The sequence below is a fragment of the Prinia subflava genome, chromosome 20, assembly GCF_021018805.1.
Source record: "Prinia subflava isolate CZ2003 ecotype Zambia chromosome 20, Cam_Psub_1.2, whole genome shotgun sequence".
Lineage (NCBI taxonomy): Eukaryota > Metazoa > Chordata > Aves > Passeriformes > Cisticolidae > Prinia > Prinia subflava.
This window is the reverse complement of record NC_086266.1, coordinates 1,184,304-1,245,251: the sequence shown is the minus strand read 5'-3', so window position 1 is coordinate 1,245,251 and position 60,948 is coordinate 1,184,304. Positions and strand designations below refer to the sequence as shown.

The following is a 60,948-nucleotide window of genomic DNA, read 5'->3' as shown; positions in this document are numbered from 1 at the left end:
AGTTGTCAAGTTATTTAGAGAGATGGTCCAGAAGTAATGCAACGAGGGGAAAAGCAGTAATTTCTTTTTTTCCCACGAGATCTCAGTAGAGGTGTTCCTTTGCTGGTTAGTGTGTGCTGTCAAAGGAACGCAGGGCTCTCGTGTGTGATTCCAGAGAGGCCACGGAGGAGGGCTGGAGGCTGGAGCTGTGGGGGAAGGCTGACACGGGGCTGCTCAGCCTGGGGAGATCTTGCAGCCTTTCAGTTCTGAGGGGCTCATTGAAGGAGGGCGAGCAACTTCTTACATGGGCAGATAGGACAAGGGGGAATGGGTTTTACACCAACAGGAGAGATTTGTATTAATTATTAATAAGAAATTCTTAATTGTGAGGGTGGTGAGGCACAGGTTTCCCAGAGATGATGTGGCTACCCCTGGAGATGTCCAAGAAAAGGTTGGATGGAGCTTGGAGCAAGCTGGTGTGGGAAGATAGATGGAGATAACGCTGAAGGCATTCCTAGCGCTGATACACTGCAGCTGTGTTAATCATCAGAGAGGGAACAGCCTTGCCCTGCCAGCTATGGGTGCGATAAGGAGTGCGTTAGCCGGAGGGGGTTCGGCTGGAGTCTGCCGGCCGTGCTGTGAGGAGGAAGGGGCGGATAAGGTAAGGCACAGTGTGAGGGACACGACAGCCTTAGGCGACCGTAGGAGCGAGCTGCAACACAAGAGAGAACACTCCAGGGAAAGAGCTGCTGCTGTGCGGAGTTGTCCATAAGATTGCTGGAAAGGTATGAGAGACTCCTGGATAACAAGGAGCTGATGCTTGGAGCCCCCTGAAGATTTTAAAGAAGCACTCTGAGCGCAGTGTCTGTCTCGACTTCCCCAACCTGGCATCGCGTGAAGTGCCCCTGCCCATGGCAGCGGGGTGGAACAAGACGCTCTTCAAGGTCCATTCGACCCCAGACCAGCCCTGGCCGCGCTGTCTCTCACAGCTGCGGTGTTATTCAGGCACCAGCGGGACCGGACCGGGCTGGAGCCGCTGCCCGAGCCCGGCGCTGCCTCAGCCCGGCCCGCCTCAGGCGGCGCGCGGGGTTCTCGCGAGAGGCGCGCGGCGCGGGCCGGCCGGAGGGGCGGGGCCGCGCGGGGCGGAGGGGCCGCCCCCGTCCCCCCCTCACGTCCCCCGGTCCCCGCCGAGCTCAACATGGACCCGGGCCCCGGCGAGGAGCCCCGCGCCTCCACATCCTCCGCCACGGCCGCCGCGCAGGAGCCCGGCGCCGAGGAGGTACCGCTCCGCTCCGGGGGGGCTCCTGCGGGTGGTGGAGCCCGGGCTGGCCGCCCCCTCCTGCAGCCGCTGCTCGGCCCGGCCCGGCCCCTCCGCCGCGGCCCGCCGGGGCTCTGCGGGCCGGGCACACCCCCGGCCCCGTGCCTGCCCCTCGGCATCGCGCTGGCACCCGGCCCTGCAGCCCGGGCACGGGGCTGGCACCGCTGAACCCGTGCGGAGCCTGTGCCAGCCCCGCGGCCTGGGCGGCCCGGCCCGGCTCCCCGAGCCCCCCGCCCCGCTGTGCGCTCTGCCGTGCCCCGGGGAGAGCGGCCCCGCAGCCCGGAGCTCCCGGCGCTCGGGCTGGCAGTGTCGCGGGGGCGGCCCGGGGAGGTGGGGCTGCCGGAGGTCAGGCTGCCCCTGCCCCGCCGTGCCCGGTGCACCCCCTGAGAACGCGGATGGCCGCCAGCCGCCGCTCCTTAGGGTTTGGGAGAAAGGCACCAGGCATGTAGAAAGTGACGTGTTCAGGTATCCTTGGAAACAGAACAAGATTGTAACCCGAAGGATGAAGCTTAGAAAAAACTTAGTAGGAATGAGGACCGTACATTGTATATTTATGATGCTGGAGAAAATTGTGATAACGGCGCATTCAGATTTTTTTATCCCAGTTGCTGACAGCCCGTTTTGCCTGTAAAGAATGTTTGAAGCTTTATTTTATTATGTGTACAAACAGTTATCAGACACAGTGCAGTGTAATCCTGAACTTTACTTGGTTGCTCAAGGAAAAATGTTTAAGGGCTGTTTCTCCTTTGTATGCAACTTGTTCTGCAAGATTATATGCATGTCAGCTGTACAGTTACAGCATCTGCATAACACAGCCAGTCATGCAACCTGTTGTGCTCCCCTCTCAGTGTTTTATTTATAAATATTCATTGTTGTACTATCAAAACTATCTTACCGGCTATTTGGCAGTGTATTTCCACCTTGTATATGTGAGTTAAACACAGAAGGAGTTGTAATTATTCATTGTGCATCTGGTCAGAGTTTCAGTAGCACAAGTTACAAGAGTAAAGTCAACTAAAGCAGCAGCAGTTCTTGTTCCCAGTTGTTTAGATTAAACATGATGCTCTTTCAGTAATTTCTTTGCAGAGATAAATGTGAGGCTCTTTAGTTTCATCGTGGACATGAGGTTTTGCTTTGGGTGAAGTGATATGATTAATGCACTCATTTCATTCTGAGTTAAGTATTTTTAAAAAGTAGTATGGCTGTCTTGCAGGTTTTAGGTTTGTTCAGTTTGATACATTTTCCTAAAAGAGTAAATAAACTGGTATTTATGAAGTGTTTAACTTTTGAATTCCAGAAAAATGATCCCCCATTCCAGCTCAAACTTCCTCCAAAGGCAGCTAGACCTGAAAAAGAAGTTGACCCAGAATATGAAGAGAAGATGGTAAGTGCTGTCATGCCAAAACACTGCAGCTTTTTATGGCACTTGGTTGTTGGAACAGGATCAGCACAGTTACAAGGAGTTACTGCAGCCTGGATGTATCAGAAAAGGAAAATAGATCAAGATTTCATTTAGATGTCTAGGCCCATGTCATGTTTCTCACAGTAATTAACAGGTCAGGTAGTGGTAATTCTGTTAAATACCATCCCATTCTTCCAAATATTTTTGTCTGTGTGATTTTTTGAGTTGTAGCCCTGTGGTTTTTATCCTCAGTAGTTGTCAGTGGTTTTTTAGTGTTATGGTTTCTTTTTTAGTTATCCACACCCATCTTTGGTAAGGAGTTACTATTCAATGATGTTTTATATTTAGAACTCTTCCTATTTTGTTTTAAATTTTTCTCTGCCACTTTTATTTGATGACTCCTTGGGTCATGTCAGAGGCATCCTTAAGCTTCTTCTTAACTGAAATACTGAAGCTGCCAGTTTCTCCTATAAAGCCATTAAAGTTTTAAATATTTAAATGCCCCATAATATGCATGCCATAACAATGCAGAATAGGATCTGTCCGTGGCTTTCCTAAATTACAGTGTTAGTTCAGTTGTCCTAAGAGGCAAAGGAAGTAGGTGTCAAAAAAAAATCTACCTTTTATCAATTGTGCAGTTCTGAGCTAGACCTTTACTGTTATCAAAACATACTGCTTATACTAAGGTGATAATATTGCAGGCAGAAAATTATGTTGTGTCATTCAATATAGCTCCTTACCAACAACGATTATTTTGCCAAAACAATCATGCATTATTTGTTAACTATGAATTCTCTGAATGGATTTGTGTTTATACTGATGATCATAAACATCAATGTCTCTACTTCCCTCTCCTAGGATTTTCTTTTCATAGAGCTTTACTCGATATTTACATTTTATTCGGTTGTCAGGTTATTTAGAGAGATGGCCCAGCAATGCAAGGGGGGAAGCAGTAATTTCTTTTTTCCCGGGAGGTCTCAGCAGAGGTGTTCAAAGGAAGGCAGGGCCCTCGTGTGCCCAGATCCTGCGTTGCACCTCAGCCTCGCTGCCCTTGGGTTGGCGATTCTGCTCTTGTGGGAGAGAGCCTGGGGAGGCTTTCTGTGGGTCTGCTGTGTCTTGGCAAGGCTGTGATGCTGAACTGCAGCTTCACTTCTAGATCATGATATGGGATCCCGTGGAGATTGCCTGACATGCTACAGTGTTACACAGTGCTTAGATTTCTGTAGAGAAACTGGTAACAATTGATAACAAATTCCCTCAGACAGAATTTGCATTGTATCACATTAAAAATGATGTAACATTTTATTTTCTAAGTATAAGGAAGGCCATGTTTTGTGCTGTGACATAGTGAACTGCACATGTCCCATTGGGATGGCAAAACTGAAATGCTTGGAATTGGAAATGCAAAATTCACAAACTTGAGTGAAAGCACTTCATCCATTATTTCAGAAATAGTTCCGAAAGCAGAGCTACTACATTGCTGTCTGATTAAATCCTGATAGCCTTGAAGCTGATCCAAGTTCTGTGACTGATGAGCAAGGTTAGGGTTTCATCCCTTACATTACAATAAAGTCATTACTTTAGTTTTGCCTTTATCTTCTGTAGGCAAAGATTAAACCATCCCTTCACCACTGCTGGTGTGCCATGAGGCAGCTCCAGCTCTGTTTCCTGATGCTAGTAGCAACTCTGAGTTGTCTGACAGATGGTCTTGTCAGTCTTTCCTCATAAAGTTGCTCTCATGAGTGTTTGAATTCTGTTGCTTAACAAAAATAAGTTTTTATGAAGAAAAGTTACCTATTTTTCTTTGTTGTTTTCATTCTCTCTCTACTTTGGAAACTAGAAAGCAGATCGAGCAAAAAGATTTGAATTCCTCCTGAAGCAGACAGAACTTTTTGCACATTTTATTCAACCTGCAGCACAAAAATCACCAACATCTCCACTGAAAGTCAAGCTGGGGCGGCCACGGATGAAGAAAGATGAGAAACAGAGTTTGATTTCAGCTGGGGAGTATGTTTTATTTTTATTTCTGACTTCTCACATGTTCACATAAACATGTTAGACTTTTTAACATAATCTGTTTAGAGGTTGTACATAGAAATCATACTTTCAGTAAATCCAGACAATTTCCTATTAGTGGTGTATTAATTTCTTTAAAAGCTGGTTGGTTTGAAAGCATCATCTGCTCCACCAACCTTGGTAGGTGTGACCTTGGATCAGAAATGCACTTTTAAAGCAAGTTGTGATTTCTGCCATGTAAAGTGCTTTGGTCTGTGTTGTAGGGTGACTTTGGAGCAGAGCTTGCCTGTAGTGCCTCTGAGAGGTCTTGAAATCACAACAATTTTTTTGAATGTTTGCAACATGGTGTTCTGTTTTAGCAATGTTAATTTTTTAACATTTGAACATGTGATTTTTCCGAGCTTTGTAATTATCAAGTAATTGAGTCTAAGGCCACCACTGATGCATCTTGTATTTCTGTGTTGCTCATTAAAAAGTGCCTCAGAGAACTCATGACATTGTCAGATTATAGTTGTGGCTCTGAAAGAGAGGGGTTCATATCAGCCTTGCTAATCAGTCCTGAGGAATGAGGTATGAACAGGATGAGAGTTTGGTCAGGATAGCAGAAAATTCACACTGTGGGTCAGTGATTGCTGCTGTTGTCACTCATCTTTGGAGTGTGTACCAGGGTTTTGGAGGGGTTTTGTTGACACCCCGGGGTTTTGGAGGGGTTTTGTTGACACCCCAGGGTTTTGGAGGGGTTTTGTTGGCACCCCAGGGTTTTGAAGGGGTTTTGTTGACACACCAGGGTTGTGAAGGGGTTTTGTTCACACACCAGGGCTGGTTCTCCCCTCAGGTACCGCCACAGGCGCACGGAGCAGGAGGAGGATGAGGAGCTCTTGTCCGAGAGTCGGAAAACATCCAACGTGTGCATTCGGTTTGAGGAGTCCCCCTCGTGTGAGTGTGGTGCTAACAGTTCTGTGATTGGATGTAATTAAGATCTGAGCAGATTGCAGTGAAGATTTTCTGCTTAGAATTAGTGTTTTTCTACTTAGAGGAATCTTACTTTTACAGATGTGAAAGGAGGAACACTAAGAGATTATCAGGTTAGAGGTCTGAACTGGATGATATCATTGTATGAAAATGGAGTTAATGGCATTCTGGCAGATGAAATGGTAAGCAGTAATTTTGGATTTTTTGTGGTAATTATTGAGCAAAATACAACACTGGAGTGCTTATAGTACTTCATGTATGTGCAGTAGCATGCTTCATTCTACAGCAGACTGATTTTTCAAATCTGAAGTTGTAATGAAAGAAATTCTATTGCAAACATTTCTTGTGTAGTTTGCTTTAAACAAATGGCAGAGTTACATAGTAAGAAGATGGTTTGAAAGTATTTCTTTATGGTATTTCACTTCACAAGTTTCTTTCCCTGCTCTGTCCGTGCAGGGGCTCGGGAAGACTCTGCAGACCATAGCTTTGCTGGGCTATCTGAAGCATTACAGAAACATTCCTGGGCCACACATGGTCCTGGTTCCAAAATCAACTCTGCACAACTGGATGAATGAGTTCAAGCGCTGGGTTCCGTCCTTACGTGCTGTCTGCCTCATTGGAGATAAAGATGCCAGAGTAAGTGTTCTACGTTTCAGGAATGTACAAGTTATTTGGCAAAAAAATAGCAGTTGGGTACATAGAATTCTCCCTAAGCTATCTCCTTAATTACAGTTTATTTTAGTAATCTTTACCTACATTAGTGTTGAAAATGCAAAATGTTGTGCTTGTGACTCTGAGGAAAAACTGAAAATCAGTAGCTGAAATAACAGACTGGAATCAAAGTACAGCTCTTCGGGTTGTCTGTTTTTCTGTTGTCTTTCTCTTTGATTTTTGCACCTATTTTTTATCTCTCTTCCATATTTGTAATGTGACATTGTGTACTCATTTTTCTTTGTTGCACTCAGTTTTTCAGAGTTTTTTGTATGCTAGTTTAGTCCATCAATGGTGGTGGTAGAGATAGCTTTCCCTGAATGCCATAAAAATTATTCATATTTATAAATGTTTATTAATCCAGTTCTTCTGCTTCAGGCTGCATTTATCCGTGATGTTATGATGCCTGGTGAATGGGATGTTTGTGTTACATCGTATGAAATGGTAATTAAAGAGAAATCAGTCTTCAAGAAATTTAACTGGAGGTACCTGGTAATCGATGAAGCCCACAGAATAAAGAATGAGAAGTCTAAGGTAAATTTGAAATTATTTGATACAAAAAAATTGCATCTGATTCGAGCAGATTTAAAATGTTAGGTGTGGTGTTTTTTTAAATAGAAGCAAGAAGCTATTGGGTGGTAACCATGAATTTCATAGCGGCTCACTGTCTCTAAGTTTAATTGATGTTGTTTTAGGTTTCAAAACCTGATTCACTGTGCTCTGGTGTAGCTGGTGTTGATAACTGTGTTGTGTTTGCAGCTGTCAGAGATCGTTCGTGAGTTCAAGACAACAAATCGATTGCTGCTTACAGGAACTCCTTTACAGAATAACCTCCACGAGCTGTGGGCATTACTCAATTTCCTTTTACCTGATGTCTTCAACTCTGCAGATGTAAGTTGATGATTGGAGGTACAGAGTTGTTATATTGATTCCCAGGCTGCTGTCAGTGGAAGAGAAGAATGACCAGCCTGGAAAGAGATGGACGTTGTGCTTGACCCAGGTTCAGGGGAAGCTCTGTGCCTTACTGCATACTCCTTCTTTTATTCCACCTGGTTAAAACAGTGTTAAAACAGTGCATTCTGCTGTGTGGATAAGGCCTCAGACCATGAATAGCAAATGTAATACTTTAAATAGTTCAAGAATTATGCAAAATTTGAGAAAGCAACAAAGTATCCAAATAGGCATAAGCATTAAGCATTTTTTAAAATTCAGAACTTGAGTAGTCCTTCTTCTCTTTCACTGTTAATGTTCTGTGTGTTTGTATTACTTGCTTATTTTATTTTTGCTGTGCTATCAATCTAATTTTCTTAAGGATTCAAGTTGGGTTTTTTAAATTTCTTGCATCACATAAGCACTGAAGGGAAGCACTTGGACACTGCAGTGATAAGCATGGGAAGTTGTTGTAAATTAATGGTGTAATGATATTTTGTCTGCAGCCTGATGCACTCAAAATGTTACAGCATACCAGGGAGATGGCACAGAAATGCAGACTGATTTTTCTTTCACAGAAGTCATTTGTCTCAAGATTTATGCCACTGTCAGCTGTGTCTGTTACGTCTCAATATGTGTCTGTTAAAAGTACAGATGATAAACTGCTCGTGCCAATTGTGCTGTTTCTCACTGCAGGATTTTGACTCATGGTTTGACACCAAAAATTGCCTTGGTGATCAGAAACTCGTAGAAAGACTTCATGCTGTAAGTAATTAAAGGTGTAATCACATGTCATCATTAGCATGCACACTGTAAAAAAGAAAACCAGATTATTTTTCCCTTCATCTCAAAGTTGAAAAGAAGGACATGAAGGTGTTTAGTTCCAAGAATGCCTAGCAGAATTTTCATGCATTAAGCATTGGAGCTTCCTATCAGAGGTGCCACTTTTTGTGTGTTACTGTTTGAAGCAGACAAAATCTGAACATAAAATATGAAAATGAAGAGTTTTGCAGTAGCAAAAGAGGTCAGAGAAACTCCAACATGCATTTCTTATATTTGAAATGTTAGTGTGTTTTGTCCCTGTTAGTGGAAACGAAACAGGGCTTATGTTAAAAAGGATTAAATTTTATAAACTTACAGGCTTGGCCCCTTCTTAAGATAACAACTGGGATGATTATGGCAGTCCTTATATGGGGATACACATATTTATTTATAGGAGTTTAGTCAATGCTGGACAGCTTTGTTTGGCAGAATTTAGCAGAATTTTTCTCCTGGAGTCACCATGACAGCAATAGATACTGATTAATTTTGAACAAATTTCAGATAATTGAGCCTGTTAATTTTGTATTTGTGGCAGTCAATTTTATACATTTATCTATGTAAAACATCCCAACTTTTGTAGGTTTTGAAGCCGTTTCTCTTACGTCGCATAAAAGGTGAAGTAGAGAAGAGTTTGCCTCCAAAGAAGGAAGTCAAAATTTATCTTGGGCTCAGCAAAATGCAGAGAGAATGGTGAGTTATTTACATGGAAATAAGATTATTTTCTGATAAACATTATAGCTCTTCACATTGATACATTTTTTCCTTATAGTTGCATGTTGGGACAGTCAGGGAAACTTATTTATTGCTGTCTTAGGGTTTTGTAAAAAAATGCACAAGAGAGCTCAGGAAGGGTAATGAAAAGAGCTGGGAGGAAGAAAGAAACACTTTTTCCTTCCTTAAGTTTATTTGGAAGAACAAATGCCTCCTAAGCTTCCTCCTTTAATCCAAGTATGTATGCACCAAGAAGTTTTACCTGAAATTAAAACCTTGAGGAGCTGCATACCCAGAAGAGATGTGAGACAAGGAGCCAGGTCAGTGTAGCAGTTTCTGTCAGAGAAGTGAAACTTTTAATCCACTTTGTACTACTAAAAGGAAAGTGTAAAATAATCCAGTGAATGACAGATCATTGTTACTCGCAAAGAGAATCCCTTTCATATTTAGGTATGAATTCAGAAATCCTTATTATCAGTCAGATGTTTTTGCCAAGTTTCAATATAATACTATAATTCACTGTTATAGAAACAAAGCCACCATCCAGAAATAAGAATTGGGATATTGCAGGGTTTCATTCATTCAAATAAAACCTGGAAAGTTGTTCAAAACTGCCCTTAAACCCTCAGGTACACCCGGATCCTGATGAAAGACATCGATATCCTGAATTCAGCTGGCAAGATGGACAAGATGCGCCTGCTGAACATCCTGATGCAGCTGAGGAAGTGCTGCAACCACCCCTACCTGTTCGACGGGGCTGAGCCCGGCCCTCCCTACACCACTGACACCCACCTCATCACCAACAGCGGGAAAATGCTGGTGCTGGACAAGCTGCTGGCCAAGCTCAGGGAGCAGGGTGAGTGCTGCTGATGGACAGCAGTGAGCTGTGTGCTCTTGGTTAAACTAAAGTGGTTCTGGATAAGCTGCTGGCCAAGCTCAGGGAGCAGGGTGAGTGCTGCTCGTGGGCAGCAGTGAGCTGAATCCTCTTTGTTAAATTAAAGTGGTTCTGGATAAACTGCTGGCCAAGCTCAGGGAGCAGGGTGAGTGCTGCTCGTGGACAGCAGTGAGCTGAATCCTCTTTGTTAAATTAAAGTGGTTCTGGATAAACTGCTGGCCAAGCTCAGGGAGCAGGGTGAGTGCTGCTCGTGGACAGCAGTGAGCTGAATCCTCTTTGTTAAATTAAAGTGGTTCTGGATAAACTGCTGGTCAAGCTCAGGGAGCAGGGTGAGTGCTGCTCGTGGGCAGCAGTGAGCTGAGTGCTCTTTGTTAAAGTTAAGTTAAAGTGGTTCTGGATAAACTGCTGGCCAAGCTCAGGGAGCAGGGTGAGTGCTGCTGATGGACAGCAGTGAGCTGAATCCTCTTTGTTAAATTAAAGTGGTTCTGGATAAACTGCTGGCCAAGCTCAGGGAGCAGGGTGAGTGCTGCTCGTGGACAGCAGTGGGCTGTGTGCTCTTTGTTAAATTAAAGTGGTTCTGGATAAACTGCTGGCCAAGCTCAGGGAGCAGGGTGAGTGCTGCTCGTGGACAGCAGTGAGCTGAATCCTCCTTGTTAAAGTAAATTAAAGTGGCTTGCAAAAATTGCCTTTGCTGCAGTGAATGTGCTCATCAAGTTCTGTGAGGTTTCTGTTGAAAATTAATTTTCTGTAGATCTTCACTCATGAAGGGAAGGAAATCTTACAGGAATGATGAGTAAGACTAAAAATACGGAGAAGCAGAAAGGAAGAGCAGAGCCTCCCTTGTCCTTTCTGTAAGAAAATTTCTGATGCTACAATGATTTAATCTATAGACATCCACCAGCACCGAATTTCCTTACAAATGGCTTGAAGTGTTCTGTTTCTTTGGTTGTATATTTCTCCTTTATAATTCATCAACTAATATTCTTGAGTGATTAAATCACTACCAGAAAAGTAACTTCAGAAGAAAGACTTTATTTAAGTTAGACATAGTACAGAATATTTCACAAAAATTCTCAGTCATGCTCTGTAGTAGCTCTGTGATAAGAGCAGTGTGGAAACACGAAATGAATGTCAAAACTTGTGTCCTGCCAGGCTCCAGAGTGCTGCTCTTCAGCCAGATGACTCGCCTGCTGGATATTTTGGAAGATTACTGCATGTGGCGTGGGTATGAGTACTGCAGGCTGGATGGGCAGACACCACACGAGGAGAGAGAGGTGGGAAAGCTGTGTGCAAACACAAAAAGCCTTTGCTTTGGGTTAATAAGGTATTATTTAAATGTATGTAGCCACATCATAGCATAAAGCAGAAATGCTAGTTTTTAAAAGGTTGCTAAGGGTGTTTTTCTTAACTGAAGTCCTCAGTATGTTTCTTTTGATCCTCAGCTAAATGAAAAATGCAATATATTGTGGAGCCAGTACAGATTTTCTCACCTGTCCAGACATAGTTTCTTACTTCAGTAAAATTCTTCTTCTACCAAAATTGTGTAAATTTAAAAGGAATTTATTGGAAAGCCACCAACATACTGGAAACTTGTTTGAAAGATCTGATACCTTAATGACACCTTTTTTTTTTCTTTCAGGAAGCAATTGACACATTTAATGCCCCCAACAGCAGTAAATTCATTTTCATGCTGAGTACCAGAGCTGGGGGTCTTGGAATTAATTTGGCAACTGCTGATGTGGTTATTCTCTATGATTCAGATTGGAACCCTCAAGTAGATCTGCAGGCCATGGTGAGTTAACTCCTTAATACACATTTTTTGGCTTAAGTTGTCAATGTTCTATTTTGTATAACTGTTTTTAGAACTTGGATTTTTATTTTTCTTTACTTTTTGTATACACAAGACAATACCAAGAAACAAAGGAATTGAATAAAAGGGCATGAACAGAATTTGTGGAGGAAATTGTAGATTTGTCTGTAAATATTTGTCTTAATAATTTTCATAGTTAGAAATTATTTCTATCAAAATAATGTATTGATATTGTTAGTAGAAGTAGAGAATTACCCTTAATTCTGTCTTTTCAGAAGAGAACAGTAAGTGAATAATAGAGACTGTTTCCAGAATAATAACAGATAATGAAAAGCATGCATCCTTATATTCCTCTCATTTGGGAAGTTCATGCTTTTAGTTTTTGTTTCTGCATAAGCATGAAGGCATTTGGTGGTGATGGCACTGGGGGAAGTTACCTTTGGGTTAAACCTACTAAAATCTTCTATTTCTGACTGCTGAATGTAAAAAAACTAGTCTGTAATTTGTTTCATGTGCAAAAAACCTCATGTGATCCTTCTTGCATGATTAGGAGGGTGGGTATTTGTTCAGTGGTTTGTAACTCTTAATTTTATTTTAATGCACTTCAAGACATCAAATATTTAATATGAATAGCTCATCCTTTAGAGATGCATGCTGACTGCCAATAACTGACCAACTTCCTGGGGACTGTAAGAGTGATTTGTGAACTTCAGTAGGGTTTTCAGGAAGAAATGAATATTATGTAGGAGAATAAAAGATGTAACAACTCATGTTGCAAATCCTGGTACCCACAGCTTGAAGGCCAGCTGTTTAACTTTCTTTGATTTAAAAGGACATGTCTTGCAGAGAGGGTAAACACAAGTTTTGTTAGAAATGAGTGCAGTGTGTCAATCACAAACCTCATTTGCTGGCTGGGGACAAATCAGAGTGTTGGAGCTGTGGCTGCAGGAGCTCAGCACATGGAATTGATGTGCTCAAGCCAGGAATGCAGAATATCAGTGCCTGTGTCAAGTGAGAGTTCATGTGAAAGCAGTACACGTGTGTGCATGTGTGTCCTGTTGTGTGCCCACTCCCAGCTGCAGTCTGCAAAGACATTGTTATCTTCACTCACAAGGGAAGATGAATTTATTGCTTTGGAATGACTCGAAAGTGTAATAACAGCCAGGTATAAGTCACTATTAGAACACTTTTACAGTGCTCTTGAACCTGTGTCAAGTGAGAGTTCATGTGAAAGCAGTACACGTGTGTGCATGTGTGTCCTGTTGTGTGTCCACTCCCAGCTGCAGACATTCAGTTATCTTCACTCACAAGGGAAGATGAATTTATTGGAGATTAATTTATTGCTTTGGAATGACTCGAAAGTGTAATAACAGCCAGGTATAAGTCACTATTAGAACACGGCTTTTACAGTGCTCTGTGCTCTTGAATAGGCAAAGAACCAACAGGTTTGAAGCTGTTTCTGCAGGCTGACTGTGTATTGCTTGTGAGTTCTTGCTGCTGAACACTCACTGATTTATGTTTGTTAGGACCGTGCGCATCGTATTGGTCAAAAGAAACCAGTACGGGTGTTCCGACTTATCACTGATAATACTGTTGAAGAGAGGATTGTAGAAAGAGCTGAAATAAAACTGAGGCTGGACTCTATAGTTATACAACAAGGTATCAACTGCTCTGTGTGTTTGTCTGCAACGGAATTGTTCAGTCCCTTAAAGAATGGGGAAATGGCTGTACAAATGTACAGCGGTAGAGAAAGCAGGCCTTGTGTATAAGAGCAGGGTGCTAAATCAGACTGATATCCAAAATATTCACTTGTTCAGCTGGATTATTTTTAAATTATTTCCTTAATTAATGTAGACATAGAGTGAGTCTAAATGAGGAAAGTAAACGACAGCTGAATAGATGTCACTTAGTTTTGTGATATGTTAAAAAGAGAATCAAGTATGTTCCGTGGCAGTTGAAATAATGATATGCATCTGCTTCTTACCACATAAGAGGTACCTGAATAATAAAACACCTCTGTGTTTTAAAACACCTCTAAACTTTTGTTTAGAAGCACTTAGAGGAATAGTTTGTCAAAACTAAGGTGTTCAAGCTGAGTTTTTAGGGTTGTTTGTGTTTACTAAAGGGTGGGCTACTGAAAGGATGATGGTTAAAATTTTGATAGCATGAGAAGAGTTAGCATAAGTGAAATTTATGGCCAGAAATTCAAATTTTGGGAAAAATATTTAGAAAATTGGGGTCAAAATCAGTGATGTGCATGTTGAAAATGTCAAGCACTTCTTAGTGGTTATTATAGAATACTTTGTAATTTTTCATCATGAGATAAGATTGTGATCTTAAAAGTTCAGCTGACTTTGTAAGAATAAGATCTTAGATGTAAAATTTGGATTATCTGAATGTGAAACATTTTTTCTTATGGCTTGAGTAATTTTCCCCAAAGTTCTTGACTTTTATTTATTGTCACCTCGAGCAAAATGTATTTTTTCTGTATGGTTGTTCTGTTTTTTCCTTTCTTGTTGTCAGTGGAGTAAAAAACTCCTGCTCTGTCTCCCATGTTGTAACTGTGAACGATTCCCTGTGGCTGCAGGCAGGCTGATAGACCAGCAGTCCAACAAACTGGCCAAGGATGAGATGCTGCAGATGATCCGGCACGGGGCCACGCACGTGTTCGCCTCCAAGGACAGCGAGCTGACAGAGGAGGACATCTCCACCATCCTGGAGAGAGGGGAAAAGAAGGTCAGAGACCCGCCTGACACGCAATGCAAAACACACATGCACAAAAGGAGTGAGATCTGATGACAGCAATCCACTCTTACTTCGCTATTTGGGCAGATTTTTAAATATTGTGAGAGTTTTGGAGAATAGAATTAGTGATTGTAATTGTTTTCAAGGTTCGTGCTGGTCCCGCCCCCGAATGAGGTGCTGGTCCCGCCCCCCCGAATGAGGTGCTGGTCCCGCCCCCCCGAATGAGGTGCTGGTCCCGCCCCCCCGAATGAGGTGCTGGTCCCGCCCCCCCGAATGAGGTGCTGGTCCCGCCCCCCCGAATGAGGTGCTGGTCCCGCCCCCCCTAATGAGGTGCTGGTCCCGCCCCCCCTAATGAGGTGCTGGTCCCGCCCCCCCTAATGAGGTGCTGGTCCCGCCCCCCCTAATGAGGTGCTGGTCCCGCCCCCCCAATGAGGTGCTGGTCCCGCCCCCCCTAATGAGGTGCTGGTCCCGCCCCCCCAATGAGGTGCTGGTCCCGCCCCCCCAATGAGGTGCTGGTCCCGCCCCCCCTAATGAGGTGCTGGTCCCGCCCCCCCAATGAGGTGCTGGTCCCGCCCCCCCAATGAGGTGCTGGTCCCGCCCCCCCAATGAGGTGCTGGTCCCGCCCCCCCTAATGAGGGGAGGCCACGCCCCCCATGAGGCGCTGGCCACGCCCCCCATGAGGCGCTGGCCACGCCCCCCATGAGGCGCTGGCCACGCCCCCCCTAAATGAGGCGCTGGCCACGCCCCCCAATGAGGCGCTGGCCACGCCCCCCCATGAGGCGCTGGCCACGCCCCCCCAATGAGGCGCTGGCCCCACCCCCCAATGAGGCGCTGGCCACGCCCCCCCTAATGAGGCGCTGGCCACGCCCCCCCCTAATGAGGCGCTGGCCACGCCCCAATAGCGTATGCTTATTTTGTGCTTTTTTAGAAAAATGTAAATTTAATGCTAACGATTCTGATAGACGCCAAGTCTTTATGGAATTTCATTAGGTAATAGGTAGCCCTGTGAAAAAATGAATTGCCATTTCAGCTCTAAGAAAATGGGCATCTTGATTTAAATTTTAAAGTTAATTTCTACAGTTGTAGGACTACATCCCAGCATAATAAATGTTTATTGGAGAGTCTTGAAGTCAAATTGCTCTGAATTGAAAAGGACAATGGGTATCTGTCTTTAGAAGAAAAGATAAGTAAAAGTTTAAATCTGAAGATGTTGAGAGTGTTGTAGCAACGGTGAAAGCTGTTCTTTCAGAAGAGATAAAATAGCCTGAGTGAGCCTAAAAGTATCCTCCTCTCTTTTTAGACAGCTGAAATGAATGAACGATTGCAGAAAATGGGAGAGAGCTCCCTACGAAATTTCACCATGGACACAGAGATGAGCTTGTACAACTTTGAAGGTGAAGATTACAGAGAAAAACAAAAGGTAATTTTTTTAGCATTTAAGAGCTCTGTTTAGAGATGCAAGCATAAAAGCCACAAGTTAATTTTAAGTGCTTAAATACTTGTCATAGTCAGCTATAATTTCTAGCTTATTTTTGAGCTCTTAATTTGTAGTATCCAAATTATTGAGCACAACCATTACATTTGCTGTGCAAAAATACATTCCTGTTTTGCAGTGCCACATTAGTCATTATTCCTGTGACTTCAGGGAGGCAAACAGTTACCTGAGTGTCTTTTTATTCTCTCCTGTGTGTAGCTGAGCATGATGGAATGGATTGAGCCCCCAAAAAGGGAACGCAAGGCCAATTATGCAGTGGATGCTTATTTCAGAGAAGCCCTGCGTGTCAGTGAACCAAAAGTCCCAAAGGTGAGAGGCTGGCAAGTATGGAAATGTTTTCTGTTCTTCTTTGGCTCCTCCTCTCCCGTGCTGCATCCCCTGCTCTGCCCTGTGTATTTACAAAGTCACAGATTGCCACTGCTCTGCTGAATTATGGTAGTTTACTTGCAGAAAAGTTAAGCTTCTATAATGTTGATGTATTTGTATATTTTTGAAGGCTCCACGACCTCCAAAACAACCAAATATTCAGGATTTTCAGTTTTTCCCGCCAAGGTTATTTGAACTTCTGGAAAAGGAAATTCTGTATTACCGTAAAACTATAGGATATAAGGTAATGAATTTTTTCTTTTCAACTCAGTGAAATGTATTTGTTTTCCTTTTTGTGAGTTTGGGGCAACCTTGACTTGTTAAATTATTGTGAAAGAAATAGCTTAAAGTCTCTATTCTTCTGTTTCTGTTCCACTGAGGAGCAGAAAAAATAATCTGCTATTCTTTCCTTCACTAAAAATTCCTTATCTGTGCAGCTTTGTGTTTTGTGGTGGATTCTTAACAATAAAATAGAGCAGAAAAAGGAAATAAAAATAAAAATAGTGAAAAGTACCACTGCAATCAGTGGCCTGTGACAGCCCTGCCTCTCCCAACATCCCCAGGTGATCGTGGGCAGGAGTGCTGGGTTCAGGACAAAACCAGTTTACAACTTAAACCCAGTCCTGTTTTGGGAGGAGGGGTTGAACAATAAGATCTGAATGTAGGTAGAACACATCTGGTAACCTGTAGTTACAGATTTAAAACCACAGATTAGTGTTTTTAAAATGCAGTCTTTGAATAACATTGCTGCACCACTGCTTTTTGATACCTCTGGTTTTAGGTGCCCAGGAATCCTGACCTCCCAAACGCAGCTCAGGTACAAAAGGAGGAACAGAAGAAGATAGATGAGTCTATGCCTCTGAACACTGAGGAAAGTGAAGAGAAAGAAAAGCTTCTGACACAGGTAAAATAAAATCAGCTGAGGTATTTCATCGTATGGTTTTTGCCAATATGGAATACAAGAACTGGTAAATGCACACAGGATGCTGATGTCATTGAAAGAAGAAAGCACACAAGATGATTTTGATTTTGGTTTTGCTTTGAGGGATCTTTCCTGTCCTTGAATAAGTTTCCATCTTACTTATCTACCCTTTTTTTTTCCTTGAAAGTCCTTGAATATTTCTGAGGCAACAGCTCATGGAGATGTGCTACCCAGCAATACCTGCAGAAATCTAATCAGGGGATTTCTTGTGCATGCATAAAGTGTGTTTTTTTAAATCAAAAAGGGGTTGAATCAGGACAAGCCCGTGTCAGCACCCATGGTGTTTGTGCAGGTGTCACATCCATTCAGTTTGTCCCAGTTGAGTTGTTAGGTATGTTGTTTTTACACTGGGGCTGAATTTCTGTCACTGACTGGTTTCTTGACCTTTTGGCTGATTGTCCTGCTGAGTGGGCTTATTAAAAGCTGATTGTTGAGGAGGATGTTGTGTCTCAAAGTAACAGGATTTTTTTGATTCAGAAAATTTTCTATAAAAGAATTAGGGGTAGTGTACCTTGGAAGAAAATTGCAAGGTCACAATTTCACTATTAATTTCACCTATGTATATAGCAGAGGAAATATTTCAGCTGGTGCTGATGTGCATATCAGTGCTGCTGTTAATAATTAAAAAGAAATAGTTGTATTGTGTATGTTAGACTCACTCTGAACATGATAACTGTGGAGAGAGCTTATTCAGCTGGAGAACTGACAGAGTTCCTTGTAAATACATTTCTGTGATGAAAGAAACTCAATGCACTACAGATGATTGCCCAGGCATGTGATTGTCGTGTTTGTTCTTGGCATTTTCTGCTTTCCCTGTCTTAAAATTGTAATATCTCTTTCTTGGATAATGTTTTTGTGCATCTCCCGTGTTCAGTTTTGGATTGATTTCTTTGGTACGTAACAAATTCTCTGTTTGACAGCGCTTTAGAGTTTCCATTTGATTGCATCTTTTTAGACTGGAGATCTTCTCCTGACACACTCAGGCTTTGAAATGATGAAAAAACACTTCAGCTGTTTGTGTGCTCCAGGTCTGTAAATGTCTGAAGCAGGAGCTCTTGCTTTAGGAATTTCCTCTGAGAATTTGTGGTGCCACTTGCATTGCTGCACCTTGTGTTCCTCTGAGGTCTGCAGAAGCTTGTTTCCCTGGAAAAGTATCACAAAAAGTAGAAAAAGAAAGGATAAAAACCTCTTAGTAATGCTCATGGAGCCCAAAAATAACTCTTTAGACTTTTAATGAATCAGTAATGAGCCCTGCATAACTCAAGTTTATGGAAATCCTGAAAGCCATTAGCCACTGTAATTATGGGAGGCTGCAGAGGAGCAAACAGTACATACATAAATCAGAATTCTCCAAAATGCTTGCCTTTGACCCCATAATACCTTCTTGATCTCTTGTTGCTCACAGGGTTTTACCAACTGGAATAAAAGAGATTTTAACCAGTTCATTAAAGCTAATGAGAAGTATGGGCGTGATGATATAGACAATATTGCCCGTGAGGTGGAAGGAAAGTCACCTGAGGAGGTCATTGAGTACTCAGGTTTGTGAGGTTTTGAAATGTTTATTTCCTAAGACCAGAGTATTACCATGGTTTTTGCTACATGTTCTTTTAAAATTACAAGATGGAGAATTTGGAGGCATTTAAGAATTTTTTTTGTTGAAGTATGCAGTGTTTTTTGTGTCCAGAAGACTAAATTCTATTAAAAAAGTTGATTTTGCAGCATATAACTAACACCTACAGCTGCCTTTGGTCCTCCTTAGTCAAGATACAGAATTTAACATGGTTAATTCTCGCTGCCAACACAGAGTTGTGAGATTGTGAATTTGCCTTATAGTGCCAACGTGATTCTTTATGCTGTATCTCTATTTTACCTATTACACTGTATCTTTGTCTTTGTATTTACACAGTGCTTTTGAGATTTCTTCCTCTTTCAGCCTGGGATATAATTTTACTAAACACCTTCATAAAATCCACTTTGCAATGTTCTCCCTGTAGTTAAAAAGGAAGAGCTCCACAAGAGTTCTCTTCAAAGTGTTGAATTTATTTTACAATTAAAGATACTGAATAAAGAGTCAGTGCAAGCTTATTTTTTGGCTAGCGTGGTAAGCTGGAGAGCATTGGCTCAATTTTTAAGATTAAGATTTAATGGAACCACAATTTAAATTTTTTTTTTTTTTGCCAGAGTATCTTAACAGTGAAGTTGCAAGAGCAGAGGAAAAGATGATATTCAGCAGTTGTGTTTTGTGTTTTTAGCTGTTTTCTGGGAACGTTGTAATGAACTGCAGGACATTGAGAGGATTATGGCTCAGATTGAGCGAGGAGAGGCGAGAATTCAACGCAGGATCAGTATCAAGAAAGCCCTGGATGCCAAAGTAATTATTCCAGGTTTTTTTGTTTTCTGTAGCTGACTTTTTAAAAGAAATCCTTCAAAAAAGGAATAATTGGGGCTGGGAGTTGGGGATGGGAGTTGTCTCTCTGTGCAGCAGTATAACCATCTAGCAGTGATCCATGTAGTAATAATTCCTTGCTGTTCACTGTATGTTTAATAGTCTTTATTTTGCTTTTGCGTTCAGATTGCGAGGTACAAAGCGCCTTTCCACCAGCTACGCATTCAATATGGCACGAACAAAGGGAAGAACTACACGGAGGAGGAGGACAGGTTCCTGATCTGCATGCTGCACAAGATGGGCTTCGACAAGGAGAACGTGTACGAGGAGCTGCGGCAGTGCGTGCGCAACGCGCCGCAGTTCCGCTTCGACTGGTTCATCAAATCCAGGACTGCCATGGTGGGTACGGGGCAGCTCCTGCTGCTGGGCTGCTGCCACCACCACGGGAATCCGGGCGGGAAACAGATTCTGGAAGAATAACAGCACGCTTTATTTTCGTTTCTAGGTGGGGTTTTTTTAAGGTTTTTTTAAGGGTTTTTTTAAGGTTTTTTTAAGGTTTTTTTAAGGTTTTTTTAAGGTTTTTTAAGGGTTTTTAAGGTTTTTTTAAAGGTTTTTTTAAGGGTTTTTTTAAGGGTTTTTTAAGGGTTTTTTAAGGTGTTTTTTAAGGTGTTTTTTAAGGTGTTTTTTAAGGTGTTTTTAAGGGTTTTTTTAAGGGTTTTTTTAAGGTGTTTTTTTAAGGTGTTTTTTAAGGTGTTTTTTAAGGTGTTTTTTTAAGGGTTTTTTTAAGGGTTTTTTTAAGGTGTTTTTTAAGGTGTTTTTTAAGGTGTTTTTTAAGGTGTTTTTTAAGGTGTTTTTTAAGGTGTTTTTTAAGGTGTTTTTTAAGGTGTTTTTTGAAGGTTTTTTGAAGGTTTTTTGAAGGGGTTTTTTGAAGGGGTTTTTTGAAGGGGTTTTTTGAAGGGGTTTTTTGAAGGGGTTTTTTAAGGGTTTTTTTTTTAAGGGGTGTTTTTTAAGGGGTGTTTTTTAAGGGGTGTTTTTTAAGGGGTGGTTTTTAAGGGGTGGTTTTTAAGGGGTGGTTTTTAAGGGGTGGTTTTTAAGGGGTGGTTTTTAAGGGGTGGTTTTTAAGGGGTTTTTTTAGGGGGTTTTTGGGGTTTTTTTTTGTTTGTTTTTGGGGTTTTTTGGGGGGGTTTTTTGGGGGGGTTTTTTGGGGGGTTTTTAAAAAATTTTTTTAGGTTTTTTGTTTTTCTGCTCATGGTTGAAAAGAATATTACAGAAATATTACATAATATTCTGTAATAAAATACAGAACTATTTCAGAACTATTTCAGAACTATTTCAGAACTATTTCAGAAATACAGACTCAATCTTTCACTTTCAATGGGGATTTAATTTTCTGAAATGTTCTAAATTATCAAGCTCTGTATGGTTTAGAAATACAGCTGATGTATTCTAATGTCCTGACATAGGTGGAGGTATTCATTGCTATGGATCCATTTTGCACTAGTTTAGTGTTTTGGTTTTTTTTTAATAAAGAAATGTGCTGGAAAATCACATGATAATAATGAATAAAGTATGAATACAAATATTTATAGAGGAGTAAATAAGTTCAGTGAAAGTGGAGAAGGCTTCCTAAAATGCTGAAATTCACGTGTGATCATTTAAACTCCTATGAAACAAGATAAAAAGGGCAGCATAATTCTGAGCAGGGCTTAGCAGGTTCTTTGAGGAAGCTTTGTGTTCTAACCACTAGATGTCTCTTGAATTCCATGTAAATAGCTCATTTATCTTCCATCTTATTATTTCTGTCTGTTCTCCTGAAGATTTCTCTTCGAAAAACAAATTCTGCTTCACTTAATTATTTCAAAATCAAACGGTTTACCCAAAATGTAAAAAGATCTTAAAGATATCATGGGTGCCTAAGATTATAATTTTTTGTTTGCTTTTTATATTGAGCACAGGTGGGATTTTTGTTGTTGTTTTGGTTTTTTTTAAAAAAAGATTCTGTCCATGCAGGAAGAATGCAAAATACCATGGCAGTAGTGAAACGTGTGTCCCTTCTCTGAAGTCATAAATTATGCATATTCTCTTTTAGCTTTCTGCAAACACTCCCCAGCATAAAACAAATGAGTTTTTGGTAAATACAGGAATTCCCAAGCCTGAGGGCAGAGCTGAGGCTGCCTCTGCTCCCCAGTCAGCACAGCAGGCAATGCTCCAGTGCTCCCACCTTATTTATTGCAATGCAGGTCTTGAGAGCTGTGAGGGGCTGAACAAAGCACATCCTCTGTCCTTCCATCCCAAAGAGAAAGGATAAAAACTCAGCTCTGCAAGTGCAGGGCTTTTTCAATAAGGGTGTTTTTGTAGTGCTGAAAGGGAATGCAGCAGTTCATATTGAAATTGCAGTGGTTTAGTGCAGGATTTATCACTCAGATCCTTTTTCATGGTGGGTGTACAAGAAACCTGTGTGCATGTCACATCTCCTGTCAGCTGATTCTGGGATTCTCCAGAGAAAATCCTTCTGGAGTCCGTGCTCTGTCCACAGCAGATGCTTGGAGCAGTGGAAAACATTAAACTTTCCATCTGCAAAGTCTGACATGAGCACTTTATGAATGTCTGCATTTATGAGGGATTTGTCCCCAGGAAAGAGGAGCATCTCTGAGCGCCTCAGACAAGGGGATCAAGGTTATTTCTTTCTCCTTTCTGATGAGTTGCTTGTTCTGAGTTTAACACAATCCCATTCCTCATATGCTGGAAAAAATCCAGATGATGATGATGAAGCAGCTTGTCATCACTCTTTACCTCAGCTCCTTTGTCTGTGTGCAATATATACAAATTTAAACAGTGTAAAATGCCAATTTACAGCTCTCCCCTGTCTTTTGACCAAAAACCCCACTTTAATCTGTTTGCCACAGAAAAGTATTGCTCAAGATGGCTTTGCTTCCTTTTCTCTCTGCTTTAGAGATACACTTGAGGACCTCTCTCCCAAAATCTGATCTACTGTACTGACAGACTGTAATTTGCTTCATTAACCAAGATGAAAGATCACATCAGTCTTTGGGCTGTCAGGCTGCAAGACACAATCCTGAAAACTCCTTGTCAGGAGGACAGTAAATCCTTTTCTGTTTTTAAAGGTTACACTGAGGGAAAGACAGATAATAGTAACTTAGCTCATTGAATATTTTAGGAAAATGGAAATGCTTTGAAATGAAAGAATTTTGAACTTACGTAAGCAAGAGAAGTTGTATAATTTACTTGAAAATTTGATGTGCTCTCTTTCCTTAGGAGTTCCAGAGACGCTGCAATACTCTCATATCACTAATAGAAAAAGAAAACATGGAAATTGAGGAGAAAGAAAGAGCTGAAAAGAAGAAAAGAGGAGCAAAAGTTACAGCAGTATGTTTAGCAGCACTTACTTTACTTCCAGTGGGGTAGAATTCAATTATATATTGTTTTAGAAAATGTAAAAGATAATTGTAGCTGCTGATGGCATTAGTAGAAACCATGAGGTGAGAGATTAAACTGAAATATTTCCTATTCTCAGCTCTCCTAGATTTGCTGAGGTAGGTATTCCCAATGCATATTATTTGGGGGCTTTCTTTTTTTTTGAGACCTCTTTTGTTTAAGCAGCAGAAGACTCTTTTTAGAGTTGCCCTGCCTAATTATGTACATTGCATGTCGCCTCAATTTCTTCTCAGATTCTTCTCTCTTCTATGTATTTAAATTTATTTTTTTTTAGAATGCCACCATCTTGTTAAATTTATACTTTTTTTTTTTTCTCTTTAGTCACAGAAGAGAAAAGCAGATTTGGCTGCTGAGAACTCTGGAAAAAAAGATGCTAAAAAAGTGAAGTCGTGAACCTGACAACTGAATGCTAAACTGCCACTTCTTCACTCCATTTATGTGTATTAATTGCCAACTTTGTATTCATGGTACTCTCCCCCAAGTCCCATGCTTTAATTTTGCAAATTTTGTACCCCTTACAACGCCTTTCTTTACCTAAAATGTGTAGCTTTATATCTTATGCATTCCAGTATTTTTGTGTACTGTATTTTGTGAGTTTCATGTCTTGGGCAAAATTCACTCAGTCCTGGGTTTTTTGAAGCTTGTGCTGAGGTTTTAGCTTTTATATGTTTTATATGCTGCTGCTTTGGAAGAAAACCTAGATTCTATAGCTGTATTATTGTTGTTTCATATTTTAAATTTATATAGCTGTTGGAAAATAAACTGACTTAATTATTTGAAGAGAAATATACTTCACCTTTGTTTTCCCTCCCCTCTCTCCCTTTTTTGCATAGCTACATTTAGAGAGAATGTTAAGGTTTGTATAATTGTGCCTTCATCATCAATCAGATTTTTTTTTCAGAGGAGTGCTTAGACAGGATCAAGGGCATGACAGAACAAAATCTAGTTAGACTGACATCCTTGTTTGCTCTCTGCATTAAATGACATTTTCTCTGAAGTGTTTAGAAGGAAACCCAGCAAATACACACTTTATTTTTCTTTATCAGTGATTTCTGCTGGGCTACATGCTCAAACATGGGGTGAGGTGTTTCTCAGAATGGCCTCTTGATGAAAACTTTTCTATTTCTCAGAAGGAAGCAGTCAGGTCACAGCTTCTGGTTGTTTAAGTAGCAAACAAAATAATCCATTTTCTGGTTGGTAGGCTCCTCAGCTCTGCTGCCTTGTGCTGAAAGATCTTTGTTGCTCTAATTACCTCTGCTGAAGCTCTTCTTTCACCTTCCATTCAACACGTCAGTCAGAAGCAATGGGGATATGTTATGGAGTGCTCCTTTCTAGTATTTCTATTTTAATGAAGGGATGAAAGCGTTGGATGTATGAATTTTTTTGACTTTGTAAGAATGGCCTTTATTAAGCAGGTTCCCAGTTCCTGCTCACTTCGGAGTGTCTGCCTTTGCTGGATCAGTGGAACAGTGGCTGTGACATCTGATGTTTTACTTTCATGTTCTGTCTCTGATCTGGTGTTTAGTTAGACCTTGCTGCAGTCAGACATGCCCTCATAATGTCAGCTCTAGATTAATGCAGTGTGCTTTACATGGTACTTCCCTTGAACACCACTTGTAAACTTCTTCTAGTGCAGTTTGCTTCCTTCAGTGCTTTGAGATGTTTTGAGATAAAGAAACCTCTTTACTCTTTGTATTTTGTGCTTTGCATTGGCTACACCTTCTTCTGTGTTTGTAAAATATAGGACTTTATAAAATAAAGTTCTTGAGCTCTGCCCATATTCTTCTATGTCATTTAAAATATATTGGTATGTCTTTGAAGTTTTCTGGGATTAGTATCTCTAAGTTTGAGGAATTTCCAGCTTTTTCTGTAGTGTCTGTTACAGGTTTGGGGCAAAGTGGATGTGATGATTGGTTGAGCATTTCAAAAGATAATTCAAAATATTAGATTTTGTGTTTTGGAATGTAGCTTTTGTCCAGGGACCACGTTAATTATTTCACTGGGTTTATATTTGTAAGACTTGGTATTTGTTGAGCTTCATGGGGCTCCTTTCAGGCAGGAGATTGGTCATAGGAGTCAGAGTTTTGGTTTTTTAATGAGTGTGCAAGCCAGGTGTGCTCAGGACAGAAGCAGTCTCAGAATGTGGTTCTGGTATTGGAGCAATTAATATCCTGCTTTATCCTTGGGAGGAGGACATCCATGGAATTACAGAGAAAGGCTGTGCAGCTACATGGATATATAACCACAAATCCCTGGAGCATTGCTATTCATAGAGAGAGAAGATCCTTATTTACACCTGCATTTTGGCTCACGTGCCACTCACTACATTTATGGCCTGAAACGATAAGAAATAAGGGCTGAAAAAGCCAAGTGAAATGTTTATGGAGTTACATGGTTAGGTCTAGAGCTCATTCTATTGCTCCTATTTAGCATTGGATGAATATTTTAATGTTTTAAGTCTTGAAATAAGTGTATTCTTGTTTTGTTCATTGTAGATTAGCTTTGTTTGACTTGCATGTTTTTGTGTATCCAGTTTCTCTGTGTTCTCTGTATGGGAAGTCTTAAAATGGTAATATCTCAACATATTTTATGCAGATTGCTTGGTTTCAGTTACCACTTGAGTTAATGTTCATTTGTGTCAATGACATGATGGGCAAACCATCAAGCAAAAGATCATGCAATTGTTTTTTCAGATTTTTTCAGATCTTATCCCCTGATCAGAGAGCTTCTCTGCAGAATGATGGATTCTCCCAGGAACTCTGTTACCTCTCCCAGTCTGTAGTCCCTGGTTAAACTGAGTGTTGAATAACAGTCCTTGAGAGCACTTGGACATTATAATTATATATTTATATATATAAATATATATATATATAATATTATAATTATAATTCCCAGCAGATTGAGCCTTCCCATCCATCACATCCTACAGTGATAACTAAAAATTGCTACCAGCTGCTGGTCAGGATTAAAGGAAAATGGATCCTTCTCTTCCCTTTCTCATTCTTCCCATTGCAGATCCCAACACTGTGTGTGCCTAGCAGTATCTTAAGTTGCATGCTGCTGTGTCAAAATTAAGTGACAGAAATTAAAGAATCTTCCGACTTTTAACTGATTTTCTTAGTGAGGAATATGGTTTGTAAGAAATTAGTAAGCGCTGGATGTTATGTGATAGAAAACTTCTGAAAAGTTTGGGCCTTTAGGCAATTTTAGAGTTGCCAAAAATGCTGCAAGATAAAACACTTGGAATATTAATTTAGTTCCTTTTCAGTGGGCAAGGAAAATTTGATAGTGCAAACATCAGGCTTAAAGAAAGTCACCTTTGACTCACCAGGCAGTGCACATAACACTGGGAGAGGTCACAGCAATTGTGGTGGTTTCCTTGTCACATTTTCATCATTTCCAACTTAATAGTCCTTTTATTTTTGAGTTATGTTAGTGATGACACCAAAAAAATATTGCTGCTAACCACCTTCATTGTATTTAATTTCAGTTTGTTACAATGACACGGAGAAGAAATGAACTTTTCTTCTTGCTGGTAATATTAGACCATATTTAGATGCTGGTTTGCACAAGTGGTATTATATTAAAATATTAAGTAAGATTTTTTTTTTCGTGTAGATTAGCATTGCTTGTTTGATTTAGTGCTAATGCTGGTAAGGGTTTAAGGAAAAGCAGCTATCACTCTTTGAGATGATGAGCAAGGAGTACAGTCTGTGGAAATGAATCAGAATCTAAGTGCCTGATGGTGATGCCAAACTGATTTTTGCTTTTATATATTCTTCATATACATTTGTAGCTTTGTAGCTATATGAATGATATATAAAAGCAAAAATTTGGCCTCAGTGGAGGTAACTTTGTTGTGCAGTGCCTGCAGCTCCTGCTGTGTTCCAGGCACTCTGTGCAAGCTCCTGCCCACCTTCAGCAGGGGGATTTCGTCCTTTCAGAGGTGAGAAATAAACGCCAAAGCGTAACAGGTTGAAAAAAGGTGGAATTCTGCAGTCAATACCTGTTTATGTGAATGCAAAATGATGAGGTTGGTGCTCTCATTGTGATGCTGGAGGGGATTGATCACCAGCTGTGGTTCTGATGTGACTAAAGAGAGGCTGACAGTTGTTACATTTTACTGAATTTTGTCTGCTCCCCACACTTAGCTTCAAGCATGTATGTAAATGCTTTTGTGGCTCATGGTTCTAATGTTTGATATGTTCTGTTTCTGAAAGACTTAAAGTTGAACTTAGTTTGCATATTTTGAAATGTAATGTACTCTTTAATTGCATTTGCATGGCATCCATCCTTTCATGAGAGCCTTAATAGGAGTGATATTTGCTGCCTCAAAGGTACGTCAGTGTTGTGTCGTTCAAGATAACTTCTGAACTTTTTCAATCTGGGATTTGTTTCTTAAGTTGTACATATATGAAAATAAAAGTTCATATGAACCTGATGTTTTCTGGTCATTCTGGTACACAGGGGTCTGTTAGTTGTTATAACCTGCTTTAAATCCTGGCTGCTGTTGGGATGGAAGGAGCAGGAAGATGCACTTTTAGTTGGGACTAAGCCTTTGCTTCCAGGTCTTTTTTCAGATTGTGCTGGGTCAGTTGTCATCAGGGATATTTTCATGTGGAGGCTCCTTGGAAAGCTGTCCAGATGAACAGATGGGCTGTCCTGGCACAGTGCCCTGTGCAAGCCCTGCTCTCACAGCAGCCTCCCCATCCAATATTTGAAATAGGGAGAGGAAAGGCTGAACCCTGGAAAAAAATTGCCTCTGCTGGGCAGGGGTGAGAGCTGGGCTGGGCAAATCTGCGTGTAATTAACTGGAGATCGAAAGAAATGGAAATTGAAAGTAAAGCCACTGTAAGTTGCTGCTGAGTGGAGTTAGGAAGGCCCTGGAGCTGTCCCTGTGCCTCGTGTGGAGCAGAGCTTGTGAAGGCACTGCTGGCTGGGCTTTGCTCCTCTCCTGCCTGCAGTGCTCCCGTGTTTTTACAGGTTCAGGCCTCAGGTGCTGGTGGTGGATCCGAAAGGAGGAAATGTGAGGATGGGGAGGCTCCATTCGCTGTGAACAGCCCCTGGTGTTGGATCTGAAAGGAGGAAATGTGAGGGTGGAGAAGCTCCATTGGCTGTGAACAGCCCCGGTGGTGGATCCGAAAGGAGGAAATGTGAGGGTGGAGAAGCTCCATTGCTGTGAACAGCCCCTGGTGGTGGTGGTGGATCTGAAAGGAGGAAATGTGAGGATGGGGAAGCTCCATTGGCTGTGAACAGCCCCTGGTGTTGGATCTGAAAGGAGGAAATGTGAGAGTGGGGAGGCTCCATTGCTGTGAACAGCCCCTGGTGCTGGTGTTGGATCCGAAAGGAGGAAATGTGAGGATGGGGAGGCTCCATTCGCTGTGAACAGCCCCTGGTGCTGGTGTTGGATCTGAAAGGAGGAAATGTGAGGATGGAGAAGCTCCATTGCTGTGAACAGCCCCAGGTGTTGGATCCAAAAGGAGGAAATGTGAGGGTGGGGAAGCTCCATCGCTGTGAACAGCCCCTGGTGCTGGTGTTGGATCTGAAAGGAGGAAATGTGAGGGTGGGGAAGCTCCATCGCTGTGAACAGCCCCTGGTGGTGAATCTGAAAGGAGGAAATGTGAGGATGGAGAAGCTCCATCGCTGTGAACAGGGCCGGTGGTGTGGCAGTCCTGAGGCGCTCCTGCCATCGCTTCATGTCTGACAGGGCTGTGTCTGCAGGAGAGGGAAATCCGCGTGCTCTTGGCCATGATCATTAACAGCTGTGCTAATTGTGCAATGCGGCCTTACCCTGATGAGTCCCAGCTATGCCCATTACTGTAAGAGGGGTAAAAGAGAGCGGCTGAGGCGGGGACGGAGATCGTGAGGGAGGAGGAACCCGTGAGGATGAAGAGGAGGAAGGATCCTGAGGAGAGAATCGCTGCTGTGAAGTCAGTCTAGGGCTGCAGATAGAGCTTGATGAAGCTGCAGTCACAGTCTGGCTGGGTAAAAGCTGCAGGCAGAAGCTGCAAGGGAAACCCGCAGCAGGAGCTGGTGCAGCCACGGTCAGGGAATGGTTGGAGTCAGGATGGCTGAGGTGTAAAGAGGAATAAACCAGGCCCCTTTCCATGCTGTGATAAACAAGAAATCTGTGTCTGGGCTCATTTCTGCCCTCTAACAAGAGGGCTGCTGTAGAAATACTCCAGCTCTCTCCTCAGAGTTACCATTCCTTTCCAAACACACACACACTGCCTGCCTGGTTAGCTGCCATGTAAGAGGTGATTTGAGGAGGCCTTCCCATCCAGAAGTTGCATTATGTTCAACTTAAACACCTCTACCAAAGTTTAAACTGAATTATAGCTGAAGTGGCACTCAGAGCCATCCTGCAAGGTCTGTGCTGGGTTTGTATTGGAGCACATTCAGTGACTGCTTGGAGGCAGGAGGCTGCCCCACAAAAAAAGAGTTCCTTCTCTTCAGGAACTTACTATAAAATTATGTTGCTGTAGTTAAAAAAACAAACCAAAAACCCCTTACCCTTTCAGCATTAATTTATAGCTTCTGTACATACATATAGCTTCTGTATCTCTGAAATAATTTTACTTATTTATGTTACAACAGGTTGATTAATGTTACGTGACTGAACATGTGGAAGAAGTACAAGAAGTTTCTTTTTCTTAAGTGTCAGCCCTGGAGACTCAGCATTTTCTTTCAATATTCAAAAAGAAATTTAATTTCAAGTTTTTGTGATACTCACTGGTAATTAACTGCTCCGTGTACTGCATCTTATTATGCTAGGGGCCTGAAGATTTTCTGTTGGAAACGAAAATCGATTTCAGCAAATTCAGTTGTTGCCATCTTATTAGGTTATGGTACTCAATGTAAATTAAAGTTTTGAATTTGTCATGGATCAATAGATGCAATTATTGATTTGGGATGTATGAGGTAAAAAGTGAATAAATAAGTTTTTGTCTTTGTTTTTGCAACATGAAAACACGTCAAAGTTTATTGAGCTGCAAGTTACTTTGTAGTGAACCTGAGGGAGAATCAGAAACACAAGAGTAACGCAGGTCTATTTATTTCTTGGGTGCTGCAGGCTTTTGTTGAAATGCTGGCTGTCAGGCATCCTGGTTCAGACGTTTGTTTGGAAGCCTGGGGTGCAAGGATTGCTTGGCTCTCTGCTCCCAGGCCCCAGTGCCCATCTATGAATATTTTACACCCCTCCAGAAATCGATGGCTCTGCACAGGAGGCTCCTTGCAGTGCTCAGTCTGTCTGGGGGTGGGCAGAAAATCTTCCTCACTGGAGAAAACTAAAATTAATATGGAGATAACCACAGCCTGTTGGTACAGCCCGTGTAAATCAGCATTTTCTGGTCTGGAGTGGATGTGTCATTCCTGGCTCACAGCTGCCTGTCCTGCTGTGGGTTATGGTTATGGTAGCACTAATGTGGGCAGGCTGTCACTGCAGGCTGCCCCTGTGTGAGGCTCCTCCCAGTAATTAATGTAATTAATGTGATTAGTGCAGGGTGGGTGTGTTCAGCACAGCCTTGCTCAGACTCTGGGAGTGGTTTATGCCCCTGGGTTCTCTGAGTTGCTCTTGGTTAAACAAAGGAGCCTAGAACCCGAGATCAGCAGCGTTCCCAGCTTCTCTGCATAAAATAAATACATCAATAAATTATAATAATTAATAAATTATTAAGTAAATTATGGGCTGTGATCCTGGGCAGGGTCTCGAGGTGCTGCTGTGATATTAATAAGAGCCTTGTAATAAGATTCAGTGTCTGCAGTTCTTTCCAATTCACGGCTGTTCTAAATAGTTCTCAGTATCAGGGCCTTGGCTATATATAAAAATAAGTAATTGATTTGCTTTCTATTGAATAAATTATATGCTGGTGGAATGATTAATGAATAAGAAATCACGAGTGTCACTGGCACACGAATGGAAATCATCATTCCCTTAACAAATTTTTTTCTAGTTGGGTTTAAGTTTCCATTGGGAATTACAGTTTCACTAATTTAACAAAACCACCTGATAAATAACTCATCGTTTTTTATAGGTGTCTGTTAAATAAATCTATATTGAAGTACCAAGAAATGACACTTGTAGAAGAAACATTGCTGCAAATAATGAGAAAATTGCAGATGTATTTTATACCTCTTCTGAAAATCAAAAGGTCTCATAAATACAGTCTGTAAAAATGTCTGTGGAAGAGTTAACATAACTGTACAAGCAATAAGCCTGACCTTTCAGTGTAATTTATTTTAGATTTGCTCAATCCTTTTTTATTAAAACTAGCACATCTGAAGCAGAATTAAATCCTATTATACCAGCTCTGTGATTGTATCAATTTTTCTCTGCCATGGCACACTTTATTAAAAATTACTTTGTTTCATATTGGTTAACGCAATCAGGGCAGTAAATGAAGTTTTGTGGTCCTTGGTAAAGAAAGAAGCGTGTGGTTTCTATCCTTGGGAGCAGTGCAGATTGCTGTGAGGATCAGCTCAGCTCCAGCCCTGCAGAAACCAGTTCAGGAATTTCCTCAGGTGCCCATCCCCTGTCTGCACTGCTCCAGGGTCACACAGGAGCAGCTGCACCTGATGCTTTTATCTTAGCAAAAATATCCTATAAACCAGACCCCACGTCTTGTTTCTGCCTCCTCCACTGTTCTGTGCTCAGTGCAGAATCACCAGCTCCCACCAGTGCTTGTTTCTGTTCTTGTTTCTGTTCTTGTTTCTGTTCTGAGCTGGCTCAGATCTCTGATCTGAACGAGGATGTGCTCATCCCCTGCCCGTGTTTCATCCCTCTCTGTCAGAGGAGTGTTTGTCGTGCTGCTGTTGCTGTTTGCTCCTGTATTTTCTGTCCTTCAGTGGGTTTTACCTGCTTGCTTTCCTCCCCTCAATTTCTTGCAGTGCAGCATTGTGTTGGATTGCAGGAAGGGGATTTAGATGGAGCCAAATTTTGGGGTATTTTTTGTGGTTTAAAGTCTGTCTGGTGCTTTTTAACTGACCAGGATCTACAGCACGTGGGAGTATTTACTGCTCCCATTTAATGGGCTGTTTACAATTCCAGGACCAGCCTCAGTAACATATTTCCACGCTGATGACACGTTTACAGTGAATAATAAGAACTGACACATTTTGTGTGCGCGGGTTAATGCCCCCAAATCAGGTGCTGTAAATTGTTGTGGGTGGGTAGCTGCTACAAAAAAAACCTGTTTTTCTTTTCAAGAGCATCACAGCAAGATCTGGAAAACACATCAGGTAATTTTGTGCTTCCTCTACTCATTGCAGGCAAGGCTGCTTTTTCCTTCTCTCCTGTCTCATGTGCATTGACTGGGGGAAGAGGCATGGCTAGAGCTGTCCTGAAAGGATGCACTTTGTGGGAGAAGGGAACCAGAGCAGCCTCAGAGCAGCTCTTGGTGCTTTGGGGATCAGAAAACCAAAGCTCCTGGTGCTTTTTGGTGTGTGCAGTGAGGGTTCAGCAGCTTCCCTGCACTCCCTCTCCAGTGTCTCCCCTCCCTGCAGAGCCCCGTGCTCAGCCCAGCTGCTTGCAGGGTTTTTATTGCTGCTGTGGCTGTGCTGAGGCAGAGCTGCAGTCTCTTCTCCCAAAAGTCTCCACTTTTGGCCTTTAAAACGGTGCTTCAGCCTGGGGAATCTCAAGTAGCCTTTTGCATTTAAAGCGCATTAAATGTGTTGTGTCACGGGAGTAAAAGGGACTGGAAATGCAGATCAGGTAGGGAATGAGGCCTCTGGGCAGGGTTATTGGCGGTGTGGGATTACAGGAAGGAAAAATGGATTATTGCTGATTTCCATCTGCCCACAGCAGGCCTTTCCAGGTGCAGTGTGCTTCATCTGGTGCTCCTGGAAATGCTCCAAAGCTGCAGTCTCCCAGGCTTTGGGACTGCATGGATTTCTTTTAGAGAAAGCCACGTCTATGCAAATAGGAAGAAAAGGAGAAGCTTCTAGAGGAGAGCAGCCTGTTCATCCCTGAATCAGATCTGAGATTTTACTGGCTGTTTTGGGTTATAAATTTTAATTTTAATTCTGGTGACAAGCAATGAGCTAATAAGCCCCAATGTCAGTAAATCCTTTATTTTGTTGCTGATAAACTGCATTTCAGCCAGCTCAAGACCAGACTTTCCTTTATGGAAAGGAAGCTCAGGATGGGTGAGGGTTTGCTGCTCACTGCACTTGCCCAGTCCTTGGCCTCACCACTGACAGTCAGTAATGTTAACTTGAGGTGAAGGCACAACAACAAAACTCATTTCACATAGACCACTGAACATTCAAAAAATCTTCTGTCCCTTCCTCCAGGTGGAAGCTGAACCAGTGACCTGGAGGTGAAATGCTCTCCTGCAATCCTCTGGGGCCTGCAGTGTTTGTGCTCATCCCACAGAGCACATTTTCTGCATCAAAAAGCAAATTAATCTGTCACTGAGACTAATCCTGCTTGTCTCAGAAGTAAAGGCAATTTTCAAATGTGGAGGGGCAATTTGAGATGATTTTTACATTCTGAGCCAGAATGTCAGAAAAAAACATTTGCATCTATTTGTTTTTTTCTGTGAAAGTCAAGTGACTACTGTTGATCTAGGTGAATTTTATATGAGGAGAAAAGGTGGACACCATAATAATGTAAATAATAATGTAGAAGTTTTTCACTTCTAACAGACAAGGGTTTTTTTTTCTGATTTGGAAGTGGGATGGACAGAAAATGTGATTTTGTGCCAGCTCGTGGATCCATCTGTCATCCCAGTCACTGTGGGCTTTGCTTCTCTTCCAGATCTGAGCATCCCTTCCAGCCCAGGGAAGACTTGGAGAAGGGGACAACCAGAGAGGCAGCTGCAAAAATGTGTAAGTCTTTATTTTATGCAAAAAAACCCCAACAGTTTTCATCTCTTTTGAACTCTTGACTCTCCAGTAATTTAAATGAGGAGATATGGGTGTGGTACATCAATTAATCTCATCCTGTGCTGATCAGACTCCACAAATGACCTGCTTGGACACCGTGTCTGGTACAGGGCTGTGACTGAGGAGGATTTTGTGCCCCTCTTCTGCTGCCTCTGGACAGCACAGGAGGGGGAAGCTGTTGATATTCCTGCAGTTTACATCACATGCCAGTGATGTGCATAAAAATAATTAGTGAAATAAATACTCAGGTGTCAATGCTCTGGCAGGAGGTAGCCAAGGGAATTATCTGTGTGCAGAAGGATGATTTAAGTTGAGAGCAGCTACAGGGATAATTGATGCCAAATCCACCATTACCATTGATTTGGGCATCATTAGTTCGGATGAAAACAAAATGCTGTCATCAAAAATAATAAATTTAAGCGTAGCAGGTAATTCAAGAGTCAGAAGCCTTCATCAAAGGTGTTTGGGGAAGGTGTTTTGATCCTTCTGCTCTGATTCTGTGACCTGAGGCACTGGTTCTGCCTGGTTTGCACCACAACTGGCACAGACTGTGCTGGAAGGAAATGATCCTGCCCTGCTCAGCATTAGCAACCTTGTTTGTTGTGTTGTATCTGCAGAGTGGAAGGACCTTTCTGACTTGTTACTGTGTTGGGGATTTCGTGTGTCTCCTTTACAACCCACTTCAAGATTGGCTTTTATTTCTGGATCTGCTGCTTGTTTTTAAAGGCTCTGTAGCCACTCTTTGTTCTGAACTTTTGTAACTGGCTCTGAACTCACCTCAATTTCTTGGTGTTGCCCTTCCATTGGCACGAATTTTGAACCTCTGGCACGAATTTTGAACCTCTTTCCCTTCCCCCAAAGGGCCAGGCTGTCCTTTGACTGTGCTCCCTGCCTGCCCTGCAGGTTTTGTGCCTTCCATGAAGGGCAGCCCAGTGCAGTCACGGGGTCCGTGCTGTTCTCAGAGGGAGTGTTCCAGACCCAGCTGCAGGGAAATCGGACTTGGTTCCTTCTCATGGGTTCAGTAACAGAGATCTCCACTCGTAGCTCCTGCCTCAGCCTTGTGAAAAAGGCATATTGTATGTGTGGCTCTACGCAGATATTTACTATATGTAATCTGATAGATAGAAAAGTTATACTATATTAATATTAGAATAATGTAGTGAATGTAGTTTTGTAATTAACAATAAGTTGTAGTATAATAGAAGCTGTGTATGTGTGTTATATTTTTTTGCTCAAGAAGAAAAATTCCTCAGCAGAGAGATAACATTCACAGAGGCCCCTAAACCTTACAGAGGCCTCTAAACCTTCTAGTGAAGAAGAATTTATGGCCTCTTATCCACAGAACCTAACTTTCTCAAGGACGTATACTCTCATGCGTTCTTTTAATTAACAGAAAGCTTTTGTGACAAGAAACAGCTGAAAATTACTTGTTTTACGTAAGATATGAATAGTCATAAACTGAAGGCTTAAAAAAAGAAGACTTCTCTTTGTTCTGGGCCCTTCTCCTTCCTAGCCTTTGTCTGGGAGGGAGGGGGGACAAAAGCCCGGGCTACCTTCTTTGCTCTTGTTGTCTCATTATTTGTCCTGTCTCTGAAAACTTTTTTTTAAACTTTTATTATTGTATTAATATTTTTGTAACCAATTTTTATTCTTTATTAAATATTCATAAATTTCAAAAAACGAGTGATTGGCGTTTATCACAGCCTGGTTACCCCAGCGATGTTGTGATGCTCCATCCTGTGGAGGTGCCCGTGCTGGCTCTGCAGGGTGCAAACAACCTCACAGAGCTAAATTAACACCGACTCTTTCCCTTAGCAGGGTGGAGGGGGTGAAATGGCCGTGGTTGGAGTGTGGGAGGGCTGGCAGTGGGCTGGTGTGGACAGGAGGGTGCAGGCAGGCAGAAGTGGCTGAGCTGAGTTGATGCCAGCAGCGTGGCACCCTCATCCATCTCCTGGGGACACTGATGCACACTGAGCAGTGGGGAGGGGCTGCACCCGTGTGAAACCTGTGTGCAAGGGGCTTGTTCACAGGGGAGTGAGAAACAACACCTGGAAAACCCAGTGGGGAAAAGAAGAGTCTGAGAGCTGGAGGGAAGAAACAACTGAAAACAAATCTGTTCCAAGGTAAGTGTGATCTTCACTCTAACCACATTCACTCTGCTTGGGGCTGTTTTCACCTCTTCACCAGCATTTTCTATGTTTTTCCCCACTGAGTTGCTGACTTTCACTCGAGAGCAAACACACTGAGTGTTCCAGTGCCTGCTGAGCTGAGCCAGCCTGTGCCATCCAGGGCTGGGGACAGGGGACAGGCTGGCTGCCAGCTGCCTGCCAGGGAGGCCAAGGGCCCTGCTCCAGGGGCAGATCCAGCACTGCAGCACCAGCAGGGCAGTGAGATGCTCTGTGTGGGTGATCCTCGCTGTCAGGTGAGGAGCAGAGTGCTGCAAAAGTGTCCTTGGATGCACGGCAGGGTGACTTTTTACTGGAGTCCCCCAGGAACAGGCTGAGAACACCACAGGCACTGTGGAAAATGATAAATGGGGATGGAAAATGGCCAAAGGAGTGAGAGTGACATCCAACTGGACAGCTTTAGCTCTCCAGACAATCCAAACAAACAGTTCCCACCCCTTCCACTGAGGTTTCTGCTCGTATTAGAAAGTCAGCAGTTGTTTCTGACTGCTCACAGGAGTTCTTCCAGGCTGCACAAATTCAGTGTGGCCTTCTGTTCTTGGTGTGGCTCCTGCTTCCAAGGGCATCCCTTTATTGCTGGAGTGGGTCATGGAGGCAGCCCTGCCCCAAGGAGAGGCACAGATAATCTGCCTGGGGTTTAGGCAGGCCAAAAGAGATTGGTGATAGTCTAGCCCAGTAAATGAATTTAATCTCTATAAACTCTTGATAAGGAGCTGGTTCCTCAGACACTAAGTGTCAAAGTAATTCACTGGTACCAGGTTCAATTTATGCTGTTAGAGGAGCTGGCTCATATATATTTCCTTTTTAATTTACATTTGGCTGTTTTCTGGTTCTGGGAAATGAATTAAACAGAACTGAGGCCACTTAGGGAAGGTGTCTGTGTGAGGCTGGAGGAAAATCTGGCTGGACAAATCTGCTGGTTCAAATTTGTGGCTGCACTGAATTTGAATTAAGCCTTTCCAGTACCTTGGTTTAAACCGAGGGAAATGCAGGCTGGAGGAGCAGGACAGGGGGAAAGCAGCTTTGTCCTCCCTGCTGACATCCCCTCTTGTGCTGTGCACGTGCTCAGGCACAGGAAAACCTGGATCCACTGGGAAATCAGCAATCCTGGGAGAAAAGGAAATCAGGGGGGAATGTGGTCAGTGATTTCTAGATCCAGTATTAAAGGACCAGTGGTGGCTGTGAGGGGAGGGGACAACACACGAATGTGAATTTGCCTCCCAAAGCCTGGAAGGTGTTTTTCTGCCTGAACTTGGAGGAGGGCTGTGCCCAGAGCTGCTGCCTGGCCCCTCTGAACTGCCCCAAAGTCCCCCAGAGCCATCACTGAGAGGGGGACCAGGAGGGAAAGATCTGAAATGGAAAGATTCTCTGAAATGCAAACAGTGTGGTTTAGAATAAGGAACTATAAATTAACCAAGGAGAATAAGACAGTGTCTGTTGAAGGCAGATTGGTGAGGAGTGTGCCTGTGGATGCCTGGGTGGCTTTACCAAGCAGTCAATTAGAGTCAATTATCATCCTCAGACTCCTCACCCTGTGTTTAGTATGCCTGCGCTGTGTCCAATTTAGCTTGTGCTGTTTCACGGGTTCACAATTTTCCCTCTGTGTCTGAAATGATCTAGCTGGAGACACCAGGAAAGCGCCCAGCTTTAAGTGTGTGACCATTGTAATTCTTTTGAGTGAAACCTGATTTGATTCAGTTGAAAATGACTTCAGTGTATTGGATTTACGGTTCATTTAACAAGTGCTGTAGATGTCAATACATTAGTGTAAACCTGATGCAGGTAGTAATTTGGTTTCTAATGAGGTTCCCCAGCAGTACCCAGCTATGAATAATGGGACATTCTTCATTGGAGCACAAAGTGCACCTGCCTGGTGGCAGATGTTGTCTGAGGCCCTGCTACTTCACTCTCTGGGAGGAGTGTGGTGTTATATCTTGCTGTGAGCTTTAAAAGTGCCTTAAACTGATAAAATGTTAAAAGAACAGATTGGAAAGGATAAAAGATCGCGGTTTGGAAGTTCTGTTTTAATTATAGGTTTAAATTACAACTTTATCTCTTGCAGTCTTAATTGTGCAGTTGTTGCAGACGCAAAATTTCAGCCAGGTTTAATGGAACTTAAAAGGGAAAGCTTTTATTTTTATGGGACTGTGTGATCAGGTGTTCTCCTTACCTCCCCACTGCCTTCAAACCTGAAATTCAAAACTGAATGATCCTCCTGGTGCAGTGCAGAGAGTTCAGGACAGGGAGGGCAGTGCTGCCTCCCTGTGTCCTGACCCTCCTCTTCCCTCTCTGGACATGAGATAAGTTCCAGAAAAGCAGCTGTAAAAGAGATTTTGCCTTTTCAAGGCACAGTGTGTGGCCAGAAGTGCATCACGGCTCACAGCAGCTCTGAGTTAGGGAAAGGCTGCTGCCTTTTCCCTTTGGGAGAGACCCTTCCCTGCTGGGCAGCCCCAGGCACACCTTCCTTCAGCCCCTGTGCTCAGGAAATGCTCTTGAATTTTTGCTGTGCTGCCAGGTAGCTTTTGTTTGAGCTTTAAGCTGATTTCCACAGGCTGGGACATCACTGATCAGCAGGAGGGTGCTTGAGAGCCTGGGCCCAGCAGACCCTGTTGGTGTGAAGGGCACAGGGGACATGTCCAGCCCTACACAAAGCAGCATCTCCCAGTTCTCTCCATGTCTCAGCTGGAAATCCAACCCCTTTTGCTCCTCTATACTTCTTAATTTCCTTCCTTTGCTGCTGTGTGCTGCAGTAGATAATGGAAGGAGCTGCTCAGGATGACACGGCGTGGCATTTTCTGCCCTTTTGTAAACTATATAAAATAAAGATGAACTTTTCTCCCGTTCCAGCCCAGGCACAGCTCGTTGTAGATTGTTGGCTCTTTATTTTCCCCTGACTCGTGGCTGACCCTGTGTCAGGAGCACTGCTCACATCCTCTGTGCAAGGAGCAGTGACTGCTTGCCCATGGCCACAATTAAGTGTCTCTCTGGGGTATGGCATCTCCAGAAGAAGGAAAAACAGAAAACTGAATTCCCTGCTGCAGAGAGGTGGCTCTGGGGTGATGTGAGAGTGCAGTGTCTGTAGAGTGTCTGAAAAGACACTGCAGTCTGCAAGTGCTGCTCTAGATGGGAACCATTAGAATAATTCCAAAGCACCTTTTCAACCAAATGATCAAATTCTCAGTAGACTTGTTACTTCAGAATTCAAGTGAGAAAAAAATCCTAATAAGCTTTGTTTTCCCTTGGGAATTAATACACCTCACTCAAACAGGGTATTTTTTAATTGTGAGTGAGAGTGTCCATACAAAGACTTAATGCAGTTTAACTGAGCCTTTCAATCTGTGCTTCCTACATCTGCTTAGATTAATGGTGCAATGGTCTAGGCAAATCTCAAGTTTTGTGTTCCTCTGCTTCAGAGAGAATTTCTCCTCTGAGGTACTGACTTGGAGGGTGGCAAACAGCTGCCAATTCACAGGCAGGTTGTGTGTGTTAGTTTTATTGTCTCGTTATTATCTCATGTTTTCTGCAGGCAGGACCTCAGCCTTTGGTGATTTTGTGTCCTCATGTGTTTGTCCCTAGGTCTAATCTTCTACCATTGTGACAATATGAGAGGGCAGAAGTACCAGCACTGCCATCTCCTAATGGTCTAAAATCAAAATCAAGGTCAAAACCAAGTCACAGAATTACAATACATAAATTAATTCAAGTTGTTTTTCTTGTCTTCCCCTCTCTGCTTTCATAATTGCTGTTTTCTAGGCTTTTAGGAGTTGGTGGGTTTTCAGCTGGGCTGCTTTAATATGGAGTGAGTCTGACACAACCTCAGGATTCCAAGCTCTGGAAATTTAGAATAAAGAGCCTTGTTGTTCATGTCTCAGTTCTGGCAATATTGCTTGTTCTCTTCTGGTCCCTTTTATCATGCAGCTTGACAGAAATACTTTGTTATTTTAAAAAAATGTGTTTGTTAAAAGTTAATATTTTTTGTTTGTAAAGGCTCATCCATCCTGGTATTACATTAGCAATTCCACTTTGTTCTTCTGTGAAGCAAGTTTCAGTTTACAGGTACATCTGCTTTCCATTCCACAGCTTAAAGAAAGTCGTCAAAAAGCCTTAAAACCTGCTTAATGAAGCCTTTTAAATGCTCATCCTGCACTTTTGAGTGAAGAGCAATTTATATTTCATAAAAGTAGAAGCCGAGCTGCAAGCTGTAAGTAATTATCATATAATTAAATGTCTACTATGAAAGAAATGAAAACTCGGGCTTCTTGGGAGGCTTCCGTGACTGGTTTATGCAATCACAAATTAAATTACATTTCTTTACCTTATGAATGTTCTGGAGGTACATTAATCTAGTTTGGAGGTGCACCTTGGAGACTGCAAAGCTGTGTTAAAAAGGGAAGGGAGTTGATCAAACCAGTGAATTCCATGGGCCAAGAAGAGGAACACATAAATAAATATCTATGATGGGTTCTGCAAATGTGATTGTGCTTTTCTTGTCTGGAAATGTTTGCAGCTGATAATGAAGAAAACCCCAATGTGAGTGGCAGTTTAAATTGATTGCTGAGTTCCAGTGGACATGGCCTTTCTCTGCAGGGGAAAAAATATTGTCCATTTGTTAAAAGTGAGCTGGGGGGTGTTGGGGGTCAGGAAATTTGAAAGAGGATGAGCTCTTCACGTGTTTAAACTTCCTGCATGCTTGGCAAGGATTCCCCTTCCACCCCCAAAGGGCAGTGAATTTGTGGGTGGCATTCACTGAGGGAAATCTCGTGGTAAGAAAAGGGATGAAGCAGTAGCAAATCAACAGGTGCTCTTTGTATTCCTGCATGTTGTTGGCATTTTAAATGGTACACGGTTCACTTCCACCTGAATGTGGAAAAACTGAATTACTTAAAGACGTGAAGCCCTGAGTTGGAGCTGTTCTAATTTAGGGAGCTGCTGCCAAAAGAGTCTTTATGCAAAATGGCTTTATGCAAAAATGAGGGAAGCATTTTCCTGAACTGATGGAATTAAATAGCAGTTTCTGTGTGACTTAAGGGACTGGAAGGGGGAATGTTGCATCATATTTTTGCAATGTATTCATCTTGCATGAAACCCTTGATGACAAAAAGGACTGTTCTAGTCCTGGCTCTGGTACTGTGCTGCTAAAGGGGCTTCTTTTAGATCAAGTGTCTCCAAACCACAGGAATATCATTTTTATCTCCTCAAATGAAGATGAGTTTCATGGTGCCTGCAGTGTACAGTGCAGTGATGGTTAATAATCTCAATTCCCAGCTGTATGCAGTAGGATGATGACAATGTAATTCTTTATGGTGTGTCAAGGGGACATATAATTGGTGTTGGCTGTTCTCCATCTTTTTCCTAAGGTTAACTACTTTAACCTTGATTTCAGGCTGTATTTTTTTCTCACTGCATTTCTCCATTATACATTATTTGGTTTGGTTACAGTCACTAGACTTTAACTGCTCTGACATATTAATTTTTAAGGGCACAAATGACTTCATTAAAATAATGTCCTTCAGATAAGTGTACTTGGCGTTGTGATTGGAAGTGGACTAAAGGAAACACAAAGCATCAACTCCTCTACATTAAGAATTTATTATGGGAACCAAACCCAGTGGAATATGTATTTGAAATGCTTCTTTGTCAACTTTTAGACGCTCAGTAGCCTATGAATTGGCTGGGAGTTTCCTTTCTGATATGTATTTAGTCAAAGATTTGTTTTATGTTTAGAGTCTCAATTATATGGAGCGCTGCTTTTTTATTGTCACAGAATCATGGAATGGCTTGGGTTGGAGGGGAGCTGGAAGATCATCTGGTTCCAACTAAAAGCTTTTAGCTGAGTGATAATTTCTGCTTCCTCTTCTCCAGGGCTGTCCTTTAGCTCTTGGAAGGACTTTTAGATTTTTTTTTCATTAATCAGCAGATTTGTAGAAGTGAAATGCTTTGAGATAGTGATGGTCCAGTGGGCCCGTGGACATCCAGCATCAGCCAGCAGGGATTTTACCTCGTGCTGGAGGCCAGGGAGGGCCTGAGCCAGAATTAGAGCCTGGTTTTCCTGTCTCCCCCACACATTTGATGAACACAGTGCGCTGCTTTGGGGTGATGAGGCCCCGGCCACTTCCCTCATTTCTCCCAGAGCAGCCCTGCAAAATGAGGTCTATAAATGCTGAGCTGCTGCAGATTAAAAAACATTCCCTAAAAAATAAAGTTAAAATTGGAGCTGACCCAAGTTAAAAAGCAATTTTCCCCGAGAATGCGGAGGCATAAAGGAAAGTGCCTTAGCACGATTTTAAGTGGTGCTCTGAATGTGGAAGATAGAGGGCAGGAATAAAAGGATGCATGCCTTGGTGGGGTGCTGCAGATGGAGAGAGCCCCGGAGCAACGTGCCAGGAGCAAATTTCAATTAAATGAGCACACTCCTTGCAACTATTAAATTCTGCCTAGATAAATGGATTTCGGGAGAATATATGTATTTTTTGAAACCATGAAGTGACTTGATAAGGTAGTAATAAATCTGTCAGAATTTCTGCTTTGACCAAAGCTTAGCTGTAATACAGGATTCATTTCAATACCTAAAAGCCATTTTGGGGTGGGAAGAGACTTTCCCAGCGTTGGAATTAGATTTCTGTGCAATGGGTATTATGTTCTTGACCCCACATCATTGCCTCTGAGGAGCAGCAGTATTTAAAATCCTCTGTAATGCACTAAGCTGAGCAGCCCTGTGTGTTCTAAGGCAGCACTGAGGGTGGCCCTTGTTGAGGTACTGAATGTGGGGTAAACACAGGGCTTTCTCCAGGATAATTAATAATTTAACCTCTGTGAAGGGGTTTCTCTTCATTCTCTTCAAATTCAGCCCAGCCTGGAGAGTCAGGGTGGGGAGATATTTCCCTTTTTATGTTTGTCCTGTAACATCCTTTAGCAGTTCTAGCAGGTGCTGATTGCAAAGTGACTGACAAATATTTTGAATATGTCTTTTCAAAGCATTTCCCTTGACGAATTTAAATTGAGCTAACAATTCTTTTAGCACACCAAGCTAAATTGGCTGTGGCATTGTTAGTTGGCTTTAAGTATTGCCTTTACCACTCCTGGTAGCTGGAACAGTTGTGCTTTTGTTTTACAATTAATATTTCAATGGAAACTTGTAAGGTACTGTAGGCATAAATATTTAATATCTCCCCTCCATGTTTCTTTATTGCTGAGCTTGATGATAAGTTAGTAATTCAGGCTGAAATGCAGATAAAACAGTAATGTGAACAGTTTAAATCTGCATTTTTCCAAAGCTCCTGTGGTCAGGATGACTGCATTCTAGCAAGAATATTGCTATTTAAACTTGTTTACCTCCACACTTCAGCTGAGTGCTGCTGTATATGATAAATGAGGTAAATAAAGGTGCCTTTCGGGCCCCAATAACTGCACAAGAAACTTAATCATTCTCACTAACATAAAAATAATTTAACAAATGGAAGAGTGGCATAGCAGCCTAGAAAGAAATTTCTGAATATGGCAGCACATATGGCCAAGGTCTCTTCAGGCATAATTTCAACTTTTTTTTTAAACTTCTCTGGTTTTTAGTAGGTTTGTTTCATATTTTATGCAGAATAAAACTTTGTGTTTTCAGGGTTGACTGTTGTTTTTCCAGAGTTTACCTAATTTTTGGTCTGGAGATGAAACATTGATTTATTTTTCTCCCATTATAACTGGTACCACTTCACCTTGTGGGTAAAAGACGATGAAATCCGTGGTGTTGCTCCTCAGGAGGAGGCAGACTGTTGATATTAGGCTCAGATTTAATCTCTTTGGAAACACAGCTGTGTCACTTGGACCAAACAGAACAATGTCTGTCAAGGCAGGGGTCAACACCCCTGTCCCACCCTCATCTCCTCCTCCTCCTCCTCTCCTTCCTCCTCCTCCTCCTCTCCTTCCTCCTCCTCCTCCTCTCCTTCCTCCTCCTCTCCTTCCTCCTCCTCCTCTCCTTCCTCCTCCTCCTCTCCTTCCTCCTCCTCCTCTCCTTCCTCCTCCTCCTCTCCTTCCTCCTCCTCCTCTCCTTCCTCCTCCTCTCCTTCCTCCTCCTCCTCTCCTTCCTCCTCCTCCTCTCCTTCCTCCTCCTCCTCTCCTTCCTCCTCCTCTCCTTCCTCCTCCTCCTCCTCCTCCTCTCCTTCCTCCTCCTCCTCTCCTTCCTCCTCCTCCTCTCCTTCCTCCTCCTCCTCCTCTCCTTCCTCCTCCTCCTCTCCTTCCTCCTCCTCCTCCTCTCCTTCCTCCTCCTCCTCTCCTTCCTCCTCCTCCTCCTCTCCTTCCTCCTCCTCCTCCTCTCCTTCCTCCTCCTCCTCTCCTTCCTCCTCCGTCTCCCCCAGAGGATGGTAATTTCTGAGCAGATGGAGATATTACTATTTAATAAGAGTAATCTTTTAACTGATGGGCCCTTTCTAGGCAGGACAGAGTCCCTTGGCTTTGTGTTTTTAACAGCACTACCAGGGAAAAGAAGTTAATCCATTGCTTTGTCAGAATAATCTGAGTTATCTGCTGTGGAGAGAGCACTGACTGTGTGAGAACATCCCTACCAGTGTGTGAGTCCTAACAAACGTGGCTAATTAAATATGTTAATGAGACATCGTTGTCTCATGGCTGCTTTTGTGGCTGTACTATTTTTTCTGTCCTTCCACACAGGACCTTGGCTTAGGGGTTATTTGCTTTGCACGTGGATTTTTTGCTGTTTGTCAGTGCTTTGGCATCCTGTCCTCTGTGACTCCTTTCCCCTGCAGGTCCCACGAACAGCTCGAGTTCAGCTGCTGGGATTTCCCCTGCACTGAAAAGTTTCTTTTGCTCCTGTTGGTTTGTTTGGAAAGTTGGAGCAATAATCATGGGTGTCAAACTGTTATGAATTATTAAAAGGAGCACAGCAATGGGAGCTACAGATAATTCCTCATTCCGAAAATGAGCACGTCCTATGTTATTGCTGCAGTAATTACCTAAAAATACTTAATACTTAATTACTTCCAAGGTGTCAATCTTCATAACAGTTTATTGAAAGATTCTAATGGGTGTAGCAGCTGCTTCCACAAGCAAATCTATTTGTGGCTGAACCTGACATTCTGCTCTAAATATTATTCCACCTTGATCAACACTATTTCTCCTCGAGTATCTTGTTCCAGCTGTAACAGACTGGGGAGGGAGGGTTTATCCAACTGCAGTGGGAATTGCTGTGCTCACTCCCAGCCTCATACTGCTACAGCCAGGAGAAATGTTTGCAAACAATTTATCACCAAAAAAAAGAGAACTTGGGATGTTTGTTCATGACCCTGGTATTGATTTCCTGCTGTTCCAGCTGTGCAAGTGGCTGGTTGATTATTCAGATAATAATAATAATAATAATAATAATAATAATAATAATAATAATAATCCTCTTTTTGGGATTGTCACCTGGGTGAGAGGACAGTACTCACCTGTGTGAGCCTCAGGGTGGGGCTGTGGCCAGGGGTGGGTGTTGGGGTGCCAGGGCTGTTCCCTGGGCAGCAGGATGCAAGTTAGGAACACAAAATGTCTGTAGTTACAGGAGGGAAAATATCTCACCAGAAAAATGCTGCCTCTTAGACTGTAAAAATGATTAAAAATGGAGATATGACTTTTGAAATGTGTTCCTGTTCTCAGGGATAAATCTGCTACTGAATTACTTCCTGGCATCCTCATCTGCATGAAAAAGGTTTGACTTTGGTGGGATTTTTTTTTTAATTTAGAAAATATGAAAATAAGGCAGAAAATGAATTCAAAGCCAAGGAATAGAAACAGAGAAGCTTACAGCTTAGTTACAGCTTCCTAAAAGTTAAATAAAGAAAATGTGTTGTGATGGTTCACTGGTTTGTATCTTATCATGCAAAGGGTAGTTTATTCTGCAGAAGATCCAGTTTATTCTCTCTGTTACTCTGAATAATGAATATTTTTCAGAAGAGAATGCAAATGTTTTTTTCTTATTCCTGTCCCTAAAATTGGGACAGAGAGTTTGTTTAAAAGCTAACAAAAAGATTAAAATGGGATGGAAAGCCTGCAATTATCTGTGATAAACAATGCATTATGTTTTGGGTTGTGAGCTGCAAGGCTGTCACTGAAATGTTCCTCATCTCATGTAATATTTTGTGCTACTGCATTGCTTTTCAATTACACAGCTCAAAAGAAAGTTTCCACTGACAAAAGCACTGAAAGCACATTGCTTTTAGTATTGGCTTTTGGGTTTTTTCCCTTCTTTTATCGGTCTCAAGTGTCTCTTCAAATATAAGTTCAAATGACAGGAGTCCAGGAGTTTGAAAGTTATTAGAGAGATATGGATATATGCAACTAATGAAATATGCTTGCCTACAATATATCAAGACATGCAGAACACTGAGGAAAACTCAGTGATCTCAATATTTAATATAAGCTGGAGCTAAAGTGTATTTTTTTTTTTTGCAAATGCAGCATATGTTAATCTATTGCTGAGCATTCGTCTAGCAGATTCAATTTCCACTCATAATTTTTCATTTATTGGTTTCTCTTCCACATAAACACAGCTGTGTATTCTGATCTATGCTGCTGAGAGCTGCTGTACATGGGGAGCCCAAGTGATTTAATGTGGAGAGCTGGGGAGGAGCTGCAATGGGCTTAGGAACAACCTTGGAATAAATATTGGTTATTGACTCAAATTCATCTTTGCAGAGTTTTTACCCCAAACTTTTCACCTGTTGTTGGTGTTGGAGATGGAACAATAAACAGAGGAGTGGTAAATGGAGAGAGGGATGGGTTTGAGCCTTGTTATAGCTCAGGAATAAGGGGCAGTTTTGATTTATTTGGCCCCAAATATCTCTGGTGTGCAAATTCATTGCTGAGGATTACACAAAGCTGATAACAATCCAGCACCATGCCTCTTAATCTGAGGTTTTCTGGGAAAGGTGTTGGTAATCAAGAAGCTTATAATTTTGAAGGCTCAATGAGAAACTAATGAGTGCTTTATTTAAAATGTGATATTGACTCTGCCACTTCACTCTGCTTTTCAGGGCCAGAAGCTGCAGTGACAGCATTTTTTAAAGCTGAGGGAAATCGTGAGGCTGTGGTAGGTGCTTTACCTGCTGTGGTCTCACCTGTGAGCCCTGAGAGCTCCAGTCCTGTGATCCCCTGAGCTCATGCAGTGATGCTGAGAGGATTTTGTCTCAGATAAATAAAGAGATGTGCAGAACCTGCTGCACCCTCTGGGCTGGGCTTTGAGGCACAGGCAGAGAAGTTCTGCAGGGCCAGAGGGGTCTGTGGGTGCTCAGATGCACAGCCCTGGCAGGAGGAATCTCCTTTGGCTCAGGAGATCTCTCAGCTGAGCCACTGCAGGAATATTCAGGAAAGCTTTGCTTGATGCCTACCTTGCCCTTGCAAATGTATTTGCAGGCATTTGCTGCTGGCAGTTGTTGGAAATGGGACAGTGGGTTGGTTAAATCTTTGGGCTGATCCCACACATCACTTCTGCACTCATAAATAATTGGCATGCTAACCACTGCTGTTAATTGCAATGGAACTTGCAGCGATTAATTCAAATTACTGCTCATTATTTCTCTAGCGTGTCAAATGTACTGGAAACAAAATCTGGTAGGTGCTGAGCACGAAGATGTGGCTGCAGGGAGAGACATCTCGTGGTTTTTGGCAGTTCTCTGCTGCCCTGGGCAGCCTGGCCTGTGTGTGCTGGGATCTTTGCCTGTGCAAACCTTGCTGGGGGCAGAGGTTGCCTCCCCAGCTGCTTGTAAATCACTGTATTTTTCTGACTGGTGGAGTTTTGCTGGTTTAATGTCAGTTTAAATCTGACCTCTGGGTTTGGGGTGGCTGCTCACAGCACTGTTATTACCAGGCTTGATGACAAGTTACCTGTTTTTTGTAGCAGCAGGTGAGGGAGGGATCTCAGATGGTCGGAAGGAGTTCTCCAGTTGCCTCTGTAACTCAGAGGTGTCTGGCTACATGGACAAACCCTTCATTCTTTCTCAATTCTCCTGCAATCACTTGCTGGGGAAACACAGCCTGAAAATGGGAATTCTACATTGAGATGCTTGGTAAATTTTACCTTTTACAGGAACACTTCACCTCTTTTTACAGCCAGGAGAGGTGGAAGGGTGAGAGGTGGGGTTTGGGACAGGGACAGCATGGCTGAATCAGCTGCTCACAGTAACCATGGGGTAAATTACTGCTTCATTGCTTGGAGTTACTCGCAGTTTACTCCAGGATTAGCATATTCATGGCAGCTCCTGCTGAGAAGCTGATGTGCTGGGAGCACGTGGCTTTTCTGCAGTAGTGAACACTTACTCGTGTTCCTTCATTCTTGATTGTTTTCTTTTGTAAAGATCATTTTTAATGAGTCTCTGACGATCCAGAAGGAGGTTCTGAGGTGCTCCCGAGGTGTGCAAGAGCTGGAGAATGAATTTTCCTGGGACAGCTCCTGTATTTAGCCAGAGCCACAGGCTGAGGGTGGGTTGTTGCAGCAGAATAAACAGGAAAGCAGTTGATTAGGCAGAAACAACTTTCAGGCAGCTTATTTCAGCTGATCATTTTAAGACCTTTAACAGGCAAATTTTTAGTCCTCACAGAAATGTTTTATTTCTCTTTTTGCTTCCTCTGGCAATCTTGTCTGCATTAATAAATAGCTGAATAGCTACTGACTGTGGCCACACAGACATTGCTTACAGTATCACACTTGGCCTTTGGTTAGACCTGCAGCAATTTTTAAACATTAATTTGGTGATGAGGTAGTGATACACACAGCTACAACCCCTCACTTACAGGAAACATCTGATCTCAGCAGAATTAAAAGGGTGGATGGGGTAAGGAATGTTTTCCAATCCAGTCTTGCTGAACAGACAATTAGCAAGATCATTAAACTGCCTCATTATAACCATGATAATTACAGGATTAACACACTTCACTTCAATATCTCTAATTTGTTTTGTAATATAAGCAAGATGGGGGAGATGATTCCTCTACATGTGAGACTTTGGACAGCTAGTTCCAGAACTTAGGGATCCTTGGTGGTTAAAGAACAAGCAGGGGTGAGGCAGCTGGAGGAGGAGGAGGGTGTGGGAGGCAGCAAGGGCTGCCAGTCCCCCAGTTATGCCATGGGAACGTCTTGGGGTTTGGATTAAATCTACTTATTTAGATTTATCTACTGTGCTAGCTGCTGTTTTGGGTCTGGGAGAAGATTTCAGGCGAGTTCCCTGTGGGCAAATAATTGTACCAAGGGAAAACTCAAGGGGAAAAAGCAGGTTTTGATAACTCCAGTGACAAAGCTGAGGAAATGCACACCCTGGAGTGGCTCAGTGAAACTCTGCCAGGGTCAGGTCACTGAATGCCAGAGGGAAATGCCATTTTTCACCAGGAAATCAGTGATTACAGCTCTCCCAGGGCACCTTCTCCACCTGCCTGGGCTCTTGTGGAGAGACAGGGGCTGCAGGGCTGGGGCCCTTTGACACTGCTGGATGTGCTCATTAAATAAATTAAATAAACGAGGCCACCTCTCCTTGCCTCTGCAGCAGAAACAATGGAAGATCGACAGCAAAACTCTTCTATGTTCTGCACCACAGAGCTGTGTTTGGGAGGAGATTGTACACCACCAAAACCTTGTTGGTATCCACTGGGAAACTGTTTTTGAGAGAGAGAAGTCAGCCCGAGGCTTTTGAGAGAAAGGTATCCAAATATAACAGCTTGCCACGGCGTGTGGATGAACTGGTGATGGATTTAAAGGACACAAAAGCTGTGTCCAAACACAGCACCAGGACAGGCTGCCAGGGGCTGAGTGTGACAGAAACAGCCCCAGCTTGATGAGGAGGAACACTGCTCCGAGCTGTGGATGTGAAGGTTGAGTTATTGCATCTGTGCAGTGAACAGGGGGCTGCTGGGGGCAGTTTGAAGGATCACTGCTCTTTGGGAAACAAAGAAAAAAACCCAAAATAACCCAAAATAACCCATTATTGCTGTCCCCAGGCAGGAGGGGTGGTGGGTGCACCTTCCTGGCAGCCTCTCCCTGCTCTGCCTGCAGCTGCAGGAGCAGCAGGGCTGTCACTGCAGCTCAGGACAGCAGTGACAGCAGCTCAAGTGTCACTGGGCTGGGACAGGGACATCTCACTTGGTTTTTTAGACAAGGCAGCACTGGAAGTTCAGCTGCCTGGTGATGGAGCTCAGTGAAGAGCTTTTGTCCCAGTACGAAGCTGCAGTGGGTTTATTGAGCACTGAATAAAACATTTCCCCCCTCCCCTTCCCCTGTGCCGCCAGCTGAGGAGCACAAAGCCATCAAAATCAGCAATTAGCAGTGAGAGAGGCTGGTAGAAAACCTGTTGTTTTCCCTTTCTTGCTTATTCTGACATGATTTTAGTCGTGTATTCTCTATTTCCCAAGTCCCTTTGACAGGACTGCCAAAGGGAGGAGGAAGGCAAAGCCCTGCTGCAGCAGCTTCCATCTCCCATTGGCACTTCAGAGTTTGCCTGTTCTATTTGTATTTCTGTTTTTCTCCTGGTGCTTACAGCTAAGGATTCCTGCAGGATTATTAACTGGAGCTGCAATTGCAAAGTTTATCTGCAAGCAGAACAAAGCAGTCAATCATTCCCATTTGTTTCTTCACAGCTGCTGGGTCTTTTACCTCCACAGTTTATAAATCTTGACTTGAATCCCCATTTTCTTCTCTTGATATTATTTATTATAGTGATTTATTGTCTGGTATCCATTTTATCTAGCTTCATACAAGACCTCTGTTATTTTTAGCCTGGTCAGAGGAGAATTGTTGGGCCTCCTTCCCATAAGAGATTGTTGCTTGGTTTAAGGGTCAGTATTTTTAATTTTTTTTTCTTTCACTTCCACCTACTTTGCTGGTGCAGCCTTATTTTCCTGTTACATTTATGATCTTCAGTGCCATCAGAGTGGAAACCCCAAAGGACAGAATTTGGGCAGGGCACTTAAATGAAATCCCAATCCCCAGGACTTTTCCCAGGTAATGCTTTGAGGGGAGGAAGTGCACGCTGGTTAAAGCACAGCCTGGCTTTCTGTTCCCTGATTATTTTCCTTCCTGGAGTACACGTGTTGGAGCTGCTCAGGGTCAGCACTCTCAGTGTGCCTCGCTCAGTCTGTGAGCCCAGAAAGCAATTACTCCTTTCATTTGGTTTGGGATGTTATGCTGCAGGCAGGGAATGCAGTTCAGGCTCCAGCTGGAATCCCCTGACTCCTCCTGGGGGTGGCATTTTTGTGCCTGGGATTGAGCCAAGGTGTCCTGATGAGTTTCTGCCTGATCCCAGGGTGTTCTCAGCCCCACCAAGGTGTGGCACACTCTGAGCGATGCCAGCAGCCTCCCAGAAATGGCTCATGGAAAATCAGTGGGACGGCTGATTGGAGGTGTTTGGAAAGGCAAAAAGGTTTTAATTAAAGAGGAAATAACAAAACAAACAGAACAAAAGAGTAAAAGCCATGCACAGAGCAGGGAGGTCCCTTGCACCTGCTCAGACACCCCAAAAATGCCTTGAGAATCTCTTGCTCTCTCTTAAATATTCAATGATCAGGGAGGGGTCTATGCCCTGAATCCTCCATCTTGCTCCATATAGATTATTGTATTATTATTGTATTCCAAAACCCAAATTCTCAGTTTTGCACCCTGTGCCGTTACCCACTGCTTTTCAAACTCCACAGCCACAGCCCCAGTGCTGTCACCCAGTTTGGGGAGCCTGTTCCAAGGCCTCAGGGCTTGCAGTGCTGCTTGAGGGTCAGTGCCTGGCAGCACAGAAATTCTGGAATTCTGAGTTTGCACAATTCCAACATTTGCCTCGCTGCCCCACAGCAAACAGCCCCAATCCTTGGGGAACAGCTCCAGGCTCCAGCAGGTGCCTTTGTGCTGCCAGGACACCAATTATGGTGAAAAGAGCATGGAGGCTTCTGGTTCTTCTTCCTCAAAAGTTCAGGGATAAAGCTTAAACTCTTTCCTAACCTGGAAACCCCTGTTGAAGTTTGGGGTGCCCTGCAGGTGCTGCCCCACAGCTGCAGAGGAGCCCTGTGTCCCCTGTCCTTGGGATGGTGACACAGCAGCCACACTCCTGCTCCTCATCACAGACTCAGAGGGTCTGACCCTGTTGTGACAGGTAAAAAAATCATAAAAGAAAGGCCTCAGAAAATCAGGCCAGCTCTGCTGAATTGCCAGAGTTAGCCTGTCACCTCTTCGAAGTAATTTGAAAATTCCCATGCAAAAACAATCATGGTATGAAAACTTATAGCACAAAAACCTATTCCTGGGTTGAAAAACAAATGCACCTGCAACAACAGGGGATTTGTCCCATCAGAATCAGACAAGAAAATATATAATTATGGTGAGAGGAGCATCAAAGTTTCTGATTCTTCTTCCTTAAAAGATCAGGGTGAAATTTATACCTTTTCCTGATCTGGAGAAGGCAGGGGTGCCTTGCTGCAGTGTCCCACCTGCCTGGGGTGTCTGCCTGAAATGCAGGAGGGGAGGGAGCTGCTCACAGGGACACAGGAGTGTCACATTTCCACAAAATATGTCTGTCCCATTTCCACAGACACAAAATATGTCTGTCCCATTTCCACAGACACAGCTTCTAAAGTTGCTTCTGGCAGGGGAAGGGGTGTTTTTCAGCTGGTGTTGGCCACAAGAAATTCAAGTGAATGGCTCTCCACACATGAAGTTTTAATGCTGACTTGATCCACAGCAGGGGAATGTGCAGAAACCCAGCAGGGGTGGATTGGCAGCTATTTATTTCAGGAGCTAAAATCTGAGTCTTGAATGTTTGTCAGATGTTTTGCCCTATTCTTGGTGAAGAGATACTGTTTAATCGATAAAAATGAATAATTTAAATTCAATATCTTCCTGTCACTATCAATAATACTTTTGTGAGTGATGTATTACTATTGTAATTGAATTTGTCAGACACCACCAGTTTTACATGACAGTGCGTTAAAATTTTAAACTTAATTTACTATAGGCAGTTGACTCAGGCTCTTTGAATTACATTGATGTTTTACCTTAAAAACATTGATTTTCCTAAAAGTATCTTTTCTGCCTTTGTGTTTATTGCATTATTAACCAGGGAGAGGAAAACTGGTGGGAATGCCTGCTCAGAGCTGGAGTTTCATTTCCCACCATCCCAGCTGGTTTTATCAAAGCAAGGAGAGTTTTGTGAATTATTTTCCACAGAGGTGTGTGGAGCTGTGGCTTTCTGCCTTTTCTCCTCTCCCCATTTGCAGTTTTTTACCTTTTCCTGGTGCCTGGCTTGCAGCTGCTGCTCTTTTCTGCCCTGCACCTCAGTGTTCACCTGTTACTGGACTGGAGGAGACCCTTGCTCTGTAATTTGGGTTCCTCAGGTAGGGATCTCTCCTGTTCTGCAGAGGTGCTTGGATTAATTCAGCCCAACACATTTAAAAAATAAAATCAGTGATCACCAGAATACGACAGAGCTCTCAGCTAGGGAAAGCAGGTTCTGTTTAAAGAATTAAACTCACATTATTATGAGGTGAGGTGTTCCAGGGGCTGTACACTGTGGTGCTCCTGCTCTGGGTGATTTGGAGGGCACCTGCAGAGGTTTTGGTGTCTGTGCTGCCCTGGAGCAGAGGGGCTCTGGCTCCAGGCTGTGTGTGGGGATGGATGTGCTGCAGGAATTCCAGCCCCACGTGCAGCTGTGAGGGCTGGCAGCCACAGAAACCCGCCTGAAAAGTGGCAAAATTTCACACCTTGGCATCTGCCCATCTGGTTTCTGTGCTGAGGGCAGCATTCGCCCCCAGCCTTCCTCCCGAGAGCTCAGCAGCAGCCACATTTTGTTCTTTTTTTTTTGCTGATGCCACAGTCATTTTCACAGCATTCCACTGCAGCCACACAAAGAGAGGATTACGAGTTCAAGTGCAGGGGAAAAAAATAGCAGCAGCAGGAACAAGTGAACTTTCAGAAAAAGAGAGATGCTATTTTTCATGCAAATGCTCTCAGTAATGAAGAGCGAGGGAAAGGAAAAACAGAATGTACATCATGCAGAGGCAAAATTGGTTCAAAATAGGACATTTTTCCTGGGTTGCCAGGAGGTGTTGGCTGCTGTTTACAGTGATTTTGTGATGTACTGGGTGTGCAAACCCAGGACTGAGCAATATCAGTGTCCAGCACAAGATCTCTAAATGCCACATCCTGAGGAGGACAGGTAACTACTGCCAGGTGACCAAAATGAACAAAAAAATAGGAATATTAAAATCCACCACCTGGGTAATGGAAGCTTGAGTTTAATTTCAGAGTGTGATCTGCAGCAGATGCTTTATTCTGAAAAAGGATGGAAACTGTTTGCTATCTGCAGCAGTAGATTAAGACCACGATGACCAAGGGCTTGACTTGCCCTGGAAGTCAGGGGTAATATTGAGTGTTTCTCACTGTTGTCAGGTTTTATATGAGTAAATTCATTCCTTTTTGCTTCTTGTTTCAGCACTATTGAAAGATTCTGGCCTGGGGGCTTTTGGGGGTTGAGATTGTCTGTTTGCAAGGCCCAGTGGAAATCAGAGGTCAGGCTCCACTCAGGCCCTTCAACAATCCTTGTACTGAGGCACTAAGGGCTGCTCCTGTGTCTTGTTTGGTTTTGGGTTTTGTGGGGGTTTTTGTTTTGTTTTTGTTTGTTGAATTGACCCTGGTGGAGGTGGGACTGGCACATGAAGACTCAAGCTGTCCTGAAGCTGTTTAAATAGTATTTGTCAGTGTTCTACACTTATTTAGCTGAAGTTGCCCATTTTGGTGTGTTCTTGGAGAATTTACTTTTAGATGAAGATTATTTCAGTGGTCTTAGGGATCTAACCAAGAAAGGAACTTTTATGAAGCCTTAGGAAGAGTCTGTGGCACACTTATATATCTAAAAAACCTTTGTATGTCTGGCCCTGCTGGAAAAAGCAGGGCTTCATTTTAGGAGCAGTTGAAGAAACACTACTCAGGTTGCTTGAGATGCACTTGTAATCAGAATTTTTTCTGATGTTATTAGTGAATTTGTAATGTAAATATCATACCAGTTTTAATTACTTTGCAATTTGATACGGGTAGGATTTATTGCTGTGTTTTGTGACCTGTGATTTATTTGGTTTACTGCAGCATGCCTAATAGCTCTCATGGGGTAGTGCAAGAAGGAGCACATGTTGCTACAGTAATTATATGCCCAAATCTCTAAATCTCCCTGTCTTATTCATTAACTTCTAAGGTTTGTGCTGCAGGTCTTACTGGTGCACACATGAAAGACACCAAGTCAAATTCATTACAGAATTAAAGCTGTTGAGGCCCCAAGGCATCCCCGTCTCTGCAGAGTCCTGATGGAGTGCCAGCAGTGCCATGGCTGAGAGGTTCCTTGCAAGGGCTCAAACCAGGATTTGGAACAGCCCTTTCAAGCACCTCTTCAGATCAGCAAACCTCTCTGGCAAACTCTCAGAAGGGTCTGAGCAGCACTTGAGCTTCTGCCCAAGGAGAACAAGATTTGTTCTTCCCACACGGCTGCAGCCAAGCCTGCTCCACACAAGTGTTAATGCCCAGAGCTGCTCCACTGCAAGCTCTGCAACATTTGGCTTCTCCATTGCTCCTCTGTTGTTGTAGCTTATTTATTTTTAGTTATTTATTTATTTTATTTTTTAAATCTCGGCACATTTTAATTTAATTGAACTTCAGCCCCTGCCACTGATTGCAATCAGTTGGGCTCCAACAAATAGGATCAAAGGGATCCAGGAATGTTTTCCACGGAGAACCACCTACTTCCCTGGCAGAGAGCAGAGCCTGGCTGTTAATTGGGGTTCATTAATGAGTGACACTCGAGGGCTTGGTGGCTTCTTGAGGACCTTGTCCCAGGATGATGTGGGGGAAACCCTCACAGGTGAGGATGCAGGCCTGGAGTTAAAAACATGCAAGAATGAGGGCATGCAATAATAAAACTGTGTTTTTCTGCTGTGTAGAGTTAGGCTTTAGCAAGCAGAAAAACACGTTAAGTAAGGTAACAAAAAAGTTTAATAATGAGGCTCTGTTCTTTGTTTATAGAAGAGTATAAAAAGTTCCTGAATAGCAAGAAATATGGAACATATTTGAGAAGAAGAAGAACCCAGACAACACCCAAAATCTTCCACCTCGCCCCATATATCACTATACACCAAAATCTCAAAATCCAGGTCTCTAGAATTCCAACAGGACTGCATTTTTCCCTCACTGTGCATAGGATGTGCAGCAGAGAGTGCTTCCCCATGGAAAGGTTTTCTGTGCTGAAATGCTTTCCAAGTGCATCATCTTTGCTTTAGAAACCTCGGATTAAGGCTAAACCCACTGCTCTGCCTGTGTCCCCAGCTTCAGCAGGTGTGTGGGCAGTGCTCTGCACAGCAGATAAGGCACAGAGCCTTTAAGAACCACAGAAAACTCAAACTTGCTTTATCGTGCTCCTTGTGCTTTTATGTGGCCAATCCTAAAAACGTTCCAGCCTCTGTGTCTGGAGTGATGCAGTGAAGAGTGTGTTTTGGGGAATCCAAATGCAGGTTTATTTGTCAGGCTGCAAAGGCCAAAGGGAATCAGGAATTAAATGAAATGATTGGAACATTTACAGGATGTAAAAGGTGCATTCAGTGTGTGAGGGAGAGATTTCTCTGACAACTTTCTTTAACCCCCATAGCGTGCCCCTCTTTTATTTGGAAGGAACAATGCCAACTGATAATGAACTGCTTTCTATTCAAGGCTTCAAGTCAAATATTCCTTCCTCATTAATAATTCAATGTGACAAATTTATTACCTTGAAGGTGCTGTGAGGCAATTAGACAATGGGAAATTGTGTCTTCCTTTCAGCCCACTTAATTGGCTTTCAAGTGTGACATTCATCAAAACCTTGACTTTCCATGTAAACTTTCTGTTATGCAAGGCATGGTTCTAACACTGGAACTACCAACAATTGGAAAAATTCACCTGGGGGGTGATTCACAGGTTGTTTTTAAGAGCAAAAAGGGTGTGTGAGAGAGTCCCAGAAGCTTTATTTAAAATCAGCAGATGAATTATTATCACTTGGTAATTTTCACATGATATAGTTGCAATGTAATTTTAGGAGTTAGGGCTGTTTGCTCTCTCTCTCTCTTTCTCTCTCTCTCAAGTAGTTTTACAAAATTGCCAGTAAAATTAACATCTTTATAATTTCTTTCCCATTTTTATGTATTGTTTGGGATGTAATAGAACGACTTGGTTTTAAATATAATCTTTAGTACTCCAGGTATTTTAAAACACTTCACACAGTAATGATATGTTGTTAAACAGTGATAGAAAAGAGATTACCTTTCTAATAAGGACCCTGGGCAAAGAAATCATTTGAACACTGGATTTGATATTCTTCAACTTCATTTCTAATGTGACTGCCTTCAGTGCTGACCTTTAAAAGACTGCCATATGAGCTCTGGAGTCTAAGGAGCAGCTTTGACTACAGTAATTTATTTTGCAATAGCTGCATGTATGTTTTCCATTTCTGACATTCAACCTGAGTTTTTGTTATTTACAGGGCTTTTTTTTTTGTATCCTGTAACTCATGTATGGCTGCAGTCTTTCAAGGACACCCTTAAAAATGAAATTGTTAGCTTCAAAGGTCTGATTTGTCCTTGTAAACTTACACACACCTGAAAATAGAAAAAGTTGTTTTACGGATGTGCAGAATTAATCAACTTTTTGATTATTCCACTTGATGATAATAGAATTTATTTGTTTTATTGAAAATGCACAACACTGTAGAACTCACTGTCTGTGAGATGTAACGTTTGCTATGAATAGAGTTTCAAGCAAATGAGCTGTATTTCTTTTTATAGGCACACAGTTCATGTTTTTCAGGCTTTTTTTCTGCATGTAAAGTGTCCAAATTTAGCATAACCTGTTTTTTAGCCTTCTGGACTTCTGCAGAGACCTCACCACCTGTACAAGTTCTTTGTGAGCATCTAACATCATGGAGATCAGCAGTCCTGGAATACATTTGTGCTTACCATGTACACATATTATTCATACAGGGAAAATTATTAGTCTCAGTAACATCTGGATAGAATGGAGATAATAGGAATTCATGATTGAAAGGCACAAGGCTTACTCATTTTTAAGGCTTTTTTATTGTATTATTTATAAGTCGTTAATGACTAGAGGAGAGATTGTACTATGTTAAAATTATGATTTCAGTAAAAAAAATGCAAAGTCTGAAAAACAGTGGTCCATAAGGATAGTGTTGACTTCAGGGAGAGCTTAACATTCAAGGCATATGTTATTCTGTTTGGAAATTGAATTTAGGCTCCAGTCCAGAACAGTTAGGCATGTCTTCAGCTTTTACTGCTTCTGTGGTGGTATTTGCTATCAGAATAGTAATATTGATGGATCAGAACTTCCCTGAGATAATGGCCTGATTTAATTTGTATTCTAAGAGAAGACCATTGCACTCCTTAGCACATGGAGCTCGTACACCTGCATTTCTGGCAGGTGTAACAATGCACTGCCAGACCCCTGAGTACTTACTGGTATCACATTCTATTGCAGTGAAAATGAGGTAGTACATTTGCAAGAGAAAAACCTAAATATTTATTACTTTCACATCATATTTTATTTATGTGGATCCAGGTTTTTTCTCAGTGAAAATCTGAAGCCAGTGCAAAATCAGGAGGATCTTTAATGAAGGTAGTGCATATCCAGAGACACTGAACAACCACCAGAACAGGAAAAATGCTGGAAATATTTCCAGGTTCACTGGGAGGGCCCAGCCCAGCGTGGCTGCTGGGGCACTGTGCAGCATTTTGCAGCTGGAAGGTGGCTGGGCTCAGAGCTGGTAACATCAATGGCTTGAGAGCAGCTTGGCAAAGCTGGAGCTGTAGAAATTGCTCTTCCAGGCTGAACAGAAACTTTTAAAATATTCAGGCACTTTGGCAAGCAGATAGAGGAGAGCAGGTGCTGGAAGTGCCTGCTTATGTGTTTTGCAGAAATTTGGGTTTTAGTGGCTCTGATATCCACATTCCTCGTGAACCTTGGAAATCCACCTCGTGCCTCTGACAGCTCCAATGTTCCACCTCAATACCTGTGGGCTTAATGCCTGCCTGCCTCTACCCCTGTATGATTTCTTTTACTATTTGTGCTCTACACTCTTGGTACTGCTGCCAAGTATCTAAAAAAGTTCTCAGATAATACCTCGTGTTTCCATCAGGAGAGCTCAGAACATCCCTTGGTGAGGCAGATATTATTTACCTTCCCTCCTCTAACACAGCCTCGCAGAGGTGGGGACAGCATTTATTATTAATTAGATATATTCTGAATTTGCTCATGTGTATAGCCTGGAGGGAATCTTGTTTTCCTCTGTGAGCAGGCTCAAGGCTTCCCTGGTTTGGATTGGAGCTGCTGCTTTGCCTTGGCTGTGTTTCCCTGGCAGCCCAAGACATTTGCCCACAATGATATTAAAAGCTCTCTGCAAGAAATAGGATTTTTGTCTCCCAGTCTGCTCCAGACCATCCTTTCCTACATTTGTCAGAGCTTTTTCTGCTTGTTTTTATTGCCTAGCAAACCTAGTATGGAGCAGATGAGGAGGTATTGAGGCCGTCAGATTTGTTAATAAAAAATAAATATAGCTCAGTTTTTAAATAGGAGCAGGAAATTTGGCCTGATAGAGAATGAAAATGACAGAGAAAATATTTATAATAATTCTCACACTTACAACAGCTTGTTTTTCTTTTGTTAAAAACATCTTGGTAAACACTCATTTTCTAAAGCTTTAGTGGAATTAAACCATGATTAACATGTCAAAATCAATCTTCTTCCTTTCTTTCCTTTCAAGTCAATCAAAAATGTTCTATTGTCAACAAGAAAAGGGGCAAAAATGAAGGTCAACATCGCATCAGTCTTTTCAAAAAGCTCTGCATTGTAAATTATTTAGGGGCTCAAATCAATCCATTTTTTCTTTTCAGTGGTTGGACAATAAAAGCAAGATTTACTGCAGCAAGTGAATAATAAAAAAAGAATTAACAGAAAACAAACAAAAAGCCATTCACTTGGCAACCTTCTGCGTTAATCAAAACCTGAAGACTAAATTGAAAGATCAATATTTGGCTTCAAGATGAAACATAGCAAAGCTTTCATTAAAAAAAAAAAATTGGAATAAAAAGAAACATAGGCTGTGTTAATCGAAAAGAGGCAAATACAAAAATCCATACAGTCTTTTGGTTATCTGTGATAAAATGGCCCCATTGGAGCTTGACAAATTACAGTATTTTTATGCACATATCAAAGTTCAACTTGATTGTCTCGTATGGGGGAAAACACCATCTGTCTGTATTCCAGAAATAATCTGCATAATTGACTTCCAAACAAGCCTCAAAGAAACAGGCATTTATCACCTTAATTGTGACAGGCAGAATGTGTGGCCCTGCTATTTTATCAAGATAATAGTAATAGCACTGTGCATACCTGCGAGCTTGTCCTGCCCTATTTTTATTTTTTTTTTTTTTTTTCAATTTGTGTGGGTGGGAGCTGCATCCTTTGAGTTACAACTGCTCTGACAAATTTCAGAGGAGCCACAATCACCCAGGACAAAAATAGCAGTGAGACATCACCCAAGGTGGAATTCAGGTACTCAAGGCCTTGCTGGGATTTGGAGAGGGGAGCAAAGACTGTTACAGGAAATTTGTGAGAGGACAGCTTGAGCACCATAAGCACACCCACAACGTGCACACAAAATCCAGTGAGGAGGGAATTTGGGTTTTAAACCCAAATTCAGATTCAGGCTGAGATGCCAGCAGTGAGCTTTGGCCTCCAAGCACCCTGGGGAGCTTTACTCGGCTCTCTCTGTGCCTGGAGAATTTTGCTCTTGGGAACCAGCAGCAGAGACAACTCTCAAATTTGAAACCAGTGAGTTCAGAGCAATGGGA

At 42.5% G+C, this 60,948-nt stretch overlaps 1 protein-coding gene across 1 annotated transcript; it reads left to right on the top strand.

Annotated features, from left to right (window-relative positions):
• The first annotated feature begins 1,137 nt into the window (after positions 1–1,137).
• Positions 1,138–27,437, top strand: SMARCA1 (SWI/SNF related, matrix associated, actin dependent regulator of chromatin, subfamily a, member 1). The gene is made up of 24 exons (XM_063416621.1): positions 1,138–1,258; positions 2,595–2,681; positions 4,540–4,706; positions 5,551–5,651; positions 5,769–5,869; positions 6,144–6,323; positions 6,777–6,932; positions 7,158–7,289; positions 8,025–8,093; positions 8,731–8,840; positions 9,491–9,717; positions 10,909–11,030; positions 11,396–11,548; positions 13,093–13,225; positions 14,154–14,302; positions 15,612–15,731; positions 16,005–16,115; positions 16,303–16,416; positions 16,954–17,076; positions 18,560–18,692; positions 19,407–19,525; positions 19,727–19,939; positions 22,817–22,927; positions 23,318–27,437. The coding sequence occupies exons 1-24, from the start codon at positions 1,178–1,180 to the stop codon at positions 23,387–23,389; spliced, it is 3,084 nt and encodes a 1,027-aa protein (XP_063272691.1). The 5' UTR covers positions 1,138–1,177; the 3' UTR covers positions 23,390–27,437.
• The last annotated feature ends 33,511 nt before the right edge of the window (positions 27,438–60,948 follow it).

What these genes read in the sequence shown, in the direction of transcription:
- SMARCA1 (XM_063416621.1), top strand. Translation starts at nt 1,178, where the DNA reads ATGGACCCGGGCCCCGGCGAGGAGCCCCGCGCCTCCACATCCTCCGCC. An exon ending in TAAAGAATGAGAAGTCTAAG is followed by an intron (nt 6,933 to 7,157) that starts GTAAATTTGAAA and finishes TTGTGTTTGCAG; the next exon opens with CTGTCAGAGATCGTTCGTGA. An exon ending in GGAGGTCATTGAGTACTCAG is followed by an intron (nt 18,693 to 19,406) that starts GTTTGTGAGGTT and finishes TTGTGTTTTTAG; the next exon opens with CTGTTTTCTGGGAACGTTGT.